Raw genomic sequence first — 53,731 nt, 5'->3', positions numbered from 1 at the left:
TGGAAGAGTAAGACACTTCATTAACATTTAAATACACAGACATCTTTTCCAGTGTCTTAAGAACATAGTTTTTGTTTACAACAGAAAAATACATCTGACAACAGTAGCTAGTTATATTACAAGCAAACAATATTGAACTCTGCATAGTTTATACAATATGCTGTGGTAATAATTTAATTACCAGTTTTATCCACTATTTACTAGCTGGCCACATAAAGCCTGACATTCATCTGAAATGTGGCATTGTATGTTCTATTGGTATTTTCTTATTAGCTTCAATTTAATGAAGTATTTTCTGGACAAATGAATTTCAAAAACTAAAAGCTGACCAGAACCATGGGTGTCCTCACTACAAACATTTAATGCACACAGTACATTCCTAAAGTAAAGGCAGGTGGCCAATAGAGAACATAGCTGTCAGAAAGGAAGGGAAATAGTGTGCAAATTAAAACAAAAAAAAAGCATTTAAAAACGTTAATGTGCAAGTTTACAGTATCAACTATGTAGTAATACTAACTGGGAAAGAAATCTCAGCATAAAATGATACATCTCACAGTACATTCTTGATTGCACATTTGCATCCATTACACGTTCTTGTGAAAACCAAATACACTGAGTACCTTTAATTAAAACTAAACTATTTTACAATGAGAAGTTGTAGACATGCTTCCATTAGTGGGAAAAACTGGAATAAAAATAATCAGAATCACTTTAGAAATGCTTACTGACTTGTAGAGCACAGTGCTTGTTAAGTGGCTGACAGTCAGGACCTTTACAATACACTTATACTTACTAAATGCAGCCTGTGGGTTACTGAGCAATACCCCATCTGTGACTGACTGTACTGGGCTTTATTCTTTGCTTTTACAACACAGTACTCACATTTCCATCCCAGTGATCCTTATAGGTATATTCAAAATATACCTGTTGAAAAAGTACTGTGTCTTTCCTCCCCCCAGTAATACTTAATGTTGCTGTAATTGCTTTGAAAGGCAACAGAAAAGTTCCACAGTGCATATCACTGCATTTTTTGAGACTTAAAGGGACATTATATAAAAACAGGCTTAGCTGGCAGAAAGCTACAGAATGTCAAAAATGCCTGAAGGGATGTTGAAAGCGTTGGGAAGAACCCTCATTTTCAAGGTGCCATCTGCTCCACAGGAGAAGATACGATTCCTTTGAATGGTTTCAATCTGGGTGACACCAGCACCAATATTTCTGAAAATGGACTGCTTAGCATGTTCATTTTTAAATGAATGGATTAAATTGTAGCCAGTCAATCTCCACACCTGTATCAAAAGAATGACAAATGAGATGAAAGATAACGAAAATTAGGACTTTTATATTTTTTTTCTCTAATATTTCAGATTCTTGGCTCTTGTAAACCCTATTCAGCAAAGAGAGAGGATATTTTTTGTTATCTATAAGCAAGAGTTGCCACAAATCTTAAGAGGCTCTCGTTGAAACATACAGCAAAACAGCTACCATAATGCAGGGCAGCTGGTTACTTCACAGGGCAAAGCTGCTGTGCTGCCTGATCAGAGGTGCCCAACGGCTTTCTTCCCTTGGAGAGTACAAAAAGGTACAGGATGCATTTAAAATAGCCTCTATTTCTTTTGGTTGTTTTTTTTTTTTTTTATTGTCTGCCTCCTGTGAAATCCCAGTAGCTGTCTTGTGCTACAGCACCAAGTGAAAAAAAGAATTTGGTGTTACAGAAATGTTGAAAGATATTAAGGTTACTGAGTGCCCACTGTATTATAAGGAGACAGATCCAAAGGCAAAACCAATACATCTTAAAGTGGGAAAAATAAGATTTCAAATCATGAATTTTGCTTTAACCATTTAAAATTGCAATTTTTAAAAGACTTTTATCTTCTTTAGTGGAGAACACAGATATCAGAATATTTAATCTCATACTTGAAAGATAAAAGTAAGCATCCTGTTTATCAAATGTAGAGGTTTTGTGGACTTTTTGTTTGTTTCAGCTGTTTTGTTACCATGTTCATGTACCTATTTACAGCATGCTGACCAAAATATGTCTGTGCACTGCTTAAGATAAATACTCTTCTAGTACAACTCAGCTACTCCATAGCTTACCTTCATGTTACCTTCTGCTGAGCCTGTAACAAAGTAGTCCTCAGAAGGATCCAGTGCAAGGGCCTTAACAGCTGAATCGTGTGCTTGGAAGGTATAAAGGATTTGCCTCTGTCTGATGTCAAAGATGCAGATGTATCCCTTCCTACCACCAGAAATCAGCAGCTGATGCTTCGGTGCATACTGTAGTACCGTGGCACCATGATCGTGACAAGTGAAGGCTGAAGAAGAAGGATGCCACAGTTTAATAGATTTGAAACTGTAAGTAGCTTTTGATCTTCACATGCATTTCTGTTACTGTTTTCTGAATGTTTTCTAACTTGATAGATACATTCCTTCATATTGATAATGTTGTATCAGTTAACATCCTTCTTTGCTCTTGTAAGGGCTACCTAGGTCTAGGGAACAAGAAATATGCAGTCTAACTTATCTTTATTAGAATATATATGAGTTAAATATATTTTGTAAATAAATTATACATGAGTTAATATACATACATGAATTAAAAGAACCCTAAGAAAATACAACATTGAACATATACATTAAAGTACATTAAAATAAAATACTAAAAAAAAAGAATAATACTATAGCTGAAGATAAAAATTAGAGTAAGTATTAATTACCATATACACATTTATTATTCTGTTATAATTTCCTAAACTCTTATTTCTTAGGTGCCCTGACTGGAATTCTTTAAAATGAGACAGAACTTGAGTGCAATCTGCTGGTTTAAAAAAGTGAATCTAAGAAAGTACCTATTGTTTACACAGGTAATTGCTAGGTTCGTTCCAGTGCTGCAGTTATTTGCAGCTGTGTATGATAGTTGCTCATTTACAAATCCAAGCTCTCGTATTAAGATTTGTATTAATTTTTCCTCCACAGTGCAAGGTGATAGAATTTTGCTTTGTTTTTTTTACCTAAAGATGAATGTATTGAATTTGGTCAAATAGATAAAAACATCTTGTTAAGAATCCAGCCTGGCTGCTGAAAGATAAAGACATTTTTTTTCTGATTTGCTTCTACTGTTACCTACAGTTGTCTTCTCTTGGTAGTTTAATAGAGTAGTGGATCTATGAATTGCTTGTTTAAGTGAAATTCTGCATACACACAGTCTTTAATAATGCAGCTTTGATTAAGTCACTTGTGTAGGTTTCTTAGGATTGTATTCATGTATTTCAGGCCTTATTGTAACAAAAATAGCTCTAAGTGTGTTCTTCATACTTTTCTCTGTGGAGTAGATAATGATAATGCTAGAGACATGTATCAGACCTGGGACGTGCAAATATACAGACAAATGCATAGACTAGTTCTTCAGCATAAATTTCTCTCCTTGCCCTGAAAATGCATTCTGTATTTTTCTTTATTCAGTGAGAAGCAGACTTATATTTTCACTGCAGCACTTACCATGTACAAGACTGTTACCAGATGAAACCAAAGTGTCCCAGAGGCACACATTTCTGAAAGAAAAAAGTCATTATGGCTTGTTGATAAGTGATTCATAGGGTGACAGGACTCAGATAGTGCCCATGTTCTGTATCAAAGATTAGAAGGTAGAACTGAACTAGGAGCCCTTGGCTCTCTGCAGTCATTGGAGAGCATATGGAAAGATTTAAGATCTTAACTCTTTCTGTGCTCTTTTATGCTTCATAATAGAGGCTGTACTTCTGCCTCTAAGATGTATACTAACACTAGGATGAACCAAGAAGGTATTCAGGTTGCTCTTCTCAAAGAAAAATAATTATCTTCCTTTTACTGAATATGTTTATCCTCATAGCAGCATGTCAGAACTTTCTGAACGTGGAATACACCATGAAAAAACTGTTTAATTCTTAACCATCCCTCACAAACTAAATGTTGGAAAACAAATGACCGAAGGAATGATGTTCAAAGAAATAAGCTGTCAGGTCTGAGCAGTAAGTAAACTTGTACGTAATGCTAAGCCTTAAAACATCAGGCACGTATTAATGCGTGACAAGCAGTGGGTTAGTAGACATCAATAGGTAGCTCTGGTGAAATGCCTCAGTTTCTTTAAACACACCTGTTGTCATTGGACTGTCCTGACGTGGCCACGAGACTTGAAGAGGTTATAAACGCAAAGTCACTTGTGGTTTTACTGTGACACTGCCAACTCTATTAAAACAAAGCAAAATAACAGAGAAGCAATCATATCAGTTGTAGTTTGATGTGTAGCATCAGTTGTAGTCTGATAGTAGCATCAAGTGCTACTATCAGTGTCATGTCACTGCTGTCATACAGGAAACGGTCTTAAGGTTTTAAAAGCTGAAATAGTGACACACAGTGCAGCTTGAAATCTCAGAAGATGAATCAATGGATTAAAAAAATCTAAAACAAATACTAAAATAATTGAACTATTAAAAAAATCCACAATGTCTTGTATCACATTAGCCTGAATTTCAAATTAAGCATGATCTTTTTGTGCTGTTAATTAGCAGTGAAAAGAAGAAAGTGTTTTTACTATTTCTTGGGGCTGTAAAGTCCTTACTGCGAGCTCTCATTTTTATTTAATCAAGGGCAATGCTGATAGCATTTGTAATTGCATCACAGCTTACAGTCACTTTACAATTTGAGCTTCAAATCAATAGTAGTGAAAATAAGCATGCTGATGAAGTATGCCAATTAAAAATAAGCGAAACAAAAATGCCTCAGTGAAACTCTTACAGTCTTGATTTGTGTAAAGTCTTGAAGACTAAATTTCCTCTATGAGAAGAAAAAAACCCACAACTGTTAACTTACCAGATAAGGCTTAGGATTTGAGGTGGTTTGGTTTACTTGCCAAATACTTAGAAATCCTTCACCATCAGCAACACCACACTGCAAGGAATGAAATGCATTTCTTAGCATAACTTTGAAAAATGAAGGTAGCTATTTCTCCCAGTTCCCTTCCCTTTGTCCATTGTTTTTTGCAGCTTATCTACCTCACATACTCATTTTTGGCCACAGTGTGTGGCTCTTCTGTACTTTTTTTCCTGCTCTCCACTGTAATGCAGTATATTTACTCTGTTCAATTAATGGGCTGTAAGTATGTTTTCTAGCCAAAACATTCAACTTTATTATAGCCAGAAAGCAAAGTATGAAGTACTTTTTGAACATCTGTATTTAGTTTAATATGAGTTTTGTTCTGCAAAATAGGCAAGTTCCATTTTTGTAATTAATGTTTGATTTAAAAGCTCACCACTTAGAAACAAATTACAGAAAAGTTTGAAAATAGGAAATATGACACACAGTACTGCAAAGTTTCTTGTCTCAAAATGTAACTAATAAGGACTAGCCTGAAATCAACAGATGAGATAACTTTACAGCACCCAAAACCTTTTTTTTTTTTTTTTTTTTTTGAGTGAATCATATTCAGCTTTCCTTGCGAGAACATAAGGAAGAGGTTTCAGATCCAACTATGTTCTACGTCGGCTCAGTTAAATTGTAGAGGCATGAAAAATCTGTATGCATGTATGTCAGTTTAAGAACAAATTGTTTTGAGATTGCTTAGAATATGCAGAGAATAAACAGTTCTATAGGGAAGGAATCTGGAAGAGAAGACAGTCAAGCTGATATAAATCAGGGCATTTTTCCTGCAATAGATTTTACTGTTGAAGTGTAAAGACAGTGCAGATAGATTACTGAAAATCTTGCTTTGTATTAATGTAATCTGACAGGAATCTGTGTGAAGCTGACAGGAAACAAAGGAGAATAAAAATCACTGTTTATTACAGAGCTTTCATATGCAGTAAAAATGAAATGGTGATAGGATACGTTAACAGGAGTTTTCTATATCACCAGATAGAACTGTTCTAGAGGTCACAGCATGATCAAATGTGTTCCATAAAAAATTGCAGATATTGTACTTACCTTATTGCCCTGGGAATTGAAATACATTCTTGTAACCCTGGCGTTCCCAGCCTGCTGAAAGCAGACCAATTGCTGTGGCCTTGTCCACTCAAACATTCGAACGCTCCCATCTTGTGCTCCTGTAAGATCTGGATTAAGAAATAGGCATTCATTAGTACTACAGAATGGTATAGAAAAATGTCTGCTTCATACTGGCAAATGTGATTCACTTACAATACTGATGGACTGGATGTGAAGCCATTCTCTTGACGTTATTCAGATTTCTTTTAATAAGCTTTGTAAAAAAAAAAAAAAATTGAAAAAAAATCAAGAAGAGATAAACACACTATTCAATATTTCTTTATTCTGCTATATGGTAAATGTCCTCCATAATTAAAATGCCTGCAAACTAGCATTATTTGTATCTAATTATGTCTAGTTTTAGTACAGTAATTAAAGCCTGTTTTTGACAGTCTATTCAGTCACGAAATTTCGGATCGTATTATCTTCCATTATACAGATGACTGATGTAATGCTTTTTATATTAGTCCCAATGCAAGAGTAGTTTAAAAAATTACATTTTATTTTTTGAGAAATTGCAGGTCCTACTTCACAACTCCCTCATAAAATCTTGTTTGGCTCATTATTTTTTAAGTCACAATAACGCTATGCTATAATCTTAAAGAAGATATGCAGTGTGATCTTCTTTTTGGCCAGGTCTTGGTCACTTTAGGCCTTTTATTTTAACACTGAATTAACGCTACAATAACTTGTGTACTGAATGGCACAGCAAAGACGACAGTAAGTCTACAGGGCTGCATGCAACTAAAGTACTTACCACACCAGCTCCAGTGCTAGTTTGACCAGTGCCCAGCCATGGCATAGATGAAGATGGTTGTATCTGACTCACTCCAAAAGATGGTGCAGTTGACTGAGTTAGTGTTGTGGTAGAACCACGAAAGTCAATATCATCAGAACTGTAAGAAAACAGCAGTGTTCTGCTTTAAACAAATGTTTCTTTGCCACCAATGCTGTTCACTTATCTCGTTGCTGTTAAGAGCCCAGTGGCAGTGGACAGAGAAAGTGAATACAGTGAAGACTATAAATGTATAACTTCTTCACTTGTATTATACACAAAAACTCCCTTTGCCACACAGACATCACTGTTTAACCTCAACGTGTGATTCTAAGTTGTTGAGAATATGAGCTCCCTTGAGGAGAATATGCTGTTAAAAATATGGACAGAAAGATATTACAGCATCTAGTGTTCCTGGCCTGTGCATCTGTAACTGTGCCTGTGCAATGGAATGTAGTGCAGGGAAGTGCTTGCTCTCAGCATGATAACGGGGAGATCAGGCCACTGCGCTGGACAGCTAGCATCACGTACCAGAAGTAGGCTCAACAAAGCAGTTTTGCAACTACAAGTGTTTCTGATATACAGCTTCTTTTATTAGCTTATACACCATGAGACTGTATTTCATTGAGCAGTGTAGACATGCCCCAAATACTCAAATCCCTCAAAAACTTAGTTTTACCACTTGTAAAACATACTGATGTTCCTTTGCTTTCTTCCACCACTACTCCTTTTGAAAGTGTTCTGAAACCTATCAAAGATTATGCAATTAACATTTTGTGCACTGGAATTCCACATACAGCCTCACAGTCAACCTGTCTGCCCACTATATCCACGGAGAAATAATCCTACCTTTTTGACTCCCTGTCATATTCTTCCCCAATCCATATAAATGACTGAGCAGCCAGTAGAGCTGAAATATCAAGTTCTTGAACATCATGTGTAGATGCCAAAACAATTTCATTGCTGTTTGCCTGTGCAGCACAAATAGAAAATTTAAACTAATTTCAGTTTAGATTATTCTACTACATTTACTAGTAAAATTTGAGGCCTACCTTATTAACTGCAAATGCCATTATCATATCTGATTCTTTGTGAATTACTTTTGCTTTTCCTCCAGGGTAGCCAAGATCTGCTTCAACCTACAAAACATTTATGAGAAACTTTAATTAGCCTGAAAATCCATTTTGTAGTTGTACATTCAGAGTGCAAAAGTCTATACAAAATTCATGCAAGAAAAGTTCAGTGGCCTCAGCATTGTTTAGGAAGCTAAACTTTAGACTTCTCAGACTGTTTTGTGTTCTAGGAGCCAGACGTGTTTGAGTGTAAGAAACACAAAGTTGTGTGTACAACACTATTTACAAAGTGCTCACTCATCCCAATTAAAGGACATCCAAAGTTAATTCACCGATTAAAAGCCTGCCACACAGACTACACAGAACACATAGCTTCTGTTAGTCACATTAGAGAAAGAAAAGCCAGTTCCACAGAACTTTTAAGAATGTGCCAGAGGTTTGGGAGAAGGGATACTACCTTGTTTTTGTGATCTTCTGCTACGCAGTTTTGTTTGACCTGCTCCACACGATCTTCTACAGACTACATAACATCACACAGTCACAAACACAAAACACATGCACAAACAAATATAAAAAAAGAATGAAACATTCCAAACTAGATTTTAAAGGCCACTCTGTCAGTAAATGATGACAAATGTATTTTTAACTTTTTATAAAAGGCACAGGAACTACGACAGGAATCTAAACAAACTCACTCAAAATGTAATGCCTCCCAGATGAACACAAAATGTATGATATAGTAAATAAATGGAGGAGTAATACACACACAAACTCCATACTTACAGGAAATCTTAAAGATATTAAATAATATATTTATTTCCTATGGTATTTATTTTGGTTAAAAACTACAATTACAACTCATTACAGTTGTAACTGGTACAATTCATAAAATCCCATATTATATATTACTATATAATATTATTTTTATATGTATATATTACTCATGCATATATACATATACACAAAGTAATAGCTCACTTGAATTTCTTTTTCAATATGACAACAAGAAATACATGAAGACAAGTTTATTTACTTACTGCATTTATTGCAAATGTTCTAATTATTTATTAGAACACTTCTCAAATACATAAAGCTAAGGTGAAATACGTCTCGTCTAAAATATTTGCTCCAGTTGATATTTCAATAAGCAGCATGATTGTCACGTAGATTTGAAAAAAAAAAACACTGAAAACACAGCACTGCCAAATGAAAGGAAATAGACTGAAATGCCACCAGAAAGGCATTTCAAAGCAAAATTAAAATACATACTGAAGAGACTGAGGTATGGTTATAATTGAGATTTCTTAAAAAACAACAAAGAAAAGGTAATTTTTTGCTTACCTCACTTTGTTTTCTTTTCTTTGTGAATATGTATCTTATGAAAGTCTCCTGAAGAAGTTCTTGCTTCACGAGAAAATGCCAGAGCCTTTTTGCTGGAAGAGCTGAATAATCCTTTGATCTGGGTGATGCAGAAGGAGAAATAAAAAGGAAACAGCTTCTGTTTAATTACAGGTAGATAACTCCTGTCCCTCCTCACATCTACTTTAGGTTAAATTTCAATTTGGAAGAAAACCATCTAAGTCTAATGTTCTAAGATCTTCAAGGCAAATTTCAAGAGATACATTCTTTTTCTTGTATTTGTAAGAATATCTTAATAAAATCTTATAGTGCCAATGATGAAAATTCAAATTAACATATAGCTTAAGTGATTGAAGTTGTATTTTAGTATTTCTAGAAAAGTAAACTACTTTTGAGATGAATAAAATTCTTCAAGGACTGCATTTAAAGATACTTGCAAACATGACATATGCCTAAAACAGGAGGACTGACTTTATAAGGACTGTTACTACAACTCTTTCTCCCTCCTGATGTCTTCATGTATGATACAAGCTTTCCTCTGTTTGTGAGGACAGGGTGGGAAATAGCTGCTACTGAAAGAACAGAAAAGGTGGTTGAATAGGGACTTTCTAGCAGGAGCCATTGCCCTTGATCTGTAGTCTCCAAACTTTGCTCTTTCCACCTTACTTTTCTTTCTGCAGCTGTGAAAGGTGCAGCAAAATAAGTAAAGGCAGCTGCAAGAAACAGCAACAAAAGAAGTAATAAATGGATGTGAGGAAAATGGATTCTGTAAAGCACTGGCTATAACTAAGCTTTAGCTAAACTTCATTTGGCTGTTTACGTTTAGATAGAAATACTCTTCAGTATTTCTGTGGTTAAGGAATAGGAAAAAAAACTTACTTGAATGGTGTGTTTTCAGGTTCAATCATTGCTTTATTGCGGAGAATAGCTGGTCCTGCACCTACTCCAGGGTCACTAGGATAGGTATTGATGTAGTTTGGTGGTGGGCCTTCAAACTGGTCCATTCTATCTTGAAGAATCTGTTCCCAATGTTCCAGATTTTTTATTACAGCAATGCCTAATGGTGATGTTACAGGCAGATCTAAACAGAAATATTAATAAAGGCTTAGAGAAAAAAGGTCATATAAGTTACTGTGTGTACAAAAAAGTAGAGCAATACAACCGTTCAACAAAAAGTTTAGCAGAAACACATTTCTTAACAACTGTTTAGGAATGTTTAAGTTATGTAAATTTTAAAATAAAAATTAAACAATATATTTAAAAGCGAAGTCTGACAGAAAGCCACTTACACAGAGAACTAAAACGTGAAGTAGAATTTAACTTACCATTAAATTCCAGACCAGCAATGGGAAAGAAGTTCTTAACGTTGTGCAGAACTAATTTTACCATTGTCAGATGCAGAAGAGCCCAGCTATATAAAAATAATAGTTGTGTTAAAGCAACAGTAATATGGTAATTGGCAAAACAGTTTTCTCTCCTTCTATCAACTACGCAGATCAGAAAAACAACTCAGGGAGGTCATTGAATTTTTTGAGTTTAACAGACACATATGGCAAGATATGTACACATCAACTGTCAGAATTAAGGCCATCTCTGAGGGCTTCCCCCTGTAACAGCAAGTATCCTTCGAACTCTTCCTCTAAAAATATGCATCAGGTGCAAGAGTGAAACTCTGCAAGATTGCAAATTAAGTCCAAGCTCCCTGAAACACATTCACAAGCTCTACAATGAAATCATAGTGATCACAGAAAACTTGAGTTTGGTATTCATACCAGAAGTTTCCCAGCTGACTTTCATAGATAGTGAAAATATAAATATTGTAGAGTATAAGAATTAAGAGAGAGATGAAAGGTGGAACACACAAAAAAAACCATCATTTTTTTTCCTCTACTTTTATAATGCTAAGTTAATTTGCTTAATTCCCTTTTTTCTTGCAACATTTTCTCTGTAAGCAGTCCATTTAATTTGCATCTCATTCAGAAACCTAAGGATCATACTTCACTGAGTTCTCTGAAACATCATTCTAGAGCTGGCACTGTGGTAGGTCATGGTTTTTGTGTCTTGAAGGTGATAGTAGAGTACTTCTTGTTTGTTCCCCCACCCACCCACAAAAGCCAGACAGCTTTGACTTCCTAATCCCATTTTTTTTCCAGGCAAGTAAACAGGGAAATGTTTGTTACTGCAAACAAAATTTGTTGTGCCTGTAATCTCACTGCTACAGATGCCCCCGTCCACTGAACTATAAATACGCAACCTAAACTGTGGACTGTTCAGAGCACCTGTATTTTCTTTAAACCTGAAGAAAAGGTAAGCATGATGTTGTAATTCTAAAAGAATGGCAATTTCTTCTAACCTGTAAGAATTTGCATCTTTGTGTTCCTGGATCTGTATGTCAGAGAGAAAAGCATCATCCTCTTCCTCATCACTGTGAATGCTTTCATCAGAATCATATATAACACCACTGTCTGACAGAGGAAGAAATGGCTGCAATGCAAAATAAAAGTCTGCTATAAAAATAGTTTTCTGATCTCTTAATGCACATACCTTTAACTTTACTTGTATTTTATACTCTTTGTCTATGATAACAACTTAACATAAATAAGGTTCTCTAAAAGAAACAACTATCAAGGAGAAAAGTATTAATCTGTATTATTTGCAAGAACCATATTTTTAAAGTTAGGAAATAGCCCTAAGACAAGTCATAGAGCTCTTTACCTTTTATTGAGATGATAATATTCTGCAGCTCAGTTTGAAGAGCACTCAGAATTTTCATGCTATTTTTGCCCTTTACAGCTTAAATGAGAAGAAATAAGCTTTTTACAAACTCCGACGTATTTTCCATTCTAAATTACCTTTGCCATAAAGTAGTCCCACATGCTGAGTTCTGGAGGGATAAACTTTTCTTTGTAAGAGGGTCTCTCTGCAGGTACCGGCGGTGGCACAGTGGTGTCTTTCACAGGCCTTCCAGGCACTAGCATTCTCATGTTAAAACGGCGACGATGTTTGTCCATTTCTTCTGAAGGAAGAGGTGGTGCTAAATTCAGATAATTTGAGAAGCTGATATTAACACAGCATCTTCCAAAGTGGCTGTATTTTATAACTGAAGTAGCTAAAAGCACTATTACCGGTACTAACTTCTACCAACTCAGGGATCAAAGCCAGCCTGTATAAGTGAAGTGTAATCATACAGAAGGTGCAGTTAAATTCAGTAGCTGTGGCAGTTACACGTTGTGTATATAATGAGAAATTCATTTTGTTATCTGGATTGAGTTTTCCAGGAGACATGGCTTTGAATTAAAAGGCATTTTAGATATTTTTTTCTCAAATTAAGAAAAAAAATTTTAACTTGTTAAGAAGTAGGTATAGAAAATTTCACTGATCTGTAAATAGCACAAGTAGCAGCAGTTGTTCAAAATACAAGCCAGATAGTAGAGAAGATAGTAAGATAGTAAAGAAAATTTGAATAGGGCAAGTCTTTTTGACAAATCTATTAAGATTCAAAAGATCTTAATAGTTATCAAAATATAAACTGTGAAATTTGTTCTCCAAGGTGTTATTGGCAGGCAGCGCTGAAGATTACACTTACTTTGTTACACAGGACCTAAATACTTAAAATCAGTTTGTTTTTTTTAGAAGCCACTACTACCATTCATCTACACAGCAAACTTTTACACACCTTCATTACCATCCTCTGAAACATCAGAAACTGTAGCAGCTTGTAGGATAAGGAAAACAGAATATATCTCCGATGAAAACAAGGCTTATATATGTAAGCTGTTCATAATAATACCCTGTTAAATCATTGATCACTCCTAAAATGATTATTCTCAAATGTCCTTAAGTTACTCCATAAAAGAGAAATATGTATTGCATTCTTGTGATGGTCTGTTTCAGAATGTTAACTGACCAGTGGTGACACGGTGATAACGTCAGCAATGACAGCAGTGATTGTGACTAGAAGATTAGAAGCAGTGTTTACATTATACCACCTCAGTACTGTTTTGCTTTGTATTTTATATATGAAATATCAATTTTCTGCATAAGAATTTTCAAACCTGTAGTTTTTAAAGCCAATGTGTCAGAATTTTCAGAATGGTTACAGTGAAATTATTGGGCAAACGGTTTCATTTACACCTATCTACTGAGCCTGGATTCAGCCTTCACTTCTCAGCATATTAAGACATTCTCATCTGTCTGAAAGATCCCTGCTTTTAGTTGGAGCTTAGCTGTGTATGAACTATTTTTCTGTCAGATGAAGCTGTTACTTCTTGCACATGGTGAAATTTTATCTTGCAGTAGAAACAGTTTCAGAAATACTGTTTCCAAATTACTGTAACTGTTATACAGCACCACCCGTCACATACAGGAAAACATAGGTATTAACACTGATTTGTTGTATCTGCTTTTTCACACAAAAAATAATGGTTGAAAACAATGGAAAGTGTTATAAACAAGCATCTTAATAGGAGTAACATAAAGAAATATGCTATCCTGAGGATGATTTCTGACTCAGAATGTCTGAATTAAAATTGTGTTATTATAAACTTATTTTATTTGCCTAGCTTAATACCAAGCGTGAGTTTGAGTGACCAGAGCACTGGCAGTACCATTCTAAGTACTGCTGGGAGGTGTATTAGGAAAAGTAATGGTGTATACTAGTAATTCGGAAATGTTTATGCTGGGAAATACCCATGGCATTCCACATGCAAGTTGCTTATCATGCTTCTGGGGTATAAGTTCTGCATCACAGCACTGATTCCATCACTACTTGACAGAGTTTGTCAATGTGATGGCTATTTGTTTATGATATTACGCTTGATATCTTGCTGTTTAAAGCAAAACTTTGTTTTACCTCTGACTGACAAATTTTTCATTATTGCTTTACAAAGATGGAAAGAAAAAGGCTTGCGTTTGGGAAGATACAGAAACACATACACTCCAAGTAAACTATTTTGAGTGTAACAATAATTAAATGCAGAGGTCATTCTATCTGTATTCTAAGTGGATACTAAAGAAAACAAAACAAAACAAACAAAAAATCCTCTACCTCAACAACATTCTTGTTTCTGTTTTATTTTTTGGGGGGGGAAACAACAGTCTTGTCACAAAGAAGATGAAATCTGTATTCTTTAATCTAACAATTACTCAGACAGAAGTCTTCAAGTCCCGAATTAAAATAAATGCAGCTATCAAAAAGAGCAGTTAAGCTGTAATTGTCAGATTAAAGGGCTACATTTTGAGTAAAAATACCTGTACTGTTTCAATGGAAAATTCAAATCATGCTAGGTGTTATCATAAAGGACAGTCATCCTTATATAAATATATCCTTATATCCTTATATATATTATATTATCCTTATAGATAAAAAAATTGACATTTCTTTCTGCTTTTTAATTAATGTTACAATTTTCTTGCCAGTTGATACTTAAATTGTGTTTCCTTGTTTTTTCTAATCTTTAAAGAAAAGAGATCTCCCCTACTGGGTTACTAAAAGGTCTAAAATGCAGATCGTTAGTATGACCTTTAGAAAACAAAATACCTGGAATATTTTCTGATTGCCTTCGAGGCTTAACAAGAAGTTTCACTCCTCCGCCAAAAACAGCAGCCCACATCCGGCTGTTCAGAGGATGAGCTGCCAGTCGGAACAACTCGTTACATGAGTTGGTTGCCAGGGCATGGATCAGCAGACTCAGGTAAACAGCTACAACAGCTTCGCAAAGAAGGACGTTTAACTTTGGTTGATCTTCATCCTGAGCTGAACTTAAGAGATTTATCAGTGAACTCACACCTGCAGAGAGAAGAGGAAAAGCTCTTTGTTAATTACAGACAGGGAAGAATTCTGTGTTGCATCTCTGTCTCTTTTGGTGCACACATACTAATAGCCATTTGAAATTTTTGTTCTGATATATCAACAATTATGATTTTTTCTTAGACTGAACAAAAAGATTTCTGAATTGTGCCTCAGATTGCTTTGCCTCTGAAACTCCTGCACTGTTGGCCAGAGTTGACCTCACAATATTACCTCTCTGCTAGTATGTGAAAAGCAGTTGTTTTGATGGCTACAGCAGGAAAAGCAAATATGTAAGACAGTACTGTAGCTGCAGCTAACAGAAACTGCTTTGCTCAAGGGTGACACAGACCAGAAAAAAACATCTTAGGATGACAAATAATCAGCTTATAGAATTTATCCTGAAGATTCTGATCTCTTCCTCAAGTAAGACATTTGCCATATAAAAAGTTTAGATTTTTGTTTTGATCTGTGAGGAAGCTAACGGCTGTTACATGTGAAAGCTAAATTTAAAACACTTATCCATCATTGTTCACCCATCATTTCTCTATATTCGCATGAAAAATTGCCATCAAGTTGTACTGTCAGTTATGAAGTTACAGAGCAGTGAAAAAAAATTTGAAGTGGAGCTTTTCCAGACATGTTAAAAGTAATTTATTTTTTGTCTCACCAGGCCACTGAGCAGGAGATGAGTTTGGAGTTGCATGCTCCTCAATACTCTCTGTCCTCAGTCTGCGACGATCACTCAAAAGCAGTCCTTGATAAACCATCCCTGTAAACTGATTTGCTTCTGTTTGGCTGCTAAATACAAATAAATTTTTTTCTGATGAGAAAGGATTTCAGAACATTTTTGCAATAAATACAGTATATAGAAATGCTTCTCTTTTTAATCAGAAAATGCAATATTTAAAATTCTACAGGACTACAATTTCATATCATAGTATATACTTTTTAAATTAAAACTTGTTATATTTTTACAGCCAATTTTGGTTTGAAACAAGAACTGTCCAAAACCTGACTTCATTTAACCTCAAATATTTTCCATGCAGTCCCACCCAGCAATGGATATACTGTGGAAAACAGCACTCAGATGTTCTTTTAGAAGCATGCTAAGATTGATACCAGATTTTCCTCCTTTCCTTGGAAAAAAAAGATTGTTATTATTTTATCTGTGTGAAACTGGCAGGGACTATCAGAACTAATGTGTGGGTTGCATAGTTATCTATACATACATAGCAGTTGAATCTCTTTGCTTAGACACAGGCAGAAAGAATTTCCATTTTGGATGCACTAAATATTCTTCAAATGTAGGACTGTAAGAAATTCTATTTGTACCTGTAGCTGTGGCTGTCACACAGTGCTTGATAAATGGATGCAGAAAGGGAAGCTGCTAAAGAATGAAGAGTGTACACCTAAAATGAAAAGAGCTGGTAAGTTATATGTAATTTATACACAAAAGGTATGTAAACCACACTTCTTTCTAAACGGTTTTTGAAATGTGTTATGCCAGAATGTCCCAGTTTTAAACTACAGCCAGGAAATAGCAATTAAAAAATTACTCTAATACAGACCTCTCACAGGGTGAGTATACTGAAGAAGTGATTAAGTCCTGTTCTAATAGTGATTTCTATAGTCTGATTGGTTCCTGGAAACAATATAATATAACATCATAACTCGTTATAGTAGTATTTGCTTTATATGCATGATACAGAAGTTTGTGTAATCATCATTTAATTATTTATAATAGCTTTTTCACCTCATTTACGTGCTTAAAATTTTTCAGGACTCTCCCAGTAACAAGAATATTACTATTATGAGCTTACAATGCAGCAGAAACACTCCATTTCCTAGGAGAAGAAATGCAAGGATTTCTTGGAAAGACTGATGGAGGCCAAATTGTGTTGAAAATGGTACTGCCAACTGTTAAAAAACATGAATGCTTTTTAACATTCTGCTCATTTCCATCTCTTCCTCCTGTCTCTCTATTTAATGAGATGCCATACCTCAGGTTAAAGATACAAGTTATCTAAATAGTTGATTTACAGTTAGGAAGTGTCAGTTCTTTCTGACTTTCCTTTTAAAGGAAAATGCGTGTGGAATAAGAGTTTTTAGAATTAGAATGATACTTACTGTGGCATAGTGCAGGATGGAAAGGGAGTCAAATAATGTAAAGAAGTAAATGAGCGTGGGTTGCAGTTTACAAATTGGTAACTAACTACCAGTGGGACAGTCCACTTAGTTTCATAGCTTTCACCTACTTTCATTTACTCAATAGAAATTTAAGTGAAATTTAACGAATGTGAATACTGAAAAAAATGTACAAACCAATGATCTAGATTTTTACTAATTAACTGTTGTATAGTCTCAGGAAATATGTTTCCCCAACCCCCTCTATTTTATGAACAGAATTTATTTACTCTAGGATATGGGGCCAGATAAAGTAATTCATCACAATTACATGGAAATCAGTACAATCCACGCTGGACTAAGATTTATAACTACGGTATAAACAGAAGGTTACAACGTACCTCATAGCTTCCACCTCTACTTTCATTAATCTTCCCACCAGATTTGACCAAGATGATGATCGTTAACATATATGATCGTGATGTTTTAAGAGTAACAATTCAGTGCTTTAGTGAACATCTAAATTTAGAACAGCTTCTCAAGAATGACTGAATTATTTGGATGAAAGGGAACTAAGGAGATTCCAAAAGGTGTCAGAAATCAAGTGGTTGGTTGACTACCATTTTCAATTCTGTAGATTTTAGAAAGAAGGTCAATATTGTGAGAAGGAGTGAGAGTTGAAAATCAAACACAATTTTAGTGTATTCTCACCATTTCGTAAACAGTCAGCATTTCTTACAACCTGATTTCATTACCTTGACATCTTCAATATTAGGATGTGGTGGTGATTTCATCTGCACAATTGTGTAAAGAATATCATGGATGTGGTTGTTTAAATACAGCACAGGATTAGCTATCACAGTTTTTGTGGATGCTATGCTTGCAGATAGCAATGGTAGTGTTGTGGGCAATGGAAGTGGAGACTGAAGCTGTTTTACAGTAGTTTCCTGTTTAAAAGAAAAGATTGCACTTAAGATGATTACTTTGAGAAAAAAAAAATAATAAAACAGTAATTTTCTTTTTTTTTTCTTTTTTTTCCCAGGATTATTTATTCTCTTCTACTGCTGTCTACTCAGTACAGACAAGATTTCACAAGGATGGATGTTAAAAGTACGTTCTGGGACTGGAGCCACTTCCGTGATTTATTCCAAGTCAGAGGATTTGCTCTGATCAGTCACTTACATTTACTGTAGAAAATGCCATAATACAGAAAAGGGAGCGGTACGCTGACTAAGACTCTATTCCTTACAGCTGCTTGCATGACATGCAGTGATGTAGGGAAAGAGATTTTATCATACTTAATCTGAATTTAACTTGTTATATGGATACCCAAAATATAGTGATCAAAACTATAATTTCAATATACATTTAAGTCTGTAGTACATAGAGCAATATTTATATAATTACAGGTAGCCTAATCCTCTGGCAGATTCTGAAGAACCAAATAGCCAGGATGCGGATGCACAGCAAGCCAGAATAGTAAGTTCTTGCCTGAAGAACATTAGAATTAATGTTAAGGTACAAATTTAAGCATTTGATAAAATTGACAGACTAGAACTGTTCAGACTCGTAAATACAAATCAGCTGAATTTGTTTTACCTGCTGTGACTCTTGCAGCAAAAATTTCAGCTCCATTCTTACAGATGCTAAACCACCTCCTTGTGCCCCATGGAGACTACAATAACTCAGAAATACTCGTAGAAGAGCTTGGTTCTTCTGCAGCCACCACTTTCGTCTTTCAGCGTGTTCTCGTTTTGCCTGTAACCTACGCCTTTCTATCTGGTGCCGTTCATAGGAACCAATGTCTGGCTTATCCATAACATTCTCATGATCAAGTAGATCCCCATTTACTTTGGTGTATGTTTTACAGTAGTCTTTGCCACCTGCTTCATGGTTGCATATTTCATGCATGGCAGCAATCTCTTTTTCAAGCCAGTTGTACAGCTGAAACCTGAGCTTTCCTCCATCTACTTCATAACCTGTAGCCAAAGTCCTCAGTTCAGTCATTAGGATCTTCAAACAGGCTCTGAACTTCAGCTGTTCAGCAATAACATCAACCTCAGTGTCTCCAACATCAGAAATCTCTCCATGTAGTGTCTGTGGGATGTCGCGGTCTGGGGTTTCATCTTGTTCTTCACTCTTGGAAGCAGATTTTGAATTTTTCATAATTATACCAACATCCTTGTCTTCTTCATCTGATTCATTTTTGTCTTCACCCCAATCAAGAGTAAGAGGCTCATCATCAAATTTTACTGCTGGTTGACTCCAATCAAATTGTGTTGAAGACTCAGCAGTATCCTCCAAAGCAAAGGAAGCTGAAATTGGCTTTGACCAGTCTATAGCACCGCTTCCAGCACCATCCCTTAAGGCTTTGGAATCTGAAACACCAGCCTGCGTTGGAGGACTAGATGCATCTTTCTCTGTGGCTACAGCAGATTTTTTTCTTACTTTTGGGATTTTGGAAAGAACTTCAAGAGCTAGCACAGGACAACCCACTTTAAAGTGAGCATTTGCAGTAGTGAAGAATAATTTTCTTTCTATAAGATTAATTTTATCAACAAAACTTTTCTCAGTTTTTAGACCTAAGGTGGCCAAAGTCCCTTCTGGTGAGCTGAAGTATCTTCGGATCAGCAAAGGATGGGTCCGAAGATAATTGTAAAAACTGAATACCACAGGATTGCATGACTTGACAATAACTAGGGAATTAAACAGATGAGACGTTTATTGACAATGGATTTCACGTGTTACTCCGATTTGCAGCATTTCCTGCATTACAAAGATTCAAAATGCAAAAACAAAGACAGTCTAGTTGCCAAAACAAAGCAAAAGAATTACTTATTCCCCACAAAAACATTAAAGATGTAAGCCAGATGAGTGGAAACATGAAGTTCTCACATCTGCTTTGTTACTGTTTCACCAGCTAAGCCTAAAATAAGCTGAGAAGACCAGCCAGGTAGATTTAACTAGTGCAGGGAACATACTACAGAAATCAGTGCATCCAATTCTCCATCATTTAACGTTAATCTAGCAAGAGATTGCATAGGAAGCCCTGCTTTTGAGAACTGCTAATTCCTAGAAGCAAGAATGCGAGTCTGAAGTTGATTAGAATAAAAATTAGCCACCATTAAGTAGAAGAGAGGTATTGTAGGAAAAGTAAGAAAAAGTTAGGCCCTCCAGAGTTTATCTGACTTATTAGACTTTATCTGAGCTTATTAGAACTAAGCTCAGTACTGGACACTGGAGAGAAGCCTGTGGAAGAAACTGGAAAAAAATATTTTTTCCATAAGAAATTGAATGGGCTAGTACATAAGCCTGTTAATAATTTCAGCATCATAGCATCTCAAGAGAAGGGACTGCGTACATAAACAGAAAACTTTACCCCTTCTCTACTATGTCATAGAGAGTTTGATCCAGCAGACAATTTTTTTTTCCTTACCTGGGTTTTCATCATCATCTTTAGGTGTTTGCTCCAATAAAGTGTCCAGTGCTCTAGTGTAATCTTTCATTATCCAGTAAGCGATACTTCTCAGAAAGGGATCAGAATGCAATTTAGTACAGCTGAACCCAGTACCATCCTTATGGCAACCCAAAATCTTTTCATAAAGAATGGAGGTGTATGTGACAGAGGTTTCAAACTCTGATTCATATAAGCGAGCAATAACCATAGCCAATTGGATGTCTTCCATTTTCTCCAGGCACACCTGTGATAATAAGTGGGGGAAAAGGTCTCTTTTGAGGGAAAGTTTTTTTTTTTTAAATGACAGTGAACAGCAACATGTTTGCACAATAATTTTTTACACAATACATTTTTTTCCTCGTGATATCTGATCTTTAAAGTATATGTTAATCTTTGAATCAAAAGTATGTTGAGATATTTATAAGTGCCATATTTTCTTCCATGTTTGGAAAGAGGTGTACTTCTATTGTAGCGATTATAGTATGCCTCAGTACATCATGTCAAAAAACAATATATCAGATAGAAATATAAGGATGTTTTAGCTAGTGGAATAAACCTAGCTTCCAACTTTAACATTTGTACATAACTGGTAAGATTTTCTTCCACTGACTCATCTGCAGAATAATGTTTTTGAGCCTTTATATTCTCAGGTAAAGACGCACTGCATAAAACAGGCAGGATAAGTAAAAGTTACCTAATTCCCGTCTCTCCTAAGATATACTGCTTAAATTATGACCTTGCTGAGAACTTTCACCCTCCTTTTGGCAGTTCCACACCACAGCTCCACTAAAAAAGGATCCTTCAGAAGATCTTTGTTTGTTTGTTTTGATTCTTTGTGTTTTACTTGATGTTCTAACAGTAGGGAATGCAGAGTAGCTAGAAGCTGAACAGAGTGCTACAACAAGCAAAACAAAGCTTCACCGGCAGGGTCATGATTGCTTTCTCAAGAGTCCTTCCACCAAGGACTCAAGTATCTGAACATTCATTCTGGTCTTCAGATCAGATTCCAATTTTTTTTTCACAGTAGTGTGGAGGTAAATGCCATGTCTACAGGGTTCCATGTGTAGACATACCCTTTCTGCTTCCACACTTTAAAAAAGATCAGCTGATCAGCTTTTAAGGATGCAGTTCCATAGTTTAGACTAGAAACTAAAATTTAATTTCTCAAAAATTAGTACCTCTATTGCATCTTTCAGTGATCCTGCTAGCAAGAAGAATGCAGCTGATTGTTCAAAGCGCTGTTTTCCCAACAGAGCAAAAGCATTTTTTAAAGCAGCTTTTCGCCATCTGTCTTCGCTGAAGTTGTGGCTGAAGAAAGCAGTCATCTTTTCATCATGCTGAGACCTGCATAAAGAAATGCAAGGTACACAAGTTTTTATTACATAGCCTTAGGATACAGTCACTTGAACAGCACCAATTAAACTCTAATCCTGAATGAGTTCTGTTTTGCATTCCTGGTTCAAATATAATTTAATCAAACTTATAGTCAGAACTCACCTAAATAGACCCCACACCACTGCCTTTTTCTTCATAGCAAGGTAAAAAAGTGCAGCATCTAAGGCATCATTGTTCCTCTGGAATGAAGCTTTTGCAACCTGTAGTAAGCAAAACCTACTATTACTAATGAAACTAGAAAGCTTGCTTTTAGCTTAAGAACATATGTTCTCTGCTGGGAGGATGCTCTGGGTGACTGCATTATTTATAGAAAGCAACAGTAATTTCTTTCTGAATGACTTGCAGGAATTAATTTATTGACAGGGGACAACAGCTCATTACACTGTTAATGTTCCTGTGGTTCAGAAAAAGCAGCACTACTGCACATATTAATGCCCTTCCTCAGCAGGATGTTACAGCTGCGCAAATAAAAATATTTTTCTCAAAAGTTACAGTAGCTCATAGTATTGGGTGAAGTTCTTCTTGTGACCAATTATTTCCAAATTTGCAAGCTAATACAAATATTTCCTTAGTGACCATTCTGGGCGTTTTTCTGTGTAGGACTCAAGAGATGGAATCGCATCAGATTTGGGTGACTAATTCAGTTTTACAACACATGACTTAGAAATTCAGTAAACTATCAGATATTTCTGTTCCACAAACATCTGAAAGGCTACATGATTTGTTGTAATTCAAAGCAAGGAGTAGTAATAAATCAAATCCATCAAACTTGGTAAGAAAGCTGAAATTTTTATTAAAGTAAGAATTTAAATCTCATTGGTACCTACGGGAAACATTATAAAATAATATTGAAGCACATACTGCATGTTATCTACTATTAGAGCTCCCATAAAAACTGCATGAAAATGAAATCTGATGCTACTTTGTGTTTGTATCATACAGGTTTGCATTTCTTTAAAACAGTACTTCTTCTGACTCTTCAAAAGGGTCAAATCTGAGCTCGCTTGTAGTTCTCTAGTATGCCATAATCTAAAAACAACTGAATTTACAAGATGAATTTTTATAGATTCTTTTACTAATAGCCTTAGAAATAGTTATTTCTTAAATAAGACCCACACCTGAACTCAAAATATAATTCCTTGTTTAATCTATTGGTATGTGCTGCCACATATCTAAAAAGAAACGATTCTTCACAAAATAGAGTAATGCAGTGTTAAACATATTATAAAATATAGGGGAAAAGATTAAATGCTTCAAAAATGGCTTTTTCCTAGCTCAAACATATCGCATGATACTGCTGATTTATAAGCCAGAACTGCCAACATGGTCTGACAGTACTGCTATTTGGAAGCGGGCTATGTAAAAAAAAAAAGCAGTTAGCCTTCCAGCTGGTCTGGAGTACAAGAGAGTCTGCACAAGTTACCTTTTTTGTTAAGGCATAACTAACAGCATATAATTATAATTTATAAGCAATTAGAATACCTTCTCAATGCATCTTCGGAGCGTGTTGATATTCCTGACCCACCAACCTATACCCATAGCTCTTAATTCAGACCACTGTGGGTCTCCCTTCTGGATAGCAGGGATCATGTTGATCAGCTCCTCCTCAGCCTCAGAATGAAAAGCCCATGCAAAATGACAAGTAGATAGGCCTAAACAGTAAGATAATAAGATTCAGAAGATTAATACTCATTAATAAACAAATGGAATACATCAGAGATGCAAAATGGAACCTCTGTAAAGAGTGTTGGTAGAGAGGGATGTTTGTTGACAGGAAGTAGAGCTGTTGAAGGTGAAGTCAAAACATCTCCCAGTATATGTCCTCTCTTCAATGCTTCTATTCTTTTCCAGCACCCCAATCATATACATACTACAGTTTTATATGGTGTAAAACAGCAGGAAAACATTATCTCTGAGGCAGACTCATTCTGGGCCGGAAAACTTTCTGTACACTGTTGAGGTGGTAACTGCTTTTCTTTCCTGTTGTGTATTTCACTTACTCAGATTGAGCAAAGAAAAAAACCCACCTGTGATGAAAATGATAAAATTATCTTATAGGGGAGATAAAAACCATGCTTCCATAAAGCAATACTTTCATTCCTCCAACATAAACAAAGCAACATATAATCAATCAGTACGTCATCTGTTTGGAGAAATTGTTTGTGCTCAAATGGAATGGCACAGAATCTGGCTTCTATTCTAGAGCTCTGTATTTTCTCTACATGCAGTGCATGCAGGGGAACATGCACTTCGCAAATAAAGGGGCTTCAAAGAATAGCTGTTAACCTGTCAGCTCAGCTGGATCAAATGAAAGTAATACCACATTCTAAAACTTACCTTGGTGAAGTAGCTGAACTCGATATAGTGGTGGGAGTGATGTCAGAAGGCAGGTGTGCAAGCGCATAGCCAACAAATATCGTAAGCCACATTCATCCAAGGTATCTCTTCCTGTAAAATATAAAACACTGACTTTTGAATATGGCAGTGACTACACAGGGCATGTATATGATTTAAAGGAATGCATATGACTTACTGTATGCAGTATCAAATGAATGTATCTTTCTAAATTTGCTGTATGAGACAAAGTATTGTGCATGAAATATAGAGATTTGTATTTAAGTATTCCTTTCTTTGCCATATCAAATCTGAATAACTGATACTAGATTTCAGCTTTGTAATCCCCAAATACACAAAGACTAAAATTCCCTTAGCTGGGAAGACCATGAATGTTAATTCAATAATATGCCAGTTACTAACCTGAGTAATTCTTATCTCTGTTCTCATCTAGTTCGGTGCTTGTTGTGGCCACAGTGTCTGCCAAAGCTACAAGGAACATCTGCTCTAGACGAGTGAGGCCTGGCAGACTTGAGTGCATCAGGTGGCTTGAAAGGACGCTGGCGTGTTCTCGGCCAAAGTAAGTTGGACCATACTGTGAGAGATTAATAACTTTAGATTTACTCTCCCTCTTTTCAGGCTCAAAATCAATGAAGTCATCAGTTGTAACAGGCTGAATCTGAAACAGATCTGAGTACTGGTCCTCTGTTTTTTTTTTAGCGTCTTCTTCAGAGCCCTGGGGTATTTTAGAAGTTTCTTCAGAAACATAAGTTGCATCTTGATCTGCAGCAAGAAGCGCGTAAAGTGGCAGTGGAGGAATAGAGTCTATCTCTGTGTAGTCTCGAGTGCCATCTTTTCCAGCTGTGATGGTATCCTTTGCAGTACTGCCACTTACACTAATGGTGCGAGAAAGATGGCGTTTAGGACCACTGCCTTCTCCAGCTTCTGTGTCTTTTACTATTGCAACTTCTCCTGCAATACATTTAACTAAATGTGATAGAATGGCTTTGGCTCGGCGAACTTTACCCAGATCCATAAGTTCCAATAGCTGAGTTGGATGATACTGAGGGAGAGTAGGTGAAAGTACATGAGCAGCTTCAAAAAGGCCTCCATCTTGAATTACAGTTGGAGTGCCGAAAACGTCATCCACAATACCTGCCCCATCAATTATACTAGTCTTCTTTGATATCAAACTTGTTTTGAGTGGATCTTGAGTTGCCAAATCTTCAGAAGTAAAAACATCACTTTCACCATCACCAAACTTGACAGTGTGTTTCCACTGTGCGTAAACGTGCATTTCACAGTCCATGCCCACCACCAGTATACCGTCTCTCACCCAGGAGAGAGAAACAGGCAGTGAAGGAGTGCCATCTACAGATGATACCAAATCAATTGATCTAAGCAAAACCCACTTTGACTTTATACCTTGTTTTATGCTACCACCTAGCGGTAAAGTAATAACAGCTACACCTTCTTTGCTGCTTGCTTGATCTGTTACAATTCCTGAAAGTCTCCCATACATGAAAATATTGGCACCAACTCCAACTGTCAGTATATGTGAACCGTCTTCTTTTGATACCCAATCCAAATGCACCAAATGCTTGATATTGGGCACTAGGTATTTGTCTTTATTCAGACATGTGTCTGATTTACTGTAAACAAACAAATTGCTATCTACACTGACCCTTGAATCAAGCACACTTCCAACTTTAACTAAGTCATCTAGATGAATTGTCTGTTCCAAAACCCATTCCGATCCTCCTGTAGACTCGCACTCAAGTATACAAACATGCATGGAAAATTCTTTTGAAACATAACCATTATGCTGTACAGGCTGTTTGTAAGCTACTGCAAGACGTCCTGTGTAAGAACAACTAACAGCAACTGGCCTTCCTACTATGGTGACAGTACTGCTGTTATCTTCTCCTTCATCATTCATTAAAGGCCATTTTCTCCAATGATATGTTTCCCTTTCTTCATTTTTGCTGTTTAGATCTATCTCTACAGTACACCTCCAGAAACGCACTCTGTTGTCTGAACACGATGTTACTATCAAATAAGGTGCAAGGCAGACTGGGTATATTGAGGAAGAGCTCAAGTGACCTGAAATTAGAACAGACATAATTGCTAATAGTAACAAAAGTCAAATGACTATAAAAGATAGCCACAATACTGTCACTACTAACAAAGCACTTTTTGATCTGGTTTTATTTTTCTAATTTGGAGTTAGATAAAAACAAATGTTTTAAGATCAGTGACAGTGTTAGTAGCCTGGGCATTACTTGTCATCTGCCAGTTGCAGCACTACTCAAAGATGATAAAATTTAACTCAACTAATTAAGAAAATGATTGCTAGAATAATGAGGGGAATACAAAGCTTTAATAAGATGAGTTGAAGGACATTAAGATTAGGCTTGTGTAGCATTCAGAAATGAAACCTACAGGGAGCACAATAGTACTTAAAAATATCTTGAACAGAAGAAGAGAGAGACAAATAAAGGAGGTAAGTACACAAAAAACCCCCCCAAAATACTCATCAGATCAATGCTGACAGAGGACGAAGTGGATATGAATTGTTCATTAATAAACTAAGTCTAGGAGTTAAATCTCCAAGCATTGGAGCAATAAGTTTTACAAGTAGCTTTGATTTGGGGGACTTGATACATTTAAAAAAGAGATGATGAGAAACAAGACATTTTGGATTCGAGAGATATGGACATAGAGGTGAGAGAGTCTTTTTAGTTCTACATTTCCTTTATCATTCAATTAAGAGAGTGATAGGGTTAGGGTTACTATCCTATAAACCAGGTGGTAGACAGTAGATCAATTAAATAGAAAAAAAATGTTAAATTTACCTGCTGAAGGAGTTGCTCTTATTACTTCTACACCAACAGGAAGATCCAGTGGTTGGCTGTACACAAGTCTGGAGCTCAGAATGAGTTTACTAGCAGTCTGAAGATTAGCAATTGATGAAGATCGTGGAATGGGACTCACGCCAGGTGATAAATCTGGAGAAGAATCTACAGTCTTCTGCTCAGGTATGCTAAGCTTGTTCTCTGATAAAGCAGTTTCAGTTGGTTTTGCTATATTGGAAAAAAAAAAGTCATTGAAAACAGTTAAAAAAAAACCTGTTTATATGTTAGAACAAAGCATGAATATGTTACAATCACACGTTTTTCTTACTTGTGCTTCAGTTATGCAGAAAATAATTCTATATGTTGGCTGCTTTAGTTTTATTGCAAATAATTTCATGCTCATTGTAAGACATCCATAACATTCTGAAATACTGACAATTTAAAATAAAGAATTCAATGATACGTTACTTATTATTTCAAAATATTTTTATATTGTCAGTAGAATAGAACACAACCAGTGTTTGCATGGAATCTTACTCCTACTGCTTCTAAAATGACAAGCTTCAAATTCATGACACGTCATGATATTTAAAACATTCACCTATAAGAAAATACTCGCCTAAACAAGCTTGCACAGATTTGAGATGAAGATGCCACATCTGAAGAACAGAACAGCCAGTGCTGTCTTTTTCAATTACCACCAAGTAGAACTTCTCTGAAAAAGGCGGTGGACGATATCCTGTAATTTAAAAGCGTTGATGAACTGTCATGAAGTTTACAATTGATAAAAGAACACTGATACAAAAAAAAAAAAAAATTCCTCCTTGAAATTGATTATAAAATGCTCAATATTAGTAACAACATTTAAATCAATATTTTGTTTGCTCAGATTTATAGAAGAATTAGTAAAATGGAGAGACTAACTTGCAGCCAGCCTGAATATTTTTGATTAATTAAATGCATTTGCCTTCTCAGTCAGTTTGAACTACTCTGCTATATTGTAAAAGCTCTTTTCCCTACAAGCCTGCATTCTACCTTTTTGTCTTTTAAATCTACTACTAAATTCCCAGTTATTTTCTATAGGATTAACTATGAAGATAGGTATGTTCATCTTATCACTTGTAACTACAAGTTAATTCAGGAAATAGACTTCTGTTCTACTTCGTATGGATTTTAAAAGATACAGCATTTTGAAAAATGGACCTTGTCATACAAGTTAAAACATTTTACTCTAAGCAAATAGAATAATTTTACTTAATACTGTTACCCTGTAGGCAATGATTTATATAAGCAGCATCAGTTCACACATTTCACTGAATTCAACGGATTCTCCTTAAATTGAATCTAGGATATGCCTGCTAAATTTTAATACTGTTCAAGAGCATTTTTGGTACCTACTTCGTAGTACTTATTTTTATGCTATACCTTGTGATGGCTGGAAAAATATCTCTGTTTCCTTCTCTTCCACATCTTCCTTTTGTGGTTTGTATCCCAAAATGAAGTCTTCTTGAAAGACATGAAGCAATTGAGTATTTGAGCCACACTGAAATATTGAGCAGTAGTAATGCTTTCAGAATTAATGTTTAACAACATTTTGTACTAAAATACTGATTTTGTATAATCTGAGTATTGATAAGGAGGGATCACTTTATAATGATGAAAATCATTTTCTATTAGAAAAACATTTTCATCTGTACATTGAAACTAGCATGTTCTAGAACCTATTGTTTGTATATTCAAACAATTTTACTGAGATCTACCATGCTAGACTAATTCTGTAATAATATTTTTGCTGCAACTATTTAAAGATGATTTTTATTTCTTTAGATGATGAATAAATGACCATAGTAAAATATCTGAGACTTCTACTACTCCTCTTCAGTGGGAAGATGACTGCAATGAATTAAGAAATCTGCTAAAAAAGGGAAGGAACCTCAGATACTCCTCCTCTCATATCTCAATAGCTGTTGTTCCTGACAGTAAGATATTTCTTTGCAGTACCTCTACCCCTCTACAAGGGAGGCTGCTGGGACTGAAAACATTTCCTGCAGACAAAGAAAATGTGTCCGCCAAAGACAACGATGGCAAAATTTTCACATTCCTGAATATCTTCTTTTTCCAGAGAACTATGGAATGGCATCTTCCTCCATACAGGTATTCTTAAAATCCTACTAGATGAAATTAGCAAGAGCTAAGTCACTCAATATAAAAGGTGTTTTTCTTAGAGCTTCATCAGATGCCATTACAACGGTGGCTAGGAACAAAGGAGGTAGTGAGAGGTTACACAACATTTGTGTTATGGGAAAGTCTGCAGTCACCATTGTGATCAGGATGCTCTCTAAGAAACCTGGATTCAATGTCTTTTCATAGAAGAGGACCTCTCTCTCCAGAGCTTGTTGCTGCCTTTTCAATTCTGAAGTTCTTCCTAGTTCCAGCCTCACCTTTCTCTTGAATAGATGTACTGATGTCTACGTTCATTTTTTAAAAACTAGGAAAGTGACAAATGAAAACCTAATTATCCTATTTACTATTTCTGTAGGTATTGATAAGATCCAAGAATGCTAGTTAAGCTTTATACTGCTCAGGTGATAAGGGAGGTTAGAAGCTAAGGAGCTAAGAGAAATAGGAAACATTAAAGGTAACCAGGATGTCTTGATATTGTCTTTCAACAGAAGTCTTGAGAAAAACTGTTTCTTATATCATAAAGATGGTTCACAGTCCTTTCCTGTATTCCATATATCATTTCATAAAAAAACGACAAAAATATTAGAAAAAATATTTTGTGCACCTGAATTAAAGGTCCCATGTGATTAATAGTTAAAAGACATAGAAGAATAGAGAAAGAAATATTGAAGAACAGATAAATGCTTATTTACATTTGTCAAATATACCTATATCTCTAAGTAAAACATGATAAAAAATAAAAATAAAAAAAAAGTCACTACCTAAAAAGGCTACTACCTAAAGAAACCAGCACAGTAACTTCTGTGAGTACCAACTATGTCATATATGATTCCTACATTTTAAAAGACTTAAGCTCTGTTTTTTATCTTTCGATGTCGTTATTTGTCCCTATGATATGCTGAGTTTCTGACAGTGACTGTTATTTTTTTCCTTTAAATCATGATGGGGATAAACCAGTCTTCGGTCAAGTTTATTTTAAACAAGATTTGTGCCTAGAAAATATTGTTACACTCTATGGCAATGGACTTTGAGATCCAAGCAGCTAAAAGTTGTCTCCTGAAAGTGTTCTGAAAGATCCTGAAAGGTGTCTCAACATTCATGGAAATTCATCACTACCATTATCACCATAGAGAAATGTCATTTCTTTTGTGTCTTTTCAATATGTTAGGTTAATTAGTGTACAAAGCTATCAAACACCTTTATGTGATATCCTACGGAATTAATTCATTATTTACTTTGTTAGTTATTGCATCAAGTTCAATAATGCATCCAGGTCGTGCAGTAGATTGTTGGCTCACAATGTTAAACACTTCCCCAATCAGTTTCTGAAACAAAGCAAAATGAGATGAGTTAGTAGATTTTCCCTTCAGACAAAGGAAATTGCAACCATTTACAATAAACTGATCGTTTTTTTGTTGTTGTTGTTGCAGTGAATAGTTAATAGGCTTCTTAGGCTTCTTCCTGTTTTCATTTTGGCAGTTATGAATAATGTGCTTATCAGAACATTTGCACTTTGAGTCTGAAACTGTTCATGGGGATAACATACCAATTTATATGGAAAGAAAATGTTGTTTATTTTAAGATTTATCCTTTCATAATAACATAACTCAGTATCTGTACCACAGAGAACTCAAATATACCATTTCACTTTTGTTTAAAGCTTCAGGTTTTGTCACAACACTGAAATTTAAAAGAAAAAAAAAATCAATCAATTCAGGCTATATATAAACTGAATGCACTCTAGGTCATTGCTGGAGCATTCACATTCATTACTCCTCCAACAGGTTGGTCAGACTGATCAGAATACTGACAGCTGATATTTTTACAGGATAGCTTATAAAATAACAGAAAAATGGAAACAGGAAAAATGTGCTTGTTTATTCAGTAACAATGAGAAGGGCAGTTTTTACTTTGCTTGAAGTCATAGGTAAGAAAGATAAAAGAACAAAAAATACGAGTTATTAATTATTAACAATAACTTGCCCTGATTCCCTCCTATATCAACATTAAGTGTGTGCATGTAAGTCTTGCTCTTCCCTCTTTACCTGCCTAGCTGCTCCTGACTCCCCTCTTCTGAGAAGACAAAAGAAAGAAATCCCATTTTTCTTTCCCTCTCTTGCTAAAATTTCCCTGTTAACCATTTTTAGTAGTAATGCATAAAATTGCTGTCTGCTAATGTTTATAGACATTTACAAAACATATGTAATTATACAAACTAAAAATTAAGGCCTTATATGTGCAACAACACGAAACTTGATGCACACAAATAAATGAAGACAAACCACTGGAGGGGAAAAAAATGTTACCTTAACTACTTCTATTTTTAACATTGCAAGCCATCACTACATAAAACTTACAGATGATTCTGGGTCAGATAGCTCATCCAGAAGCTTTCTTGCATCTACAACTGCTTGGTAGAGCCTCAGGTTTTTGCCATCAGATGCAACAAAACAAGCGCTAGCAGAGTTGCAGTACGTACCTAGTAGAAAAAAAGAACTTGTAGAGTTAAAGAAAAAAAGGGCATCAAATAGTCTCAGGTAGTCATTTATATTCCACTTCACAATATCTGAATGTTTTTAACAATAACTGTTATAAAATATTGAAGTGAAACAAACCCAAGAAATTATGTGGATTAAAACACCAATATTAAGTCTTCAGGGTAAGTTTCTGCTCATTTATTTAACCAAGATTTCTCATAAAAGTTGAAAAATTTAAGTGAGATTCACTTTTGTATATAAATATAATTCATAGTTTGCCTAACAGAATACTGCCATTCCTTAAAATGATTATGTTTTCTTCGCTGTCAAAGAGAACCTCTGAGGAGGTGCTTGGTACTCTACCTTCCCTAGGTTATTGGAGATGATTTAAAGTAGTCTAAGGTAAACTGTTCAGAATAGCAGCTTTGCAGACTGAGACAGCAAAAAACTGTACTATGTGATTAAAGGTTTTTTTTTTTTTTTTTTTTTTTTTAAATCAAAGAAAAGTTATGCATTTATTAAGCATACTTAGTATTTTTGAGGTTGTTCAGTGCCTTTGATACCCATTTAAGAATTGCCAAAGTCAGTCTAACCTTACTGTAATAAAGTATCCCAGTGTTATTAGTTTAAACTTGAATAATGTTACATTCACAATTTACATTTTTTAGTACTGTCCACAAAGACAACCACTATTACAACAGCATTTTTATAATTAAAAATAAACATCTAAGTGACAGAGTAGATTAACATTTCTAGCAACAATTTTCTTAAATGTAACAGAGAGCATCAAAATTTTATACAAAATCTTCCCCCAGGGCATTGCATCTGATGTTGTACATCCTGACCTCTGAAAAAATAGCATTTGCAGTTTTGTAAAGTAAGTGTAGTTGATTTAAGGTTGCCTAACATACTGAGCAATGGGATCACCTTGTCCTGTTATGAGAGTGATTATTAAGTCTAATAAAGAAATTGCTGCCTATCAGCTGATCCATAGTAACTACAAACTCTTAGCCCACACAATTTACGCTATTTTGAAGTAGCTTAGCCTCAAATGGAGTAAGAATGCCCATGGCACAATACAAGGAAACTGCTGAGAAGTACAAAATTCCAAATATAACACTAACTTATTTTTTAAAATAAATTCTAAGGCTACTGGTGTTAATTTTACATGGCATCATGCTAAGAGTACTTACCAAGGCAATAGCTGGGAATGAGTGTGGGAAGCCAGGCTACATTGGAGAAAGCAGAAGTATGAAGAGAGTTAATTCGGGCCAACTCAGACACTCCTCCAGTGTATGACAAAGGTCCTATTGGGTCTACGCGCCACAGAATCAGCTCGCTGTAGATTGCATTTGGGTCATGAAATGTACGAGTTGCTGCATTTTTAAGCTGTTGCCGAGAAGAACCTTTCAGATGTTTACTAGGATCCATTACTCTGCTTGTTCTGTCAGAGCCGTGACAACTGTCTGATTCCGGAGTTAATAGAGCATTATGATGAGAAGATGTTAACAGTAATGGTAAAACAGAATGGCAAGCTAGATCATTAAGATGAAAACGGTGCCCACAGTACCTAAATTTATGTGATACAGTTAGCACAGTAGTGAAAGCTGATTTATCAGCAAAAGTAACTGCCCACTGATTTAGAGAGCCATCTATATGCTTGGAAATCATCATTACTATGGGAGAAATTATATTCATGTTTGTACTGCTCTGGGTAAAGCCTGGTCCTCTATTCTCTAGAGTTTTATCTGAAAAGTCCATTGTCTTCTGATGTACAGCATTACTGGTATCTTTTAATAAGACAGGGCAAGCATACATCATAATATTTTTGCTAAGGGAACTAGCATCTCCTGATGGAAATGCAACAGGAATCCTAGAAGAAAATGAAACCTGGAAGGGAAAAAAAAAAAATAAAAATTAGAATATAACAACACAGTGCAAGTCCAAATACATGTTAGATGTCACAGGAAATGCTTATAAGTAAGTTCATTCTGATGACCAGATTTAAATAGCAGGAACACAATGACTTCATTAGGATCATAAGTAATAAACCAATTTCAAATATACAACACCTGAACTTGGCGAAAGATGCCTGGCGTGTATTCATCTAAATACTTCACGTGCCATAGCAGAAAGGTGCCATCGACAGGATGAATGGTAAAAAGCATATCTGGATTTCTGTTCCATTCAGTCAGCAGCAACTCAATTTTCCGATCTAACAAAACTGTTGGAAGAGGCATCCGCAGGCTTCCTCCTAGAGATGTTTTGGGGCTTCCCTCTCGTTCTCCATCTTCATGCTCTGAAGAGCCTGTACCAGTCCCTGTCTCTGATTCTCTATCTATAGACAAGTCTGCAACAGAAATGTGTTTTATCCATTTCAAATATTTTCCTACCATTGTTTCTATTCCAAACAAGAAAACATTTTAAAATCTGTTGACAGCACTACCTCATAAGAATATTCATGCAAACTGAGGGTAGAAATATCTGTCTGTAGAACTCTCCTTTTATTGCTCCTAATTAGTAATAATGAATACAGTCATCAAAATTGAGATACTTAGAATCTTATCCTGACTACGATTATTCTGTTCAATTACATAAAAACAGATATGTAGTATTAATGCTGGTTTAGTATATTTATTTCTGTTTAAAATGTTATCATGAACTATGTGGTATATGATCATTGATGAAGTAGCATGTGCAGTCAGAATTATGACAAAATAAATTGCACTAACCTAGATTTTAAGAACCTAAGAATTATAAATGACAATATTTCATTACTAGTTTACCCTCAGTATTAACTGTTACTTGTTTAGGCAGAAAGGTTTTTATTAGTACATTATTAGTTAGATAATTCGTTATTCTTAACTGTGAGGAAACAAGGGAAAATAAATTTTTGGAATTTTAAATTAAATGGGGTTTGTAATCTTTAATAAAATTGAAGGAATACATTTCCTGGAAAAGTGACATTCTCTCAGCAATGTGAAGTCTTTCCAGCAGGACATGTTTTCAAAAATTAATTTCACAATATGTCCCTCTGTTCCTTTGTGAACAGCTACAACTGGGATCACTGGATGCTGTAAGGTGTAAGATGCAAAGCTTACACTGGATCGAGTGCAGTTTCATTCAAGTGGAACAATGTCCAACCCTCCTTAAAGCTTGCCATCAAATCATTATTCATTACTGACAATCAGACTGTATGGTAAGTCAAGAGCAAGTCTTAGTCTTTATTTCCTAACTATAAAGCATTTCCAAAACAGATATGAAAAACAAAGCAACCTTTTTTTTTCACTGAATAAATCATTATTGTCTTCCAATAGGGGATATATCATTAAGTTTTTCATGCCACCTGATTATTTGAGGAGGCAAAATTGTATCTCTATCTATTTATTTTAGGTTAATAACAAAATATAACTTCTGATTCTCGTGCTAAATATTTGCATCAATTACTGCACTAAATAAATGTGTTTCAAAATTATTCTTGTGCTATAGGTCTCAAGGCTACTAACCGTGATCCAATTTCATGCGCAAACCTCTCTCTTTTTCTTCTATTTCTTCTTGCTCTTCAACCTCAACATTATCAAAATCTTCTTCTAGTTGTTGCTCAGAAAGTTTTCTTAGATGCTGCATAAATACTTCAATAGATGATGTAAAATTAAATTCCTTATTATTCAACCAGTGAACGACGAAACCTCCATTGCCTTCATCTGTATTAAAAGCTGTTCCAGCCAAAACAGATGGAATATCTGTGGATTGTTGTAAATAAATCAAAAAGCTGTATCTTAAATCTATATAAATGTATATATACTTATATTATAAACAGATTTCTTGATTGAACATTTAATTCATTCTTGGTAGAACATAATTTTGCCTCTAAGTTTAGGAAAAGTAAGATTCAGGTCATGTTCCTACATATGAATTAAAAACAATAAAAATACAGTTTAACATTAATGAACTAATAAATTGTGATGAGAACAGTAAATGGTATTTACTAGCTCTAATTGCTCAATTGTTTCATAAGTTGCAGTGTTGTCACTTCACCTACGGACTTTAGGTAAAGTAGTATCTTTAATCTTTTTCTTCTACAAAAAACAAAGTGGTTTTATCCTTAAAAAAAAATATTGTACAACTTTTCTTCATTCTGTATATTCTGTAGTTAAAATACTTCATTCATATACTGTTGCTTCCCTAAATCCAACAATCAAGCATGAAGCAGGCTTGAAATTTAGATTGTGAAATTTCTTTTACTTCTGATATGCAAAAATAAATTTAATTTGGATTTTAAGAATGCTGAAAGTTTTGGGCAACTGGCTGTAGATGACCCTGCTTAAGCAGAGGCATTGGACAAGATTATCTCCAGACGTCTCTTTCAACCACAACCATTCTGTCCGTCTGATTTTTTTAGGAAAAAATTAATAAGTAATTAAAATATTCAGACCAATTTGTTTACATAATTCTATGCAAAAAAAAAGTTATGAAATAATATTCTCCCTATGAATGAATACCTTGTATTCAAAGATGCATAACAAAGAACACGGACCTCAGACCCCTCTGTTCATTTTTTCCATTTTGTTCAAATCTACTATTAACAATTTGATAAATGGTTGCATTTTACCTGTATTAGGGTTGATGCTTGCTGCTATGTGGAAGTGACCGAGTGCATTTGCGTGATGTGAAATGTGACGCTGAACTTCATGAGTACCCTGCTGATCTGGCAACACATCTGTGTGGGTAACAAGAACGGAAGACCTCCTTTGTCCTTTCCTCATATTTTTCAAGTGGTGAATTGTCTGGTACAGTTAGAAAAAACAATTTAAGAAACAATAAAAAATTTAAGATATAAATATTTATGTAAAACGTAAAGCTTTAAAATTTCCTTCTCCCTAAGAAGTGAAGACTAATTTCAAAAAGATTACTTGAAGTTCATTTCAAAGGAGATTAATCAAGCTCATGTGTATCAGTTCTGACTGAAGATGGAGTTCTTTTAGCAGTCTCCAGAAAGGTCCTTACATGCTTCAAAGACAAAAAAAAATCCAACTATTTTGTGTAACAATCATGAAAAAGATTACTACAGTCTAAAAGCAGAAACAGTTATAAAGCAATTTTATAATGAATTACTTTTATGCAACTAAAAATTAGTGAGAGTACATGGAGACTGCAGCTTATTCAATAGCCTGAAACATAGCTGGTTCCACCCTCTCTGGGTATTGTCAGTCATGATATGTAAGAAGTAAGAACTTCACCTGATTGTTATATTCTACAAATGAGTGGTGTTTTTGTTTGGTTTTGTTTTCACACTGACAGGTTTTCTTTTCCTGTAAACATAATATACTGCATGTGACTGCTACTGAAACTTAGAGCCTCACATTTTTATAATTCTGGAAATGCAATTATCTACTCAGATGCCTAAAGTAAAGTGTATTTACTGCTTCTACTGTTTTTTTTTATCTACAGACTTTCAGACGCAGTCAAAATGAAACTGTCTTACTATTCCATATTAGTCATGCTCTCTCCTCAATACTTTCAGTTAGCTATGGAAAAAGTAGACTGAAATTTAAGAACATGTAGTTTAGGTGCAGAACAGAACCTTATTTCTTCAGTGATTAATAATATACATCTATAAATAATGCAGACTATTCTGCTACACTTGCAAGAATTAAATAATACACAGTCTTAGAGTTCTGCGGAGTTTAAATTTTCTAATAAATGTTTACAAGTTTTAACAATTCTGAAATACAAAATTGACAAGTATTGTACCTCTAGTGCATGCTGTATTCTGTCTTTGTGCTTTCCAGATTGAGAAATGGTGCTGCTAATGCTGGAAGTGCTAGTTTCACATATCTGCTCACCCAGAAGAGTATCTTCTGGTAACAGTGTCTCTGCCCACAGTCGACAGATGCCATCGAGACATGATGTGAGTAACACATTGCAGACTAAACCCCTAAAGAGAAGCATATCAAAAATATTACTCAACATAGGTAAATTGTGATTAAAGACACAACAAAAATCAGAAGAATACACAAATATTTAGCAGTCATTGCTACTTCCTCCAAATTCCTACCTCTCCCTCTAAACTAAAGGTTTATATATTACAAAGGTTTGTATGTTATAAAACTAAAGGTTTTATAACAGTAGGGATTTTCAACATGCTGACAGATAAACTCATATATTATTAGCAAAAGTGCATGTGAACATGGGGTGGTTATTATTTGATAAATGCAACAGTTATTATAAAACTGCAGTTATGGAACTGTCGAAGTTATTTTTTTGCTGGATAATGTGAAGAATACATACATTTTTACTAAATCCTGAAAAGTGAATCAAACAATGAATTAAACAGCAGCATATACAACAGGGTTCAGAAAAAATCTTACTCAGTGCTAACTGTTTAAAGAAAAAGTTTTATTTCCAATGTCACAATGTCTGGCAGAACTTGAGAAGCTCAGACCATATTTTAGAATAAATCTCTCCTATTAACATGACTATAATTGTTGTAATAAGGAACGGATGTCTTTGTATATGCTGGATATGTTCAATTTCTTCAAAGCATAAGCAGTGAAATTGAACCATGTTCTCATGGCCAAACTTTAAGCAGTGTGTTAAAAAAACAAAACAATACAAAAAAATGTAACAGTTTGGTCAAATATTTGCTTGCTGGTTTGTTGCTTGTCTTAAAAATTAAATCTTTCAAACCTGGGCATGTACTTGCTAATATTACGCCATGAAAATCCTGTCACTGCTCGAGGATGAGCTAAATAGGCAAATGAGAAGTTGACAACCCCTGAGCATTTCTTCTTCTCTTCATTCTCTTGGGGCAGAAGAGATGACTTCCAACCAGTTATAGGATACCAAACCTTTAAGAGGCAATCATCCTAGGTAAAGCAGCAAAATAACATGGGATTAGCTAGCTACAAGTGAAAAAAGTCAGAAAAAGAATATACTAAAATGGTATACAAGACTGCTGTTCAGTACCTTTCACGAATACTCAATCTATGCCCCGGAACTATTTGCAGTTTTGCAGACAGCCCATTCCTGGGACCAGAAATTTCACTGATAGTAATCCTGAAATGAGTTGCAGGACTGAATAAATATTCCGCTAGGAACACACCACTCCCAGAAGTAATTTTTCTTGCAGTCCGTTTGTCCCCCTACATTCCTCTTGGTTCTCTTTGCATTTTCTGCATATCATATATGTGTGCTTCAATCCCACATCCATTCCTCTGCAAAAATGAAAGCCAGAAACAGGCTGCCACTCCTAGCTCAATATTAAACTTATTACCAGTCAATTTCTCCCTTAGGAAAATTTGTGCTTTAAGTCCCTGGGGGTTCCCATGCACAGGAAGCCTGAATTTTGTGGGAAGCACTGTATCTGCTGCCAATAGGCCCATGAATGACGAATGGCTGCATAGTACAACCCTTCCCTCCACCAGCAGAACATGTGCTACCTTTCCTATTTGAATGGCTGGGTACTACTGATCTGGTTAAGTGAAACAGAGGTGAATTGCTGACACAGCAATACTCCAAATGCTGTTAAGTGGGACTGGAGTGTGCCTGCACTGATGTGAACTAAGGCAACATTGCTAGGATGACCACAATACACTGTATATATTTGTGCAATACATCCTTGGATTTCAGCACTGGAAAAGGAGTGTAGATGCACAATAAACAAATAAATTACAAATCTCTGGGAGCTCTTATTTATTTCCTGTCAAACATGCCCTCTTCAATATCTTTATTGATGACCTCGATGAGGGCATCGAGTGCACCCTCAGTAAATTCGCAGATGACACCAAATTGGCTGGAAGCGTGGATCTGCCTGGGGGTAGCGAGGCCCTACAGAGGGATCTGGACAGGCTGGAGAGCTGGGCTGAAGCCAATGGGATGAGTTTCAACAAGGCCAAATGCCGGGTCCTGCACTTCGGCTACAACAACCCCAAGCGACGCTACAGGCTTGGGGCGGTGTGGCTGGAGGACTGCGTAGAGGAAACAGACCTGGGGGTATTGATTGATGCTCGGCTGAACATGAGCCGACAGTGTGCCCAGGTGGCCAAGAAGGCCAATGGCATCCTGGCTTGCATCAAAAACAGTGTTGCAAGCAGGAGCAGAGAGGTGACTGTTCCCCTATACTCAGCACTCGTGAGGCCGCACCTCGAGTACTGTGTCCAGTTTTGGGCCCCTCACTGCAAGAAAGATATTGAGGCCCTGGAACGTGTTCAGAGGAGGGCAACAAAGCTGGTGAGGGGTCTGGAACACAGGCCATATGAGGAGAGGCTGAAAGAGCTGGGAATGTTCAGCCTGGAGAAGAGGAGGCTCAGGGGAGACCTCATTGCTCTCTATAACTTCCTGAAGGGAGGTTGTAGTGAGCTGGGGGTTGGCCTCTTCTCTCGTGTCATTAGTGATAGGACCAGAGGGAATGGCTTCAAGCTACGGCAGGGGAGATTCAGGCTGGACATGAGGAAGTATTACTTTTCAGAAAGGGTGGTCAGGCACTGGAATGGACTGCCAAGGGAGGTGGTGGAGTCACCGAGCCTGGGGGTGTTCAAGGAAAGGCTGGATGTTGTGCTGAGGGACATGGTTTAGTGGGAGCTATTGGGAATAGGTGAACGGTTGGACTGGATGATCTCTTAGGTCTTTTCCAACCTTGGTGATTCTATGATTCTATGATTCTATGTAAAAGGCAGTATCTGACCAGACTCTGCAAGAAGAAAGGTTGAGAGACAGCACTGTTAAAATTATGATGAAATTGTGAAGGAACTAAGATGGATCTGTCCTACAAACAGGAAATAACTACTGGAACCATCTGCCTCACACTCTTAGCCAAATTCTTAACTGTATGAAACTAAATTCATGGAAAACAGAAGCATGGAACAAAGCAAAAGTTTTGGTATTTTTCTAACTACAATGACTTTAAATGTAGTATTTTTGAGGTGTCGTTATTAGATCTTTAGTCATAAAGTAATGACAGCTTGCGATTCCTTGTCCTCTTTAATAAGTCTAAGAAGATAACGGTTTCTAAAATTCCTATATCGTTTGACCAACATTAGCACAAGCAATAAATGCCCAACTATCCAGACTCTCAGAACTCAAATGAGAGGGTAACATTAAAGAGAATTATTAGTTGAAAACTTAGTTTGAATAGCAATTTGACAAAAAATATGACGAATGGAATTAGAAGTTAAGAACTGATAGCAAACCCAGACTTCACTGCAAACAGAAAATCGTTCTGTTTGTACACTGATATGCACGTTACACTTGCTTAAATGCGTATGTTTTTCACGATCTAAAATTTATCTTAATTATTTCAAATAGAGGATGAAAAAATTGTTTACGCATATCTGAAAGTTCATCTAAGTATACTTTATCTAAAATATAACTGAGTCTGTATTACTGTCACTGTATTTTCAGGACAATTCTGAAGTATTCAGTAACAGTAAACAGCTAAATCAAATTTCTTGTTGTTGAAATTCATGGAATTACATGAAAATAGAGCATTATACAGAAGATGCTTACTTAGCTCAGACTACAGTAGAATACATGGTTGTAGGACCATTCTATATTAGTTATTTTCTTCCGTCATAAAAAGGAACACAACTGAAGAGCTTATCTTGTTTGTTGTTTTTGTTATCCTTACCTTCCCAGCTGTTGCAAAGTATTCACCATCAGGAGACCAGGCCATCAAATGTACTGATACTGCAGTCCTAAAGAACACAAGAGTAAAGTTTTAAAATGTAAGTAAAGTCTATTTATTGTACAGTATTACTCCCAGTATATTTAGTTAATTCAATGTTAATGTCATTATTTAATTAAACTATATTTGTATTTTATAGTTGTTTTAAGCATACTTTAGATATGGCAGAAGCGTAAGAAGTGTTTGCTACAAGAAAAACATAGTATTTAGTATTTTCATATAGTTTTCTTTAGAGAAAAACAGCACATTAAAAAATCAGTAGTTTTAAATATGGTAAGCCTAGGCTAGATCTAATGAGATCATGGAAGTGAAGTTTGTTCCACTTGCTTTTCTACTCCCAGAGGCCAAGACAAATGATAGGAAGGCATCAAACAGCTCTCATCTTGATCAGCATTGTATGTCTGCTTGCTGCTGCTCCTCTGTCACATCCAATATCTCAGCACTACTTTCAAAGGATGAGAAGACAGGGACAATTTATACACATTGCCAGGGCTATAGTTAAGCCTTTGATATGTTACTGGGTGACTGAAGGTCACCTGAAAAAATGAGTTTTTTTTTTTTTTTGGAGTAACTTCCAGTGTTTGAATTTTATGATAGTTTAAGCTTATTTAAAAGATATTTTAAAATACACTTTTGGAGAGAAGATAGGGTTGATATATGAGTTGGCATCACAATCTGTCTTGAAATGAGAACTGTCTCACTCACTTGCACTGCCAGACACATTTCCAGTCATTCAGAACTGGGAGAACTTTATCATCTTTCATCTGATTATCAGGATCATCTTCATCTTCTTCTAGAATGTCACTAGATGGTGGAGCCCACAGTTGCAAATAGTCAGTTGCTGTCAGCAGCCTGTTACCTGAATGTGAGTAATGTTGAAGACGTGAAACCAAACTGATACATGCATAATGATGTTTAATGTCTGTCATCATATTTTGATGAAAATAATTAAAAACAGGTTGAACATTCAACTTTATAAAGTCCATTTTAAATATGAAAGAGTATTCAATCATACTATACATCTGTTTTTATCAAAACATTTTGAATTTATAATGCCTTTCGAGAAAAACTTTTAGGGTTTTGATGTTTTTAAGATCACTTTGAATGACAAATAGTTTTTAATAATGACCTCTGAAGATGCTGAGCCATTAATGTCTCAGATAATGCACACTGTTAGATATCTTACCAATATCTCTCTCTTGGTAGAGTTTTATTATAAGTCAGCAATATATTTAAATGATTATTAGTAGTAATTTAAGGCAGTTATCAACTTAACACCATGATTCCCAAACTAAAATCTTACATAAAGCACTCAAAATACTTGGCATTGCATCTTCACAAATGCATTTTATCCGATGCTACGCTGCCAAGAATGGATCATCTAAAATGTCTGTATTCATGCTCCCACTTCATTTCAATAAAAATAATTTATGTTCAAGTTTTCTAACTATAAACATCAAACAAATGCATCACAAATTTCACATTACCTTGAGGATCCCAGGCTAAGTTGTAAGTCATAGAACTGAGAAAAAACTGCCCCGTTTTAAGCCACTGACACTTCAGCTGCTGCAGTTTAAAGAAGAGTAAAAATTAATTTTAACATCAGCGGCAATGGCGTTTGTATTTATTTCTCACTAAGTTGTTACAAACGAAGTCAGGACCCAGTGGCAGACTCTGTAGTCCAGCTTGAATAATTTCAATTGTTTAATAAAAATTAAACACATCAGAGTCGCATCAGATAGAAATGAATCTGTAGATTGCTATAAGCTGGTTGCATCACACATTTGTAACAACATAAGGAATGGCAGCACAAATGCAACAGATCACAAAACCCGCTTGTGAACACAATCAACACGACGTTTGGCCATGACTGTGCTGTTTAAACTAGTGTGGATACACAAGTCCAAGGCCTATTTCTGTATTACAGACCTGGCATGTCAATTTAAAGAAATATGAGCTGACTGCTATGTCACTCTTGCATCAAATCTCGGTGTGAACTTGAGAACATTGCAATCCCCAGCTCTGTTTGTACAGTGGAAGATCCTTCTCATCCATTATTATTTTATCTTTTATTATTATTATCCATTACTATGGATGCTGTGAAATGTGTATCCAGTAGTCTTTTGGGTGCCAATTTAATAACTGACAGACATACTTTTCCTTCAGAACCTAAAATGAATTACAATCATAAAATATATACTTACACTGTTTCTTTTATGAGAATTTACACCAAGTGGTTCAAAAATGCAAACAGCATTTCCATATGATGCTGCAATCTGGAAAAAAAACCCCAAAGATTCAAGATATAAGGTTAGGAGAGAAGCCTAACTGCTCCAAAATCTTTGAAAGAATCTAAAGAATGTCCACAGTACTACTGCAATGTACAGATATTCAGCAAGTAAAATGAAAACAAATGTTATTCAGAGTACTATACAAATACTTTCTATAGGAAGATCAGAAATGCATACCTTTGAACTAGCCCATCTTTAAGATTTTAACTGTAAGTATGGAAGATATTTCATTCAGTGGGATGAACACTGTCAATCAGATCTAATACATACTTCTAAGGCAACTATTGTTAATGCGTAAGGGAAAGCCGATATCTTACTACTTCTGCTCGTTTTCCCTACTTTACAACTAACTAATGAATTTATTATTAGTGTCTGGGTCTCAGTGTGACCCCATGTTCCATTTTGTACCACTAAATAATAATTACTAGAAAAGGGGAAGAAATTGGATTCCATTTTGAATAGTTAATTTACATTGTCAGGGAAGATAAATAGTAATGGAAAAACTGAAGTTCTTGTACTACTCAATTTCCTTCATCTACTTGTTTTACAGAAACCCTCCATGTACAAGATGGCCTTTATCAGGAATTTATCTAGTAATATTCCCAATACTCAAATGCTTGTAAGTACTTTTGACAATCATTTAACTGTTTTCTTGTATAAAAGATTTTTAAAACAACTGTTTAAAGTTCCTCCCATTCTCTTCGACACAGAAGTGAAATAAGAGTTTCACCACATTATGAAATCTTACTTCCTCTTCACACGGTGGGGAGAAAATTAAAATAAACACCAAACCAAAAAAGAATGGACTTTGAGTTCAGAGTCCTGAATGCAGAACCCTGCAGAGGTTCACAGTGGTCTTGCAGAAGCCACCTGTGCAAGATGGAATCTCTCTTCCCACTGGGCCTGCATGGCTGAAGTGCGGGGGCCTCTACAGCTAAAATTTGCCTGAATTGGTAACAGTGGTAGGCAAACAGAACTGATAAGCAAAATTTGTGCTCAGTGCTCTGCAATACTTCATAGAAAGGTTTTGGTTTTTTTTCATGGCAATCTAGACTGTCTGTTCAGCATTAAGTGGGGATTTAAAATAAAGCCACATAGCCAGTCAAGGGCCACACAGTTATGACAGCTCATATTGCAGCACTTTGAAACACTGTAAACGTGCCTGAGCTTTTCTGAAAAAACAAAGAACCTTTAATTTATTTATGTTTACATAAATTATTTATCCCTGCCATGTTTTACTATATGCAAGCAGAAAATTACTGGAATCACAGAAGCAGGAAATTTTATACCACTGCCATACTGCAACTAATACATCTTTCCACATTTTGAGAGGTTTGTTACTGCATATGGTGGAAAGGCATAAAATCCATTGTTAAAATGTAACTCCTGCCTTCTCCCTGCACCACAACCTAAAATTTTCAAAAATGGACTGTACTAAAGCAATCCTCTGAATGGCGCTGAAAACCACAGATCAGTAAAAATCTTTGTCATTTAATTAACTCAGTAATCACGTTAATGTTTTGTGTTGAATTGTTTCAGTATCCTTTTTCTTTAGGCCTATGTAAAAACAAAAAATAAAAAACCCAATCCTTACCCTGCCTTGTCGCTGGGAGCACTCCACACAACTGACCTGAATGTTTCCATGTTTAGCACCAGGAATAATTTGTACACATTCAAAGTCATTTGCCAGAATAACAATGTCACAACCAGAACCGTATGCCTGAAATGATTTTTAAAAGGAATACAAATTAAAATTTATTAAGAAACAAACGCGCAAGCAACTAAATCATTAAAAAAGTCAACTAAATCATTATTAGAATTATGTTTTGAAAAACGTAAAAATCTCAGTTTAAACAAGTAATGGATCTTATGTTGCTATGTAGAGAGTTCATTCCTCATCAACTTGGTAGCAAGAGCAGGATAATCAAGAAGTACAAATCAACTCCTAGGAGTTACTCTGCCTTTCAGACTAGGAACGATTATCAGGAGGGAAAAGGAATTTGAGCAGCCAATGCCAATATCTGAAGAATTTACAGCTGGGATGGTTATGTCCTTCTATAAGCAGATGTGAATGTATTGAGGTTTGACTGCTCTATGCACTAAGTGTGCAATACAGTAGTACTGTCTTTTGCTTTAGAGTTCTATGCTTTTGCATTTGTTGGATAGAGGAGTATAATGTGCAGTGATAAAAAATGTCAAATATCAGATGCTGATGGTATTATACTAGGAATGTTTATTCTACTGTCAGGAAAAAAAGTTCTCCATGATGAGAAGATATGTATATTTTTAATCTTCTCTCCAGCATTTTGGGAAATGGAGGAAAATTCTGTTTGTCTGCAGTGACCACGTTGCTAATTTCCACGTTAGACTTTCCTGCCAGAAAAAGAAAGCAGAGCCTAAGATGTTTCTGTCATGTAATGCTGCTGCTCCTGAATTTCAGTGAAAGCCTATTTAAAACAGGAACAATTGTACTCTTCTTGAATTTTAAAATTACATGGGATATTTTCCTTTTTTTTTTTTTTTTTTTTTTTTTTTGGTGTTATAAAGCTCCAGAGGCAGAAGCAGTGAGACAGAGCTGATTTCAAAATGAAATAGGAAAGTGCACCTTGAATTTTCCCAGGTTTAAATCTTTAAATCCCGGTAAAAAGAAGCAGTAAGAAAACTTACTCTAAAACTTCAAGTCTGTGTGTTCTTTCACTTAAAAAAAATCATATTGAATTTAAGTAGAAGTTCATCCTGCTGTCACCGTTCCACCCCTTTTAAAAAGAACATCAAATGTCGCTTTTCCACAAGGATCCCATTTCTGCACTTCTCTGGGTTTTAAAATAATGCTTGTTACGATACTGCAAAGCAAAGATTTGTCCTGGGTAAGTTGTATCTCATAGATAAACACAGTATCTCATAGTATCTCTTAGACAAACTGCAGTATAAATGCAAGAATAATTTATAGTATAGTGATAGCTTGCAGCACTTGTTTTTGGCAGAATAAACACGTATGTCTGCCAACCTTTCACCTGCTCCTGTGCACTGGAATACTCTAAGCCCCATAATCACAGATGATCTGTTGTACTGAAGTCCCACATTCAAGCACAGAAATCCCTTTCTTTCATAAATCTACTAACAAGCTGTTTTAAAGTAAATAAAAGTCATAGTAGGAGGCTTCTTTCCTTAAAGGAAGTTTTCCACTGATTTTAATACAGCAGAACACATTTTACAGCAGTTGAATTAAGCAGGAATGTGCCTGCTCTCAGCAGTCAGTGCCAGATGACATAAAATCACTTTGTCAGTTTAACTTGCCTCTTGCTTTTCTCACTATAATTTCTAGATTACTGAGTCCTACCCTCACTTTTGAGGTCAGCCATTTTAAAGGCTATCTAGATGAGTATTTCTATAGGTGTCCAAGATTAATGCCTGTTGCTGGTCACTGTGTGGTAATGGTGTAGGAAAACCACTGGAACTAGACAAGTCTACAAGATCTCAGTCTCATGTTTACTTCTGATCTTCCTGGGAAGGAACAGTGAAGATACGAAGAAAAAAGGCTGAATTTAATGAAAGCACAGTCACTGCAAAGGCAGGAAGGGAACAGCAACATAAATAGAAAAAGCAGGTACTCAGACTGTAGAAATTTTTAATCTACCTCATGTTAATTTGTGTCTGATTTACAGACCTTTAAACTTTTTCTTGTGCTAACATTCCCTCAAACCTTGTGTTGCTTGCAGTACGAAAAAGATTTAGTTTTTACTTTTTTTTTTCAGTGAGAACTCTGAAAAAATTTGCTCCTCCAGCTGTCTAACAGTTGGGCCTGCTAAAGAATCTCAACACGTGGCTCCTCGGACTTGTGGAATTCTGAATGGTTGTTTCTAAGGGAAAGGATTGTGGGATTTCATCTGAGAATTATTATGTCTCCCAGCTCGAGAACTGGCAAATGTACAAAGAAAAATGTCACAACTTGAGAAGTGGAACTGTGATAAAATATTTTACTATTAGTTTTTCTGAAGTCCAGAAAATCATTGTTTCTGTAAATGACCTTTCTGCTACCACAATATTTAAAGTAAGTGTTTGTGCATGTCCTTGGAAAGAAACTATTAATGAAATGATAATTCCAGGTTCCTCTTTTTTTTTTTAAAATGCATCTACAATTTACCACTCCACAGGACGTCTACCAGCACAGTCATTAACTGAAAGTATGTTTATGGATTTTACAATCTGAAGATAGTTCAGGTCAGTAACTGCACTGCTTGCAAACACCTGGTTTTGTGAGTACTATTGTCACTGCTCTAAATACAAGCTTTTGATATGGACTTATATAATGTGGTCCCCTTACTAAATACCTACCTGAACATGAGAATACACATTTTACCTGTAGATGCAGCAATTAAATGTCCAGAGTAGTCCTGCGACTGTGTAGTTGCATGTGAAAATTAGAACTGGGTACACAAAGCCTAGACTGAAAGATTTCCAAGGCCATGGCACAAAAATGAGGTAATGCAGGTTGTCTTTCTGAGTCCTCAAACCTACAGCTGTTGTTCTGGGAAGCTCCGAGGAACTGATACTGAGGTATCAGTATACTGCAAGCAGGGAGGAGGGGGGAACCAACTACTAAAAGGTGGTTAGAGGGAGATTGTCTGTGTAAGAAAATACCTTAAGCTCCTTTGTGACTAGGCCATGCATTATTACACCCTGGCTGGAAGGGAACAAATTATTACAGAAATTGAATACAATTATTTCCAGAAAGTGGGAGTGAGAGAGACTTGAGATACTGAAGTAACTTCTGGCACTGAACAGAAAATCTTCCTGCTTTATTGTTGCTCAACTTCTCATATTGGATTTTGTTGCAAAACAAACTCCATGAGTGGTGTGGAAAGCTGGATAGCTCAGCAAACATTCACAAGTAGGGTGAAGAAGATGGAGACTGTGCTGTGAATGCCCACAGAAAGACAGGAGAACAAAAGCAGGTCCTGGAGTTCCAATATTTTATTCACCTACTTCAAAGGGTAAGCAATTAACACGACAGAGATTCATTTTCAGTTTTTTGTCCCTCAGTCTGCCTTCTAATTACTAATACCAGCAAACTAAGGGACAAGATTTAAAATGTTGTTTGATACATTAAGAAAGAAAAGGCATTGGTCCACTTAAAATAAGATCTTAAACTATGGAAATACCCTATTTTTTTTTCATTGTTGGTATTGATAATTTGACTTGAAAGAGGTACAGATTCAAGCCTCAGAAATAACACAGGGAAGGGAAAACACTTCTCAACTTCAGTTATGCTTACTGTTGTTAAATATGTATGCCTGTGTGTGTACAGTTGATAATGGACAAACCAGAAAAAGTGTTAATGCTTGTGTATGTCTGTTTGCTCTGTGAAGGAAGAGAATATACTAGGTTGTATTTTAAAACGTTTTAGTTTCCCCTCTCCAGTCCCCTCTCCCCAGCTGTTATCATTGCAACAAAAGAACATTTTGCTGGTTAATTTTAGCATTTACCATTTTTATGAAATTAACTAAAAAAGTTGGTTAATAAGCAAAAGGGTGTTGTTCTACAGAAGGTTCTTTTCTTTTTCTCAAGGAATCATCAAGACATAGAGATCTGTTTCCTAAGTGAAATCTTACTATTCTTTCTTCTGTTTCTCCTCTTTGCCTACATGTGGCACAGCACCTAAGTGTCCTACGTCAGTCCATGGAAGACCTCAGCCAGAGCACTTTCCCTGCAGGTATCAGCCTGCAGCTCCGGGTTCTTTGAGGAAGCACTTTTGGTTCTGAGGTCATTTTTTTAGTGTCAGTATTTATTTTGAGAAAGTCTCTTGTTTCTTGAAGTTCTTTAGAAGCGTATTTGCCATAAAACTTCAGCAGTACCAGCAGTATCAGCACTTTGAAGGAAAGGCACATCCTCATTTGAAAATGTGTTCACTTTCTCACGTTTACACTGTCCACATTTTTCAAAACAGAAGAGATCCATATATTTTCCTGTACTGAAAGGTATTTCTACATAATCACCTTGTATTGTCTAAGTACAAGCTTCCCATTTGATTACTTTTATTTCTATTTTATTTCTAATTATCTCAATATATTATCATGCTTACACCAGAACAGAACATGTTTCAGTCAAATCCTCTTTTTAAATTCTTCTTTCATTCCTTAAAGGTGCTTCACTGGTAGCCCCACTACACCAACAAAGAATAGGAAAGCGCCATAATAGTTATAACATTTAACAGTAGTTCCTTCTGAAGGACTCAGCTGTTTGTGTCAGCACAGATCTCTCCTGCCAGAAGAAGAGTGGCCATAGAATTCAAGGCAATAGGCTAATCATCTGCACAGCCTGATGGAAGGAATGGAAAACTGGTAAGCCAAGCAAAAAAGGAAAGATGGGGAAAAAAATGCTGAGATACTGTGATGGATCACAATGCAGAGGCCTTAGATAAACAGTTGTAAGCTGTCACTGAATGAAACCAGTGCAGCAAAACCACCCACATACCTGCCAACCTCCATTTCCAATGTCACTGGTAACTTTAAAATTAAATGGATTTGCAAAACTGCCAGAACGCCAAGATGACTTGCAGGATCCACAAGCAGCTAATAAGCTGTGGTCTGCCAATGTTTGCTTGAGATCTGAGCCCATTGAAATGAGCAATGTCAAAGCTCTAATTGAATGCAGGAGTACCAGGCTTAGGCTCTGATACAGTAGGACACTGTGCTAAGCTGAGTGAAACCAAACAGGGTTTGAAAAATGGAGGTAGTTTACAATCTTTGAAAAACATACTGGCTGCAAGTTACTCCACAAGGTGCAGACAATGAATACCTTTTCTGGTTAGTTGGGGTGTGTGTGTTGAAAGACTCCTTTGCACAGCAATCAGCTCTGACCACCTGTAACTTCTGCATGCTCCTTTGTGAAACACGGTTAGTGGTAACTGCTGAAAGGAGGACAAGAAGCCCTGCTCACAGCAGGTTGGAAAGCATGTTGAATTATACCAGAATGACAAACAGAAAGCTGTCATTTAACACTAAAACATAAACAACAAAAAAACTACTAGCTGCGTGGTCCCAGCACCTATTTCTTTGGATTTGTTTCACTTTATGGAGTCACTACGACCTGTTTCTTTTTAGCAAATTAAGTTTTAAAAAGTTTAATAGCAAAATTTTTTATTTTTCCTTTCTTATGCTCAGAATAACTGGATGCCATTCACCTAAAGCCCTAAACAAGTACACTTATTAGGTGGAATGTATCATCTGAGCTCCAGCTAAGCTGGCCTGGAATTTAAAAGCCTACATCAAAAACAGAAGGGAGAAAAAGCAAAGAGAAAAGTTATAGCTGTGGATGTTCAGGAAGTGCATTCAATGTCACGCCCATCCCTGTAGTTCCTTCTGTAACAGTTCCTTCTCAGACACAGCAGCCAGATGAGCAAGTGAGGTCTGTTATATGCATCTCTACAGTTAAAACATGCTACTACATGATTCTTTTTTTTTTTTTTTAATGGAATAACAAAATACAATGACTACAAAAAACAACAACAAAAACCAAACAACCCACAAACAAACAAAAAAAGAACCCAAACAAATTGTTCTTGTAAAAGTGTTACATGAGCTGTAATTTATGTTGTTGTTTCATCATGTTTGATGATAATATTATCACGAGAAATAGCACAAAGTTGACTTTTATAGTGCAGACTTTTCAGATTTAGAGCCAAAGGAAACACGCTCATATATGACATATGTTTATATATATGACATGTATGGCTATGTTATTGTGTAAATACCAAGAGAGGCCCTCTAATATCAGCATGGCTGCACAGCAGCAAGACAAGGAAAGAAAGAGAAAGATGGCACCTCTTATTCCTTATGAATTTCAGCACTCTATACCAAAATTAGACCTGTGTGTTAACCCGAAGCAGGCTTTAAATGCTGGACAAGTCAGCTGGTGGTTGTCTTGAGCAAGAAATGGCGCTCTGCATCATCTATCCTGTTTGTAGTTAATATCTTGCGAACGTTAGCAGGCAATCTAGCGAGACAATGTATCCACAGCCAGCGCGCACTGCTGGGATGCGGCGCGCCGAGCGCTGCGGCTGATGGCTCGCTACAATCCGCCCGGCACACCGTAAACTAAAGACGGGAAAACCGACTTGACCATCGACAGAACGACCGGCCCGCGGCTGACGGACGAGTTTGTTACGCAACTTGGCAGACTCCTGAAATCCGCTTCGCTTCTGTCTTTCCCTCCTTAAAGGGAGCACCACGCGGAGCCAGCCGTGTCTCAGCAGCGGCGGGCGGCCCCCCAGCCGCGCACCGCCCGAGCCGCCTCACAGGAGGGGGGGGCGCGCAGCTCCCGGCCCGCAGCGCCGCACGGCGAGCCGCCCCTCCTCCGCCCTCGCGCGGCCCCGACCCCGCAGGCCGCCCCTGCAGGTTAATCCCCTCCGGCCCCTCCAGCGGGCCTACAAAACGCCCTCCCCACCCCCCCCAACCTCACCGTGAAGGGGACGTCCTCGACGCTGCCCACCGAATAGCAGTTGTCCCCGGGGTTGACGGCGCCGGTGAGCACCTGGTGGAGATGCATCGCGGCCGCTCGCCCGGGGACGACCAAACGAGACCCGGATGGCGCCGCGCTCCCGCACGGGCCCGAGCCCTGCCCGCCGCCACCGCCGCGAGCGCGCGCGCGCGCGAGGGAGTCGGGAAAGGCAGGGGGTGGGGAGGAGGGAGAAGAGGCGGCGCACGCGCCGGGCAGCGCCTGCATCAGGTGAGGCGCGCGCAGGAGCACGAGCGGCAGCCGTTGGGACGGCCCTCGTGCGCGCGCCTGCGGGCAGATGGATCGGATTGGGGGGGCGGGGGAGGCGCGCGCGGGGCGCCTGAATGCAGAGCGGGGGGGAGCGGGGAGCGCTGGGTGCGGCGCGAGGGTCTGCAGAGTGCCGCCTCAGCGGCGGGAAGTGCGAGGCAAACTCTTCGCCCTGTCCGTGAGCCGAAGGGACCGCTTTGTGCTAGCGAGAAGTAGGTGTTCCCGACTCGCGAACATCCACTTGTCGTGGTGAGAACGCTGCTGGATACTGTAACAACTACACGAGGTGTGTGGGCAGCTGCGTTGCTTTGCGAATGTAGTTGCAACCTCACTAAGAATACCGCGGCTGGCGTTTGTCAGAGCCGCACGGCGCTGGAAGCTGGTGGTCAACGCGCTTGTCTCAGAGATGTGCAAAAGGCTGAGTGCTGAGCGTTGACTGGGAGGGGTTCCAAGCTCTGATGGGAATAAAAGCAATCTAAATGCGCTGCCTCATCGTGCAAGGAACATCCTGCAGTGTTTGGAACCCTGTCGGTGTGGTTCCACCTCAGTTGTGTTGGTGGTGACTGGAGTTCAGTCTCTGAGCTGATGGCAGTTTTGCCTCAGCGAGGACCGTGTGGTTCATCTTGCCTTATATTGCATCTTGAAATCCTGTCTTTTTCTGAGGAAGTGAGCTTGTGTTGAATGTGGGGGTAACGAGTGGTCAGGCGCTGGAACAGCAGGTGGTGGGGTCACCGTCCTGGAGGTGTTCATCACATGTTTAGATGTTGTACTGAGGAATGTGGTTTAATAAAGAAATACTGCTGGTAAGTGGACTAGATGGGCTTGGAGGTCTTTTCCAACCATGGTGATTCTCTGATTCTATCAAGTTATCTTCCAGTGGAAAATAAGCATAAGATTAGATCTGTTTCCATGCCACTTAATGGCAATCCCTATCCAAAGGGAGTAGTGTCTCAAACAGGGATGAAAAGGAAAGAAAGCCATTTTAACCTTCACAGGTTATGTATGCAGCTACTATGGAAACTTCCACTGACACTATTCCATAGTGTTTCTGATTGATCTTCTACATAAAATGTGTACTAACTTACAACTGCTTTTATTTTGATAAGATATTTCAGATGAATGCAGCAGGACTTAGAGGCAAAACCAGAGT

The 53,731-nt window shown here is 36.7% G+C and overlaps 1 protein-coding gene across 1 annotated transcript; it reads right to left on the bottom strand.

Annotated features, from left to right (window-relative positions):
- Nucleotides 1-1,079: 1,079 nt before the first annotated feature.
- On the bottom strand, nt 1,080-52,365 carry DMXL2 (Dmx like 2; the record flags this gene model as incomplete). The annotated part of the gene is given in 44 exon segments (XM_079540887.1): nt 1,080-1,289; nt 2,098-2,315; nt 3,499-3,551; nt 4,133-4,224; nt 4,849-4,926; nt 5,959-6,086; nt 6,172-6,232; nt 6,776-6,914; nt 7,643-7,764; nt 7,846-7,932; nt 8,324-8,386; nt 9,208-9,325; nt 10,105-10,306; nt 10,551-10,636; nt 11,579-11,709; nt 12,078-12,259; nt 14,765-15,013; nt 15,684-15,814; nt 16,349-16,425; nt 17,896-18,087; nt 18,740-19,836; nt 20,577-20,841; nt 21,776-21,941; nt 22,095-22,192; nt 23,475-23,644; nt 24,330-24,435; nt 24,748-26,429; nt 27,182-27,409; nt 27,801-27,920; nt 28,607-28,724; nt 30,601-30,690; nt 31,723-31,844; nt 33,036-33,732; nt 33,915-34,192; nt 35,349-35,585; nt 36,455-36,629; nt 37,597-37,780; nt 38,533-38,711; nt 41,471-41,537; nt 42,233-42,386; nt 43,015-43,093; nt 43,732-43,803; nt 45,413-45,538; nt 52,279-52,365. Coding segments are annotated over 44 exon segments (9,216 nt in total).
- Between the last annotated feature and the right edge of the window lie 1,366 nt (nt 52,366-53,731).

Source organism: Tetrao urogallus (genome assembly GCF_951394365.1).
Source record: "Tetrao urogallus genome assembly, chromosome: 11".
In the NCBI taxonomy this organism is placed as follows: Eukaryota; Metazoa; Chordata; class Aves; order Galliformes; family Phasianidae; genus Tetrao; species Tetrao urogallus.
Note: the sequence above shows the minus strand (reverse complement) of the source record. Positions and strands in the feature narration are given on the sequence as shown.